Genomic DNA, 71,214 nt, shown 5'->3' on the forward strand with positions numbered 1-71,214 from the left:
GTTGTAAATTGACTATCTATCTATCCACACACACACACACACACACACAAAATATACAGGTTGAAATACCCAAGCCCTCACTTCCTTCCTGAGCATGTTGGGGTATAATCTTCCTAGTAGATGACCAAAACAATTTGCCTCTCCAGCAGAGATCACAGACAAGCTAGTCTAGGTTTCTGGGCAATTTCCAGGTAGAACACCTTCAGCCCAAGGCCTCCATCAGGCCTGTGGCCTTGAGTGCCCCCACCAATGTTTACTCCTCCTGGCAAACTTTCTCTTTTAATATATATACACACTTAAAAGCAGTTCAATGCCAACTCCCTGTCTGTTTGGCTCATACAAAAGAGGGTTAAAACTCTCAGTGAGGAAAAACCAAAATGCGTCCAATTGTATAAAGGCTCTCCCCTTGCAGGAAACTGGAATAAAGCTGATTCCATCCCATTTCTCCTCTTTTGCAAAGGAAGTCTAATTGGAAAATCGTATTCTAACTCCAAGATCCAATTTTTGGGCCATTTCCCCCCAAACGCTGATATTCGGGCCAACCAGTGTTACAGAAGAAAATTATTTTTTCCCCCTAACTCCAGTATATTGTACACAGTAGGGAGTCATGTAGAGGACCAAGAACATAATACGTTAAAATTTACAGACTAAAAGCACATAGCTAGAACCACTGTATTCTGATCAGAAAGGACAGGTGCAAACGGAACAAAGTGCAAGCTTGCTGAGAGAGTTCTCTATCCAGAGAAGTCTCAGATGCCAAGTCTCTGATACCGTCTGCATTAGAAACATTATCTCCATCTTCAAAAGACTTCAAGTTTCTCAGGCCACTTTCTAGATGTATGTAACATTTAAGAGCTATGCTCAACAATCCTCACTGAAACTTTTCTTATCAAGTTTGCTTGTGTTTTGGAAGATTTCTTGCTGCTTTACCGTTGGCTAAATGTAGGCCAGGCTGGACCACCGTATTTCTTATTTAGACTGCAAGTAATTATATAAAATCCCCGTTTGTCTTGTTGCTGCCTTAATCTCAACCTCCCTTAAATACTTGTTCATCTAACAACATTACCCCACCTGTCTTGTTTCTCTTGACTCTTTGCCTGTCATTGTCCCTCTAAAGACACACAGCTGTGTTTTTTAATCTGCGCTGAATGCCTACTTAGAGAATTTCTTCTAGCTCCCATTTCACTGGTTTTACCCCTTATATTTATTTTTAGTTTGCTTACTCTATCCTTAAACTGACCGGTACAATCACATTTTTCTTCTTTTTTTCCCCTGTCCTGTTAAATTATCAGGTTTACTGTTCCCCATGTTGGAAGGTTTTCTCCCCTGGATGATCAGAGCAAAAAGACAAAAAACAGATTCAATGAAGTTTTGCTGCCGTCATCCAGTAGTTAACCACCGTTAGCCAATTCCTACCAAATAAAACAATCAGATGTAGATAACCTAGACAAACAATCCAGAGGCCTGGGACTCTAACGCAGGGCCAGAGTATCTCAGGGGCTGCAGTCTTTCCTGCGGTCTCTCTTGTGGGGGGCCTACTAACCCACGATCCTAGCCTGGGGTCTCCAACCCTGGGGCCTCTAGCCCAACCGAAATCTCCCCCAGGCGAGCCTCCAACCCACAATCTCGATGAGACTCTCCCCAGAGCCAGACTCACCCATGATCCTGACAAGGTTACATAACAAATTAGGCACAGGTGCAAGTTACAATGCTACTCACCCCAAAGACGTCTGATCCAGGCACTGTTTCTTCTCTCAAAAGGGAAAGCAGCACCGAGGACTCTGGAGGCGAGGGGGCAGGAGGAAGCAGAAACCCAACAGCTGACTCTCCAGGCAAATTCACTCTGGTTGGCCACTCAGTGTCGGTGGTGTAGGCCCGCACTCTGCTGGGGGCCACAGTGGCTTGGACAGGTCGTCACAAGACCTAAGTCCCTTGCTACCCAACACACATAGAAGCCAAGACTTCTTTTGGCACTGGCTTTTGAGAAGAGACTTTTGTGTGTGTGTGTGTGTGTGTGTGTGTGAGGTTCACTGGCAAGGAGACAGGAGGCAAAGCTGTCAAATCTGTCTCCCCGTCCAGGCTTCAGGGTGAAATTTAAGGGGTTAGGGGAATTTCAAACTTAGAAGCTGATTGGCTAGTCTTGAATCCGTCCATGTAAGTTACCCATGCTGCTGGAAGCCAGGTGTTCCTCACTGAAGGACTTCTCGCTTTGTAAAGGGCTCTGGTGGCAACATTTCTATTCTTTGTGTTCCATAGGCTAGAGATTCTTTCTTTGTTCTGGGGTCATCCTGGAAACACAGTTCCCATCTTGCAGATGCACGGTGCTGTCTCTGGGAGATAATTCAAGGTTTGATTAACCAATCAACCTATCTGAGGAGGTAAAGTCAGTTTAAATTAAGTTGGTCTATTTCAGGAGTCTCTCTATTCCAGCTTCTGTTTCCTTGATTTGTCCCCATCATCCTTTGAGTACATCCTAGCTTTCTGGTACAAGATGAAATATTTTTTAAACATGTCAAAATCATGAAAGACAAGAAAGGAGAGTTCATTGTTCTAGGAGAAGAGTCATGACAACCTGAGGCAATGCAAGATCATTTATAGGATGACAGAATTAGGGGGAAAAGCTCTAAATTTGTATACTAAACTATATTTCTGCACCAATGTTAGATATTATGAGGGTAAAAATGGTTGGATGCTTTGTAAGAGATCTTTTTTTAATGACATATACACTGAAGTGTTTAGGCATGAAATACCATGTTGTTTGTATCATACTCTCAAGTGATTTAGGCAAAAAAAAGAAAGAAAGAAAGAAAGAAAAAATCCAGACACATAAATAATACACACAGAGGCTGAAGCAAACACGGTCCAGTGTTGCCAGCTGGTGGCTGAGATAAAGGGGATGTGATATGTGGGTGTTCACTATTCTACTCTTTAAACTTCTCTGGAGCTTTGACATTTTTCAAAATAATAAGTTGGGGAAAATGAAAAGAAAATCAAATAAATCAGACAGGGAACGGGAATTGTGGTTGGGGACAAGGCTTTGGCCCTCTGCCTGCCCTGTAAAAATAGCTTCTATCACAGCTGCCTCTGTGTGACGTGAGGAATCACACACCGTGTGCTTTTACCCACTAAAGGATAAGTCTAGACAGATTTGGAGAGCAGTTGTTTCCCTGTCATTCAGGAGAAGGATACTAAGGCAAAGAGGGAAAGAGGGAGGGAAGGAAGAAAAGAAGGATGGAGGGAGGAGGGATGGAAGGGAGGTGGCAGGAATTTACTGATCAGCACGTCTGAGGCAGGCACTGCGTTAGATCCTTCCTTCTACCTTATTCATCTGTTTCTAGCCACGCCCTTTAAAAGACAAGAAAATTGAGGCTTAGAGAAGTCAAAAACCTGTCCCTTGGCCACAAAATAAAAACTGGTTATCTCAGATAATGTTGTCCAATAAAGAAATATGATTAAATCAATTAATCGTAAGAAGAGAGGGTCAAATTTATCCGAACATAGAGATTTCTAAAATCCTGACCACAGTTTATTGTTTTTAAAAGAAAGTTTTGTAGCAGGAAGGATTTGTGCCCTTTAGTCTGAAACATAGGTAAAGACACCTGAGCCTCCCACCTCTGCTGAACCTTGGGATCAGAGGCTGACTACAGGAAAGCTAGGGGGCTTCCTCCTCAATTTGAAAAGCTCCCAAGGCTGTTATGACCCACACAGGTTTCCACCTTCTACTGTATTACAGTGAGGTGGCTGGTGTGTGAGAATGCTGATGTTTTATTTGGGGTGAACGGGTGGGGATATATTCCACCTTTCCACTGCCCTACCCTGGCTCCAGGCCACCTGTAGCCATGGAACAAAAGGATACACTCACCAACATAACCAGCATCCAATGAACACACTTTCTGATCGTGCTCCCGGAGAGACAAGCAAATCAGCCGATTACAGCAGCTTCGTTAACAACATGCCACGTTCAGGCAATTTGTGTCTGCTTCCCACATGGACAAAGAAATTAAAAAGGAACCAAATCAACATCTTGGAAGGAAAAATATCTTTGATGAACGAATTAAAGTGAAAGATTTCTTGGTTACTGAAAGTATCAGAAGTGATTCTCATTCTGAGGTCAAAAGCCAGCAACCCCTCCCCAAAACGGTTTCCGCCATTCCTTCAGGAAAGTATTCATTCAGGGCCTACGATGTGTCAGGTGCGACATGGAAAATTCGGGGGAAAGTAGAACAAGGAGGATCTTAATCAAAGAGTCAAACAGATGTGGCAGATATGACCTCTCTGTCCACATCTCCTGAGGTCTGGTGTCTCTCAAGATCCAGGTTAACAATGGGCTGGGAAGGAGACAGACGCCATGTGTGCTGAGTGAGCAGAGCTGGTTTGCAAGCTGTTGGAGCCTCACAAGGTGGTGGGCCTGACTGTGTCTTTGAAGCTCCTTTCTGAGGTTATGTCATCCTGAGGGGCTCCTGTCCTCCTCTCCCCAACTCCATCACAGTCCTGGTCTGCGCAGAGTGACTGACCACTGGCCACGTGGGGACCAGAAGAGGTGGGGCCTCTGGGACAAGGTGAACAGGCCAGGGAGTCGGACTCTTCTTTTTGTGTGTGCTTGGCCCATAGGATAGGTCGACTTATTACAAACTCTTAACACCCCTTTCCTTGTCTGATAGGTGAATTCTGCTAGTCAGGGGTCTGAGATCTTTGCACCACCCAGGGTCAGTTGCTCCTGAGACAAATCATTTCAGCACCCGGGACAGCTCCTGGCACATAGTAAGCCCTCAGTGAGTATCCGTGTAAAGACTGACTATATGTCGTAGAACAAGACCAAGGCGGCTGTTGGTGGACGGAGGCTGAGGAGCAGAAGTGGTCTCAGCACAGTAATTTCAGGGCTCTCGATCCCTTTCTAGTGAAGTGCGTGTAAGGAGAAAGCTGGACATGGGAGCCCCTGGGAGTGGGGCCCAAATTTGATAACAGGGGTTTCCACCCAAAAGTCAAGGTTGTGCATGAGATGTGACTGCAGTGGCATGTAGGTAAACTGATGCTTTAGGAAAAGAAAAACAACCCTGATTTGTAGCAACTGCTGATTTCCATGGTGTAAATTCTCTTACCATGGCTGGTTCCAAGCCACCAGTTAGTAAAATTCCCTAACGTTTCACAATTGGCTCTCAGAGCTATCTGCCCTCTGCACACCACTGGGTGTGAGTGGCCAGGTGAGTCCCCACGAGGGGGTCTCACAGTGCCATGGGGCTGTCAGGGAGCATGTACATCTCACTGCACAACAGGAGGCATTCCTTGAGTCACCCACAAGGTCACAGAAAATGAGGATCTGGCAGTTTCAGACCAACTAATACTACAGAAGAGAAACCAGCAGGGATGAGGATGAGGCAGGGTCTTCAAGAGAGAACCAGGACTGTGAGAGGATTAGGAGAGGCCCCTGGGGAGGCTTCAGAAAGCCCTTGAGGCTTTTTGAAAATGATGCTCCTTTGATCAGGCTGCAAAAGTCAAACGTGGAGGGAAAGATGTTGACTGTGCTACAATTTTATCAGAAAAATTATGCAAAACATTAGTGCTTGATTCGTTCTTTGATTACCCTAAGAATTAGGGCACATTTGCCACTATCTCCTAAAAGTTGTGAAATATGAGCTAAAAACTTATTTTTCATTGAATTTTGCTTCATTTTTTTCTAGACAAAGCCCTTAGTTAAGAAGAGATGGTTGAGAGGAGGAATTCTGACAGTTCCAATTACTAGCTGGCAACATTCCTGTGCCTCAGTGTCCTCATCTGAAAAATGGGGATAATAGTGACGGTATCTGTGGTACAGAGGACTGAGTGATTTAATACATGTAGGGTACTGAGAACAGCATTTGGCTGAAAGTAAATCCCAGGTACATGTTTGTTAAATCACAAAACATTTACTATGAAACTTTGGCACCTAATTTAATTGGATTTGCCTCAAATGGCTTTTTTATCTGTTTAGATTGTCCTCAGATGATAATAAAGAACTTGTGTGGTCCTTGCTGGGAAGGAAGGGCACCATGGTGTCATGGAACTGACGCAGGTCCTAAGCGGACCCAGGTCCTGAGCTAGGGTATGAGGATGAAGAGAGACACAGAAAAATCCGCCAAGGAGGTGACATTTCATCTGAGACATGACAGGTGAGCTGCAGGTAAGCTAGGTGAGGAACTGGGGTGCAGTGGTGAGGGAACATTCCAGGAGGAGGGAATGGCATGTGCAAAGGACCTGAGGTGCTGGGAGTCTGGTATGTCCAAGGCCAGAGGAGAGGCCAGTGTGACCAGGACCTAGTGAACACAAAGATGAGTTGTGGGAGGTGGGACTGGCAAGGGGCAGGGACCTAGGAACTTTAGCTGCATCCTAAGGGCTTTGGGCAGCCACTGGAAGGTTTGGAGCAGGGATGTGACTGGGATCATGTTTGCCTCTTTGAATGTTCCCAGTTATAATGGGATGGCCTCCTTGTCAGGGCTGTTCTCATTCCCCACTACAGCCTGTTTCATAGCTAAGAAGCAAGGTGGGACGGCAGACCTGTGTTTTAGGGACTTGGTCACATCTCAGGAGAAAGTCGGAGAGATGGTCAGGAAACATTCAACAAGGAGCTCCAGCGTGGACAGCAGGTCTGAGAGTCAGTCAGCAACAGTGGCTTGTTCTGTGGACCGAGCCTGAAGCAGGGCTTTGAGGAGGAGCATCAGGACAGGCCTGGAGTCACAGGGGCGATGGGGGGACCGGTGAAAGGGTCAGAATGGAAGAACCCGGCTCTGGGAGTATCGGCTGGTGAGCACCAGCTGAGAAAGTTTCAGTCCCTCCAGGGCTGAAGGTTTACGTGGGCACCTGGGAGACACTGGCACACCTCCAAGCAAACAGCTTCAGTGCCCGTGGTTTACATCGCTGCAAAATGTTAAAATTACTAAAATTCCTTGAGCCTCTCTGTTTCATCTATGCTTATTGTGGGCTGAATTAACTATTTCATTAAGTAACACAAGTAGCATTTGGATTTAAAAAAAATAGAGAATTAACTAAAAATAGCTGAAGCGGTGGAATTCCATCACAGGGACATTTATGAATAATTAAGGGGCCAACAACACAGGGCTGTTTGTCAGTGAGACCCTCCCCCTCAGCCTGCTGCTGTTCCCTTCCTGACACTGGCAAGACTTTGTTTTCTAGCTTGAAGAGTCTCTTAATTAAATTGTATTTGTCAAGAAGGAGAGATGTATTTGTGTTTCCTCTGGCTCTCATTGTTATAAACTTTGCAATGTTTTCTCTGAAAAATGTTCCTTTTCTGCTCGAAAGAGCTGCATTGTCGCTTTTTCTTTCTTCTGTTGTGGGGAGGAAATGCTACAGGTTCTTTGTCAGGCAATCAATTATCCTCCATAAAAGATCCCTGCAGTCGTCATCTGAAAATGATGGCTTCTGAAGAATAATAAAATGCCATTTTAACATACTGTCACCTGTCAGAGTGATTTTGCTCCCCCTCAGGGTCATAAAGCCTGTCAATTGTCCGTGTTAATGACCTCTGGCTCTGAATGTGGTCATTTCTGTTTGTCACGTCTGGGTTTCATTGTTGACACCGTATTTCTTTTAACTTCTCAGAACCCCTGTAATGATGCCCCAATTAGTAATGCATCCTTCCCTTCCTTCCATCTCACTCTGATTGCTCTAATTTGTGTCCCTCGACAGAACTCCCATCATGCATGTCATCTGTGCCTCTGTGTAGAGTAGGAAGTTCTCAAGTTCAAGGTCTCTGGCAGGTAAACAACAATTGAAGCAATTTCAAGTTCGTGGACATCCTCTGCACTCAACATCAACCACTCCATCAAGAAAGCAGGACTTGGTATTGTTGGTGAGTAGCAGATAATTTATGAGCTTGTCAGCATAATCCATGGTCCCTGATCTGTATCAGTACGAAATAAGAAACCATTTAAGAGGTGTCAGGAAAACATGGCACGCCCCCCCCCAACCATTTGACATTGACTCATTCATGTATGAAATTGAGTCTTTGTGATGGTGAAACATTAAAGATCCTGTGTAGTCAAATTAATATCATGAAACCAGAGAGTGGAAACAGGTTATTAAATGTCCCCTAGTTTGCCTTCCTTCATTAGGCAGAAGAAAACAAACAGAAGGCTTAGATGCAAAAGTGAATCCATGCCCACGGATTCCTGAAACCAGCACAGACTGAGAAAGGAAAGAGGGGTAGATGCCCCAGATAACGCAGGTTAAAAGGCTTTTACTGGAAAGATCACAGTCATCCAGGCAGCTTGTAGACTCTGCCATAGCTTATCCATCCTTTCTTCTTGCAGAAGGACCTCAGGGTTCACACCAACGTTTAGTGGAAATGGCGAAGCATCATTGGAATTCCTGGAGCCAAAGACAGATGTTCAGGGCCCAGCCCTGCAGCCGCCTGTGAACTGGGCAGAACATCTTCCTTCCCTGGGCCTCAGTTTCCTCATCAATAAACTTCACAAGCCTTTTGACATTCCCTGGTGTTGCCCACTGCAAGATAAGGGAGACTGAGAACTGGTAGAGAACCCACTTCTGCTGGAATTTCAGGAAGAGAAATCTACGGGGCATCCTGAGATTTGTCCTGGGGAGAATGAGGCCTTGAAGTTACACATGAGTTGTGTAGGAATCATAGCCTCTAATGGGACATCAGACTTTCAGACTTACCAAAAAAATAGCTGTTTAGGGTGGGAGAATCCCTCCCTCACCAACCGGGTAAATGGGAGATGAGCAGATCCCGTGCACCGACGCTGAGTCAGTTCCTGCCGTGGGAGACAGGTGAGGCTGACGGAATCTGACGTGGGATAAACCATGTGTCTGAGGCCCGTCCCTTACATTTTACATCTTTCTTTATTTCCCAACTTCCCTCCACTAAAAAATGAGTTCCCAAGGGAAGGGATTGGGGCCTGAGTTTTCTCTCTTTCATCTCAAGCCCTTGCAGGATTTCCAGCACCTAGTAGACCTTCAATAAATATCTTTGGCATGAACAAATGAACAACCCAGTGCAGTCACAGAACAGCCTTAGCCGGGAAAGAAGGAAGATGTGGTTCTTGCAGCAGGAGTAGTCAGTCTCTCACTCCTGTTTTGTGATCCTGGAGAAGGCGATGGGGAGGCAGAACCCTCAGGTCTTCACTGGACTGCGGCCTCTCACCTCCGTGTCTTGGCTCCCAGTGCAGAGGTGGCGTGGACGGGGGACGGGTGAACTCTCTCCTCCTTTCTCCCCTCCCTGTCGCCCCCACTCCCGGCCTCCTCACTTGGCCTGGGGAGAGGCCCTCACAGCTGCTGCCTTCGCTCCTACACTTCACTTCCCAGTGCTTCCATGGAGCCCAGGCCACTGCTTTAAAGCAGGAAGGAGCCCGCACAGCCTTGAACTGGTGTTTATGCCGCGCACTTGTCTGCTCTTCAGTGCACTTAGGGAGTCGTGTTAAAGTGGGGGGCTGTCTGCTGACCACACTCCCACACTGGGCGGCACGTCCGTCCTTGAAGGGAGACCGGGGCAGCGCATCTCCCCGCCCCCACAGCCTGGTGATGGTCACCGGGGCTGAGGTGACACTCAGGCTTGTCCTCTGGCCAGCAGTGTGTGTGGGAAAGGACCAGACCTTGGAATCAGTTTCTGAATCTATGAAACGGGAGGAGCACTGAAGTGCACTGAGTCTAAGGTGCGCCGTTTTCACATGTTAGTGTCTCTTGGATCTGGTTGTGTCATATAATCGATGGAGTCTCACCGTTGCCTCATAATTTAATTGTCACTGTTTTCTTAGTGACACGTGAAACAATGACGCATCATCTGGTCAGTTTTGTCTTCGATGTGTGAAGTGCAGTGTCATCCGTGTTGAGCAACTATCATGAAGGTCAGATGTGACAACACGGGGCTGAGAGGCCTTTGCAAATTGTAAAACACTGCACGGTCCCCAGCTCTGCCTGGAGAGTATCCTTGGCAGACATGCCTCCTCTCCAGGCCTCAAGGTCCTCATCCTTTCACTGAGGACGGTGGACTGGACCCGGGATGCTGAGAACTGCTCTGCTGGGTGATGTCTTAACCAGCCCAAAGGCAGGGGGCCCAGCACGGCCACTGTGAGCAGAGTTGTCCCAAATGGAATGGAGACGAAAGCCCCGGATGAGATGACTCCGAGGGACCTTCTGGACCTGACCTTCTGGGAGGGGTGAGGGCCTCCCTGAGGACCTAAGGGGAGGGCGGCTGGTAGAGGCTGGCCCTGCACACTCCGGGGCACCACCCATGCCCACTCTGGTGGGAACGGGGCCCCCTGGAGCTGTGCAGGGAACGAGCCACATGATCACATCTGCTGGCCTCCATGCTGCTCTTCAGGGAATGGGGTGAGAGGCCCCGAAAATGTGCTGCTCGGCACACAGCACGGGGGGGCCTTACAGAAAGAGGCCACTGCGGAGAAAATGGAAACCTGACAATGACGCTGTTTCCCAAGACAGGTCGGCCGCGAGACGTGTGTGTATCAGCTGTGTCTACACGGGCAAATGCAGCAAGTGATTTGTTCCTGATCTAATCTCGTTATGGGCAATTAAGGGCTGTTCTGTCCAGCTGGGCACCTGGAGGCCGGTGTGTCCATGGGACTCACTGTTCCAACCCCCTCCCCCGGGCGCCGACCACAGCCCTGGAGCCTCCGTGGGGACCGGAGGTGTGCGGGTGGCGTGATCGGAGGCATTTGTGCCCATTAGCCTCAACTTCTGGCTTGCTGCTCGCAGAAGCTGTAGCTTTTTGTTTTCTAAATGAAAAATCATCTTTATTATGAAAGTGATAAATATTCATTGTAAAAGAAAATGATCGTGCCAGGACAGCCTTGTCACATTTCAGCCGGAGTCCAGAGCCCTGAGAGCTGCCTTTTCCATAAAGATGCGTCCTGTGTCCCCTGCCCCGCCTGCCTCCACGGGGAAGCTGAGAGTCATTAGTCCGGCCCCCAAGGCTCACTGTGGTCCTGTCCCAGGTGACACGTAGGGGACAGGGTCATTTCCAGCCACCCAGGATCCCCTCCCCCTCCCTGAAGCTGCCCAATGTCCTTTGGGAATTGCCTCCCCCTGAGGGAGGGGTGCGGGGTAACTCCTGGTGACACCTCCCTCCATCAAAGCTGCGGGGCGAGGGCCTCGCTCTCCACCCAGCTTTCCTGAGGGGTGGGTACAGGTGTAAGCCTGGCCCCTCACACGCTCTTTCCTGGACTTTGTTTTGAGCAAGTGAAGGAAAGAAGAGGGAGCAGGGGGAGGGCACTTCTCCCAGGGCAGCGCCCTGACAGCCCATCCCAGCGTGAGATGCTCCGTTTTGGCCCCACGGATTCCTGTGGTTCCTGCCTGGCCCTCCCCGCCTCTTGCAGCCTGTGGGGTTGAGACCCTGCAGAGAAAGCCCACTGTGCTCACATCACCCGTATGTGTCTCTATTGCTCAGCACGAGGATTCCTAACTGCCCCGTGGCCCACCTGGCCACCCAGGTGAGGGCACCCCTCCCCCTGCTCTCCTGACGCCAGAAGAAATGATAGCCCTCGGGTGCCAGCTCTCACCAGGATCCCTCCTTTGAAACTCTGAGACCTTGTCTCCGTAGGAGAAAACAAAGGATCTTGGTGAGGTAACTTCTGGTCGAGCAGGACAGACACCCATTCAGACCAGGTGGACTTCAGGAAGGGGCTGCATTGCTGGGACACAGGACATCTGCAGGAAGGGGGAAGTGCGAGGTGGGGCCCAGGCTCAGGAGGGCAGGACCCTTACCTTCTCCTAGGTGAGTTATCCTAGTTGAAAGGGCACCCCCCTCCTTTCCATTTGTAGCAGACCATGTCTTTGATGGAGTTTCATTTGAACAATTATTCTGACCAATTGCAGTGGCCAGGGAGAAGCAGACACTGATGGACCAGGACTGGGTCATGTCCACCCAAACTCCAGAGATAGAAAATTAGGGAGAGATGGCTTTTCCAAAGGGGAATTGGGAACCAGAGCAAGGAGTGACAGATGCTGGTTAACAAACCTGTGATGTCCCAACACTCATCTCTCCTGTCACTCGTGGGGTGTGTCTCTGTGGTACCCTCTGTAGTCTGGAGGACTCAGCTCTCATCCTCTCCTGTTCCTGGCTCCAGGCCTGCCCTCCTGGAGCACAGGTTTCAGAGAATGGGGTGTTGGAGGAGCAGTGATGTCTCCTGACCTGACACCCTGCAGGTGCCCTCCCATGGGGCAGCTCCTCACCCTCCTCGGCCGTGGGTCATGCCTCCTGACCATTTCTGGGGACAACACACTAGGGTCTTTGAAGCTCAGGTAAGAGTGTGGCTGGAATGAAGACCAATTTGTGGTTCCTATCCTGTTTCTCAGGAGCTTTGTGACCTCAAGCAAGTTCCTCAGCTTCTCTGATCTTTCTCATCTGAAAGATGGCCCAAGAATGCCTTTCTACAAGGGTATGAGCATTGGGTGAAATGATATTAAAGTGCACTTGTAAGCCATCAGATTACCAGACAGCGTGATAATATTTGACCATTTTGAGGTTTCTATGTAGAGAAGGAGTAGTGTTTACAAATATAACCAACAAATTGGAATTCACCCACAGAGATTGCAGGTGCCTGTCTGCTTGGGAGATGGACAGGACACTGGGTCATTCACAGAGCACATTTAGGGCAACATGAAAACCTGTTGTCATCCCGTGTTCATGGTCAAGTGTTGTTGTAAAGCAGAATTGTCATTCCTTCCGGCCTGAGGATGAGGCCACACCCTGTCTGGATGTTCAAAGTGCACGTGTGGCCGCTCTGTCTTCGTGTTTCCTAGACAAGCCTGTGACGAGCATGGAACTTGTGTTCCTGTGGGTTCCACATGGCCAGAGCACAAAATACGTACTTCCTGGGAACATTTCTTCCTAAAATTCCCATCATTTCATTTTTAGACACAATTCTTGATTTATTTAGAAACAGGTGCAGAAAAGCAATGAAGAATCAGACCTACTTTGCAATGCAACTGGCAATATGTAAAATCTATCGAGGCAGCCTACATTACATTTCAGATAAAAAATTATTCTGAGCTAAAAAAGCTGCCCTATGTAATTCATCTTTTCTGTGGTGGGTGGTTGTAACAGTTGCAGACAGATCATCATGATACTGGACAGAAGGACTTGTGTTCCCTGGGAACCAGATTCTCCTCCGAGAGCCCCAGAGACCCTGTGTGGGAGATGGCTTTTCTGTCTGCGTGGAGGAGGGGCTTACATCTTCCAACCAGGGACCCTGAGGTCTGAGCGAGGTGCCCAGGGAGAGTAATCCTCTCTGCTGTGAAATAAAACCAAGGACACAGCCCACAGAGGCCCCAATCCCATCCGTTGTCCCCTGTCCCCTGCCCCTTCCTGTGGCTCTGCCTTAGGAGGTGCGGAGTGCGGTGGCCTGAATGATTCCTATCAACTCTCTTTGATTCATTGATCAGCCGATGCTGCTCTCCATCTGTTCGGCCTCAGTTGAGTCCCTGTTGGGGTGATGTCAGGAACACAGAAAACCAAGGTTTTGGATCCGATGGAAATGAAAACCCGAAATCTGCTTTCCCTGTGTTTTCTTTTCTTTTGACATCAAACACTGACAAAAAACAAACCCAAATACAACCGTAAATGAATTCCATGCGGTGAGTTCCCATGAATCCCTTTGTGACAAGTAGTGGGTCCTTGGAGGTTCTGTAGTGGGGTTTCAAGCATTTGGTTTATTCATCAGACAACCTTCCACATGGGACTTAGAATTGGTGCTACGTACCCAGGGAGTTTTGAATTATTTTTTCCTCCCCCCTTCTTTTTTTTATTTTTAGCAAAGTAGCACAAAATTGGTAGGAATCTTTGCAGATCCACTAGTCATTCAGTCAACAGTTGTTAACAGACAACATCCTGGGAAACAGGCAGGCACTAGTTCCCTGCCCTCATGAGGATTCCAGGCTAGAAGGGAAGGTAGCCATTCAAAGAATAAATAGAAATGGTCACATACACTTGGGAGTGAGGGAAAAATGCGGGTGCTGGGAGAGTAAAGCAGTTTCCCTGGGGGCAGGAGACAGAAGCCTAGGGCTTGGGGGTTGGGAACGGAGGGAAAGCATATTGAAAGGGAGACACCAAGGTAAGTAGGAATTAGCCAGGCGACTGCAGGTGATGGGAGGGGAAGAATGTTTCAGGCAAAGGGCACAGCATGTGTGAAAGCCTGGAAGGGAGGAGGACACCATGTGTTCTTGGAACAGAGGAATGTCCCACAGGCTGGAGGTAAGTGAGGCAAGAAAAGGATGGGGTGCTCTCTTCCATTGGTCTGTTCTTTTTCTGGTACCACCTTGACTTGATTACTGTAGCTTTATAATAAGTCTTGAAGTTGGGTTGTATCAGTCCTCCAAATTTGTTCTTCTCCTTCACTATCTATCGTGTGGGCTATTCTGGGTCTTTTGCCTCCTTTCCATATAAACTTTAGAGTCTGTTTGTTGCTGGGGTTTTGATTGAGATGGAATGTATAGATCGAGTTGACACCTTGATGATATTGAGTCTGCCTATCCATGGACATGGACTAGCTCTCCACGTATTTAGTTCTTTGATTTCTTTTATCAGAGTTTTGAAGTTTTTCTCGTATAGACTTGTATATGTTGTACATTGTAAGGTTTACATTGAAAAATTTAATTTTGGGGGAAGGGTGCTAATGCAAATGGAATCGACCTTTTAATTTTAAATCCCATTTGCTCATTGTTGATATAACAGGAAAGCGACTGACTTCCGTACATTAACTTTGTATCCTGAAACCTCGCTGTAACTGCTTATTACTTGGGGGCTGATTCTTTCATATTATCTAAATAGACAATCATGTCATTTGCAAACAAAGATAGTTTTATTTCTTCTTTCCGATTTGTATAGCTGTTATTCCATTTTCTTGTCTTATTGGGTAAGCTAGGACTTCTGAATGGGGCACTCTGCAGAGCATAGCAAGTGCAAAGGCTTTGAACTGGGCTGAGTCTGTTCTGTTTGAGGAACTGCAATAAGGCTGGTGGGCAGGAGCCTGGCAGCAGAGAAGAGAAGGCAGGACCAGACCACCCTGGGCATAGGAAGTGAATGGAGAGTTGGGATGTGCTAGGGCAATGGGAATGTAGTAAAGGATTTTAGGGAACAGGGTACCATTTGGGGATGTTGCATATTCTGGGACTCTCAGTAAAGTAAATTAATAGTTTGAATGTTAAGAAGGTATTTGTGTTTGCAGAGACAAATGAGATTACTTTATAACTGTATGATAAAATCATGTAAAAAGTGCTCAAAACTAGTTTTTTTAAAGGCTATTCAAGTCTACAGCCATACCACCCTGAACGCGCCCGATCTCGTCTAAAGGCTATTCAAAACGTTAGATTTATTACTGAAATTCATGATGGTTATGCATTTTCAAGTTGACAGAGAGCAGAGACGTTTACTGAGTGGCATTAATATGTTAGAGATACCAATTTAAAACCAAACCACTGATTTTTATACCTTCCAAAGCAATTTGACTGCTGGGTTTCTTTCTCAAACACAAGTAGAGAATGTTAATGAATGCTTTGAACATTTCTTTCCTTACATCATTTTATAAGCTTTGATATCAGAATTTTAATTGAAAATAAAATTTCAATTATTAAAAGACCTGTATATTTTATGAAAGGCCCTGTATTTTGCAAAAACTATTGGGAAATATTATGCTTTTTACCTGGTAGCTGTTGGCAACTTTAAGTAACTTTTTTCTTTCTGATTTTTAAAAGATTTGCTCATTCTAGAAAATTTGGAAAATTACTCTAAAGAAGGAAGTGAAATCCAACTATAATTATGCTCCTCATATGTTACCACTGTTGGCATCTTGGTTTATCTCTTACTCAAGTCTTTTTCTCTGAATGTGGGTGTATATGCGATGGGAGCAGAATATACAGAGTTTTATATCCTGTTTTTTTTTTTTTCACTTCACATGATATCATGCACCTTTCCTATGCTAGGAAAAACTTCTTGTAAACATATCATAAAATTATCCTTGAATGTTCCCTTGTCTAGACAATTTATGCCATCTTCTCCATTCTTACACTGTTGAACAATTGTGTTGTTCCCATTTCTTGCTTTTCAAATTTACGTGGCAATAAACATATTGCTAGGTAACTTTGGTTCACATTTATGACTCACTTCTTAAGATACAGTCTTATGTGTACAATGATTTCATCAGGAGTTAACTTTGTTTTTTTTTTTAAGCTCTTGGTTTGGCCACCGTATTGTTTTTGGAGACACTGGGACAGACAGCCCCCACTGGTGGGCGTTCTGTGCCCACGTGACCCTGGCCTCCGGGCACAGAGAGTGCACATCCGAGTTGCTCTTTTGATTTGCAGGGAGTTCGCTGCCGAGACCAGCTCGTCCTGGGTTCCACCTTCTCAGGGCCGGAGAGGAGCCCGCCTTCAGCCAGCGAGGAAGCCGAGTCCCCGCTGACTGAGAGGCACCTGTGCCCCCGCAGCCCCGTGTGACGAGGGTGTCCAGCGCTTCACTTGGAGAGGAACTGCGTCAGGGGCCCCGGGTGTCGACGGGCGCTGCTCTGTACCGGAATCCAAACCTGCTCCCTGATGGGAGGCCGAGGGAGTCAGCGCTGGTGGGTCTGTGCAGGTAACCCTGGCTCGCCCCCTTCCCCTCCTGAGGTCGGGGTGCCCGCGGACGCAGGCGCATCTGCGGCGCATTGTGACCGGGCCCCGCGCACCGTGTCCTGCTGGCGCCCCGCCTCCTGACACCTCGTCAGTCCCCCTGGGCGCCGGGCCCCGCCGACCGACCGCTTCGCCCTGGAGGCCGGTCCCAGAGCCTATTTCACGGCTCAGTCACAAGGAAAACGAGCAGGACTTTTCCCATTTCGTCTGTTAAATGATTTAGTTCACGAGGGACTCAGTCCCCACGGCATCCCGGCGCGGCCTGGTTCCCGGGTCACTGTCAAATCCCCATCCTGTTGCAGCCACCCAAATCCCGTCAGGCTCTGCGCTGGGCCCCAGCAGAAGTCGCACCGCTGGGCCCTGGGGGCACCTGGTCGAGGTGACTGAGGCTGGAAGGGGAGGGGAGCAGAGTGTGTCCGATCATTTCATGCAGCTGATGTGTGGAGCGACACTGCGAGGGACGGGATCCAATCCCCACTGAGGACGGGGTCCCAGGGACACACAGCTGATAAATGTCTAATTAAATGTTAAGAAGAACTGTTATTCCTGGAGCAGTTTTAGCCCCCGAGGACTTCAAGCTCCTGACCTTGTTCACACCCATGTTTACATGCAAATCATCGCCCCCTCCCCTTCCCACATCCTCCTGCTTTTTGGGGGCAGTGAGAAAAAAGCCTGGCCAGCCCTCGAGTCAAAACAGGTGACACAGGGCGTGAGCGCGAGAGCCCGGGCTGGTCTGCTGGTGGGAGATTCTAGAGGGGGACACAAGCCAAGGGCCTGAGTCAACCGCCAAGTCCTGAACAGTGGCCCCGCCCAGCCTGTCCCACGGTCTCCACGGTGGTCTCCCATGCGGGCGCCCCCTGGAGCTCTTGATGCTTCTGAAGGCGTCAAGGTCCCAAGGTTCCTTGGAGATGCTCTGTCACCCATGATGTGCCAGGAAGACCCTCCTGAGACTGAAGATTCAGGAACCCGTCCTGGTAAAGGTGGTGATTGCATCAGTCAGGTTCTGAGGTTGCAGGAGACAGAATCCAGAGTGGATTCTGAGGCCAAGGCAAGAGGAATGACCAGAAGGAAATGGGGGAGCAGAGCACTGGTCCTCGGAGGGGCGGGAGCCAGGGCGTCCTTGGGTCTGACAGCAGGAGGAGACGGGCAGAAGGTGGGAATCGGTGAATTAGATCCTCCAGGGAGAACTGACTTACCCATGGGAGGGAAAGGGCCAGAGCACCAGTGTCCACTCTGGGAGCCAGTCCCCAGCCCGATCCCTCTTCCCCAACCCTGTCAGGGACCCTCCCTCCTTCCCCCACCTCCTCTCCTTCCTTCCTTTGAAGTTAATAGTAGCCACAAACACTAGAAACGAGTCTCAATATCTAAAAGCCATTTTTCAGTCATCACCAACTTGGTCTTGTATTTGCTCTCTTTGTATCTTGGTCTCTAAAATGAGCGTAAAATCAACATCGAGGAAAAAGAAATGTGAATTGGGTGGACGGTCAGGGGAGGGACCTTCAATCTGTCAAAATGGTCTTTTTCATGTAGAAAATGTCAGCAGATGGATAAAATCTGTCACCAAGTTGGTTTCAACCCAGAGGTGAGTGTCATTGGAATGACATTTATTCAAAAAATATCACAGTAAAAGACTTGTAAAAGACACTCTCGTGAATGGTAGGAACCTGATACATGGTGATTAGTCAGGGGTTGCCAGAGAGCAGAACCAGGAGGATGTGTGTAGAGAGAGATGTTTTAAAAATAAATTGGCTCATACAATTATGGAGCCTGGGAAGTCCAAAACCTGCAGGGTGGGCCAGTAGGCTGGAGATCCAAGGGAGAGTGGATGCTGTAGTTCAAGTTCAAAGGCTGTCCACTGCTGAATCCTCTCTTCCTCAGGGGAGGTTAGTCTTTCTTCTATTCAGGCCTTCAACTGATTGGATGAGGCCCACCCACATTATTGAGGGCAATCTGCTTTACTTGAAATCCGCTGATTTAAATGTTAATCTCATCTCATTTCTCACAGAAATATCCAGAATAATGTTTGTTCAATGTATGGGCACTATGGCCAAACCAAGTCGACACAAAACAATCACACCTGGGTTTGGGTTTTCAACCTTCTGATTTCTGAACATCAAAGAGGGGTAGGATTTAAAATTTTCTGTTCACCAGTATAAACGTCATCAATTGTTTCTTTTTGTCTCCTGAGAGCAGCATCTCAGGAACCACCATGCCTTCATGTTTGGGTCAAGTGGTCCCCTGTTTCATTCCCCTGGACACTGTGATTGGTCCAGCAACGGGCATGTGACTGAAGGCGGGGAGAGACAGCTGGGACTTTGCTGAAACTGTTGAGAACGAGGATTATCCTTTCTGTTGGAGTCACTGAGGGACTTTGTGGTAGAGCTGCTGGTGCCATCTTGCCACCTCATATGAGGAAGCTTCCTGAGAATGGAGCCAACACAGAGGAAGGCAAGGCTGAGAGAGAGAGAATCACAAGGAATCTAGGTGTAGCTGTACCCCAAGGAAAATAAACCTATGAACTTCTTAGTTATGGTGGCCAGTGCATTCTTTTTCTTTTTAATTAAAAAATTTTTGGTAGGGGGAGGTAATTAGGTTTGTTTTATTTATCTATCTATCCATTTTTTAATGGAGATACTGGGGATTGAGCCCAGAACCTTGTGCATTCTAAGCATGCTCTCTACCACTGAGCTATACCCTCCTCCACCAATGCATTCTTTCTTCTCTTAAATGGTTCAGATTTGGTTTTTGTCTCCTGATTCAGAAACCAAAGATCCTGATTCATATCCCTGGAGATAGGAAATCTTTAAAAAAACAACAAAAAAAACCCCAACTAGATGGTACTATTAATAGGAATTAAGCCATGATTATCATGACTGACAGAGACAGAATTATATATAAGTATGATAATCTCTTCACTCTGATATTAAAATAAAAAATAAGCGGAAAGAGAGACCCAATCAAAGCTCTGGAAAGTTATTTCACGGAGAAGAAATGGAGGACAGAGACTGACCTGAAAACGGCTGTTCAAGAGGAAACGTAGCCTTGAGCACATCACTTGCCACCTTGAGGTGCACAATGATTGCTCAGGAGCCTTGATGGCAGAGTCACCATCCACAGCGTGGTGGGGTGTCATGGCAGGACCCCACGGGGCCCCAGCTAGTCCGCCTTTGCTGTGATTAGCTGGGGCCTGATACCTGACAAATGAGTGTGCCTTGGGTGGAGGCTGGTCCCTTGAGCAGGAGAACAGCCTGATGTTCATCCATGTTCCTGCTGTTTCATATGTTTGATTTGTAATTGTTGTACTAAATATTGAATAGGAAAGAAAGGACATTTATGCAAATGTGGGAAGTGTGAAGAATATTGACGCAGTGAACACATGTGACATCTCCCTCGCTGAAGACAAAGAAGTTGCAGAAGTAGAATGTTGATGCTCCTGGGAACCACTCTTGAACCCCAGCCCCTTCCCTTCCCCCACAAAGGAAACGATGATCCTGATTTTGTCTCTACAATACCTGTGTTTTTCTTCATAGCTTCGCCATAGATGTGTACATCACATACATGAGTATAACAAGGCTGTTACATAGACTGAATGTCTGTGTCCTTGAAATTCACACATTGAAACCCTAACCCCTGATGTGACGGTATTACAGGTGGGGCTCGGGGGTGATTAGGTTGTGAGGGTGGAGCCCTCATGAACGGGATTAGTGCCCTTATAGGAGGGCCCTTTGTGCCATGGGAGGACACGGTGAAAAGAACAAGGAAGTGCGGTTTCACCAGATACTGAATCAGCCACTGCCCTGATTTTTGGTCTCTTCCGCTTCCAGAACTGTGAGGAATAAATATTTTTGTTTAAGCCACTCAGTCTACGATATTTGTTTCAGCAGCTTGAATGGACTGAGACCACAGCACTTAGTTTTAGAACTTTGGTATTAGGAATTCTACTGTGCAAAGGCTTCTGTGTTCACACTTGCTGTGCACATTTACCACATGTCTATTTTTGCTCACGGTTCTCTTCCCGTGACCCCTCCGTGTTGATGTAGTAGTCTGTGGTTTATTTTCCATTATATGATGGTAACAGGATACACGTATCCATCCTCCCACCGATGAGCATCTGGGGTCATGAAGGACAGTGTTGCTATGAACATTTATACACTTCTCCTGTCCACAAGTGCACGTTTTTTTCTAGTCAGTAGCTTTCATTTTTTGGATTTCATCCCAGATAAGAAATATAATTTGCATCATAATCCACACCACCCACACACACACCTCCCCCTTCACATGGGTGTCTGACTAAGATTTCACAACATATTTTTACCCTTACAATGTGTGAGTGTGCTGTGATCTATTTTATTTCACTTCAAAATGCTGGTATTTTCAAGACCCATGAATGGAGACCCTGCCCTTGGTTATACACCAAGGAGTGGAATTCCTGGACCATTATGTGTGCGTAGCTGCAAAGTAACCAGAAAAAGCCGAGCATTTCTCTGCAAATGGTTGCAATGACTTCTCTCCCGCCAGCAGTGGGTGAGAATTCTCCCCGACACTTGAAGATATTGGGTTGTGAGATTTTTAGACAATCTTTTCATGCTTTTAACTGGCCATTCATTCACATTTCCTCTTTAGCAAAGGGCTGGCTCAGCCTTCACCTATTGCCTATCGAACTGTTGGAATTTTGGTCCTTTTCCTTTTCTTCAGGGGAGTCTTCATGTATTCTGGATGTTAACCCTGGTGACTGTATGTGGGAAACACTGGTTCTAATGCACCAGGATCAACCTGAAGAATGCGCCTCTTAGTTTGTCAGAACTTTCTGAGGGTCCTAAAAACTCTCGGGGAAGGGTGGGGCCAGGCAGAGAGTCCCTGCCGGGCACATGGGGTCCTGGGAGGGGCGAGCATTTTCTGCCTTCTTGTGGTGAGCTGGAACCCCGCTAGGTGCTTCTCACTTAATCCTCCTAAAACTCCAGTGAGATGGGTATTTCTACCCCATTTCTAGACAGGCCACTGAGAACCAGAGGGGTTAACTGGGTTGCCCAACTTTAGACACCTCCTCCTTGGGATTCGGGCCTTTCTTACTGCAAAACTGGCGTTTCAGAAACAACATTGTTCTGTTTCCTCAATGAGGCGGGTCCTGGTAGGTTCTACTTACAAATGAGAACGTGGAGGCATAGAAGGTCTAAGTCCTGTGTTTAAGGTGATGTGGGTATTACGTGGCACCGTTACGATCCAAACCCACGTTGACCTAACTCCAGCCCACCCCCCACTCAACCCCCATCCTCACAGCCCATCTCTTGTGGGTGAAATGGATGCCCCAGGGTGGCTGTGTCCGTCCAAGTGTGAGATGAGGTTGTCATGCCAACACGGTCATGGAGAGAGAGACTGAAATGCCTCTGGGGAACCCCTCTCGGATGTACCAGCCTCTGCTTGAGGGAGGTTCATGCTGGTTCCAGCATCCAGGAAAAACTCCAGCATCTAGGTAAGTTTTCTACTCAAGATTTTTCATGACTCCCAAGCTAGGGACTCCATAAGAGTGCTCCCCGTGGAATAAGAGACTGCACAGCAAAGCCAGAGATGCCACAGACACATTCACTAGAGATCTGCAGAGTAGAGAGAGCCCAACAGTCCAAAAGGACATTCTGGGCTGACCGGCACCGGTCACTGTTGGCTCAGTCCAACCTGCTTCGTGAACAAGACGGGACTGCTGACGTATCCCCTCCAGGCCCCCGTGTGGCCGGATGGCCCAGGGGCCTGCTCTGCCCAGGCCTCTTCTCTGTGGCATTTCTCACGTTCACCCCCTCCCAAGTCTGACCCATTTATGAGCCTCATTACACCTGGCACAGAGAACGAGGCTTGGCAAATGGCTCATAAGGCATCTTTTTAAAGGTTAATGGTCACTGGCGAGGGAAGAAAGGGCCACTGAGCATCTATGCTCTCTTTGATGATGTGGGTTTTTCAGTTAAGTGAAAATAAGAGTCACGTCTCCTTACAGGTACCTGGTCTGATTACCAAGCAGCCAAAGAGGCCTCGGGGTGTCTTGGAAGATGGAACCATCAGCCCTGTGTGAGCTACAAGCGCTTTAGGTAAGCTGCTCCTGGGGGAGGGGGAGGGTCAAGTGACCCCCAGCCCCTCTGCCTGCTCCCCCCAACAGAGCTGTGTGTGTGTGGAGACGAGGTTCTGGAGAGTTCCATGCTCTGGCCGGTAAGCTCCGGGACAGTAGGGTTAAGGTCTGTTTTCAGATTCATTGTTCACGGTGCCTGGCACCTGCTCCGGCCACGGCAGGGGTGCAGGTGTCGGGCTGATGTCAGATAGTGGGCCTTCCCGGGTGGCTCTGGGGCACGGAGAGAAACTGTCCCAAGGGCTCTCCTGGTCACACCTCCCCAAACTCACACAGCCTTTCTCGGTGAGACGGCGACCGTGTGTTAGTCAGGATGAGTTTCAGCAGCTGCCACGACAATAACCTCCAAATCTCAGAGGTTTAGACGCAGGGGTCCTTTCTGCTCCTGTCTCAGTCTGACTTGGTGGAGCCCCTGTCCTGGCAAGACCTCCTCCTAGTGGTGGCTTGGGGAGTTGGGCTCCTTCAATCGTTTCCAGATTCAACTTGCAAGTTCAAGTTCACTGTGTAAGGGGACGGGAGACCAGTGGTTCGTACAGAGGGTTTTATGGCCCAGCCTGGCATTGTTTTACATCCCTTGCACCTTTGTTCTCTCTTGGTCAGAACTCAGGCACATGTCTTCAGATTCACGGTGAGGAGACTGAGAAGTGTCATTGTCCTGTGTGCCCAGGAAGGAGAAACGGGGCTGGCGAGCAGCTGGCCAGTCTGTCACACCTGATGCGGGCTCGTGTGGTCCATTCACCCGATGTGCACAGTGTTTACTGAGCAGGCTCTGTTCTAGGCACTGGGAACACAGCCAGGAACAAGACAGATGAAGTTCTGGCCTCGTGGAACCTCCATTCTCCTGGAGGAGAGACAATAAACTAATAAACAAAATGAATGTTTGCTACAATGCCAGTTAGGGGTTGGTGATAACTGCGAGGCCACTAAGGGAGGACAAGGGGCTGGAGAGGGATGGACAAGCTATGATATAAAAGTGCTTGGGCGACTGCTCTGACCTGCTGACCTTGAGCATGGGCGGGAGGTGCAGGGCAAGCCTGGGAATAATCAGGGAGAAGGGGTTTCCAGGCAGAGGGAACAGAGGTGCTGAGGCGCAGAGGCCAGTGTGTGCTGGGCCGTTTGAGGGCAGCGGGCAGGGAGGTTGGACGGGCCGAGGGTGGAAGGAGGGGGTGGCTAGGGAGGTTGGAGAGGTTGTGGGGGGAAGGGTTTCAGGGTCATTCTGGGCTGAGTGGGGGCTGGGCGCAGGCTGCACCATGACTTGGTCCTGGGTCCTGGGTCCTGGGTCCTGGGTCCTGGGTCCTGGGTCAGAGGAGCCCCTCTGGCCACTGGGAGGAAAAAGGCAAGGCCTGAGGCTGGAGAGGGCAGCGGCTGTGAAGTTAGAAACCATGGAGGCAGCAATGCGGGGTGGGGGTCTGGTAAGTGGGGAGGGCAGCAGGCTAGTGAATGGCCCGATGGTATGTTCACTCTTGTCACCTTGTTCCCTGCACCTTCGGGTTGGAACTCTCTCGCTGGGTGTAGAAGGCATCGATTAGGAAGGACTTTTCCTCCATCAGGAGGCTCATGGGACCATCTTGCTTTACAAAAAGCACTTGACAAATGGATGTGTGAATGAATGAATGAATGAATGAATGACTGGTCTGATTCTCAGTAGATATAGAAGCAAATTATGACCACTTGACCAAGGAGAATGTTCATGAGAACTGCTGTTTCCTGAGGACAAGGATGGGCCATTTCCTGTCTGGGCCGCTGTGTCCCTGTGGGTAAAATGGAAGTGTGCTTAACTAGTTTCAACGGACATCTCAGGAGGTAAGCACCTGGGACCAGGCTGTGCGTCTTGCCAAGTTCTAAAGGGACAGTGGGGAAACTCCTGTCACTCCACAGCGGGGAGGGGCGCCCGCCGAGACTCCCACCTGGAGCAGGTGGGCCTGTGACTCTTTCCTCATGTTTCCTCCCTCACCTTGGGCTCCTGGCCCCTGCCTGCCTCTCGGACCTCCCCTGTCTACCAAGTAGGTTACAGTCTCAGCGAGCATGACAGGGACCCCGAATCACAGCGCCCTCAATAAGACAGGTTCTTTTTTTTTGCATAAAATCCAAGCCTGTAAGGTGATTCTTTGTAGTTTTCAGGGTCTCAGGCTCCGTCCAGCTTACTGTTCTGTCACCCTTAGGGTGTGGCTTCTCCCACAAGGTCCGTCACATCCAAGGGGGGGAGAGGGGACAGATGGGCACAAACCTTCTTTTTCCTTTAAGGGTGGGACCCAGCAGCTGAGCACACACATCCATTCCCCGCTGTCCACAGCCCTGTCACATGACCACCTCTGACTGCAAGGGAGGCTGGAAAGTGCAGTCCTCACTCTGGCTGGCCGTGTGCCCAGAGAAAAGGCTACTACTGGGAGGGGACAGCGAACATTGGGAAACAGCCAACTCTGCCCACCCTGGCTCACTCTTTGCCCCAGCCTAGGGTGACCAACTGTCCTGGTTTGCTTAAGACTGAAGCATTTCTTTGGACATGGGACTTGCAGGGTTATGGGCAAACCTGGAGAGGTTTGTCCACACTGGTTTCATTTCTCCAAAGGAGCCAAGCATGTTCCTGCCTCACGGCCTTTGCATGCGCCTTTACTGCTGCCTGGAACACACTTGCCACAACTCCTTCCATTCAGAAAGGATTACTGGGTGCCCACCTCAGGCATGATCTGCTGTTCTAAACACTACATGCCAGGAGCAGAGTGAAAATTCCAACAATGCTCTTAACGGGAATAATTCTTCCTACTCATCCCTGATCACTTCAGTTTCCAAATCTCTGTGGATTAGTAATTTTTATTATCTGCAGCTCTGAAAGGAACACCTCTTTCCCTAAGGCTCTGGCTGGGCTCTCTCACAGTCTAATAAATCTTATATGAGTAAGAACCCGAAAGAAGAACATGTATTAAATTCTAAGATCATGATCTAGGAAATAAGAATTTTGAAGAGATGTGTAAGCCTAGTGAAAGGAAATGTAGGGCGAAAACTTTCCATTAAATGAAACCACATCTCTTGGGTGAGTTCACAGGTACAAACTTTCCAGAGGGCAGTTGGCACCAAGTGGCAACTGCAAATAAAGGTACCTAACTTTAGGCCCCAAAGATAGATGCAAAGATGGATCTCTAAGAATTTTCATAAGAGGAGAGAAATATAAAAAAGCCTAAATGTCTGTTAGTGGGGGAGCAGAGACTTATCCTCTGCCCTGACACCAGTATGCACTTCAGATGAGGAAACGAAGGCACAGAGAGCTTAAGCAACCTACTCGAGGTCACACAGCAGGAAGTGGCAGAGCTGGATTTGAACCCGGGAGGTGACTCCATCCCATTGTCCCCACTCTGAAGCCACGTCCCTGCGTTCCCCTCCTCACAGCACCCCTCGGGTCAGATGTTACCGTCATCTTTCAGCTCTTGTTTCTTGTCTGTCTGTCCCCCTGGAGCTTCGTCACCCCCAGGACAGGAGCCCGTTCCCTGATGGTCCCCAGTGTGAGCCTAGTGCCGGTGCAAGGATGGGGCACCCAGGTCCCCTGTCTTGAGGGTGCAGGAGCCTGGGGTAGGGGGATGTCTGCAGCTCAGGGGTGAGGTCCCCAGAATAGCTAGGAGCGGTGAGCTTCTTTTTGTGAGCATCCTCGATTCTCCTGGGCCCCCCCCGCTACATGATGCCCCCTGCCTGGATCCCCGCTGCGTCGTCCATGAGGGTCCCAGCTGCCAGGCTGGGCTCTGAGGGAGCTCCAGAGGCCAGATGTGCTGGGAGATGAATGCCCCGGGGCCCAGGTCTGATGGAGCTGGGGCCACACCCAGCTCTCTTGGCCCTTGGATCCGATGACCCTGCGGTGCCTGCTTGTGCTGTGGGCTCCCTGGTGGAGGTGACTTGCTGGAGGTGGGCACGTGCCCCTTTCCAGGAACCTCAGGCCCATCTTCCAACCACTGCTTGGGACCAGGCTCCACGGGCGTGCAGACAACCCCTAGTCTGGTTCCCAGAGAAACAGGCAGAAGGCTCACTGCCACCATCCCTCCCAGTCTCCCTGCCCCGCACCCCGACTGGCAATGTTTGTGATCACCTCCTAAACAGATTCCTTGGACTTGAAACCTTGCCTCAGGGTCGGATTCTGGGGAAACCTAAACTGAGACACAGGTGGAGGGCTTGCTTCTGGTCTGTGTTCACATTCTGTGCCTATGATGCACGTGTGTGTGTGTTCACGTGTGCGTGTGTGTGTATCTGCTCATGTATTTCCCCTGAGTTGGGGCGGATTCAAAAGACAAGACAATGGGTCCAAACCAGTGTCTAGGGTTCTACGTGGCAGGCGGCGGGGATGTGGTTCTCATCCCAGAGCCCATAGTGGGTGGGGGGAGGGGACTGCAGGACAAAGATGCTGCGGTGAGAAAATGAGATGGGGGCGGGGAGGCAAGGAGGGTGGTGGAGAGGGAAGAGGAAGGGGAACCGGGGGGTGGGGGGCGGTGGGTGCACGTGAGAGAGAGGGAGCGAGCCGGGTGTTCCCGGGGCTGGAGGAGCAGCTTCCTCAGCGCTGAGTCAGTAGCCGCCCAGCCAGTGACCCCTGGGGACTTTTGGTCCCTGTTAGGACATGAAAGGTGTTCAGCAGATCTTTGGGGCCATTCAGTTTTCATCGCATACATGTGGGGCCTGGACACACGTGCGTGCAGACTCACAGACACACACACTCATAGATACCTGCCCTCTCTCAGCCCCACACACTCAGGCTCAGCAAGTCAGGCATCGTTAAAATGCCAGGCCAGGCCTCTGCCTCCTCGCGGAGCCCGCGTGACCTTGCTGATCAGAGGAGGCCCCGAGTCCGCAGGGTGAGCCCGGGCATCAGTCCACCGCTCTCCATGGCAACCCAGCAGATACCTGTTTGCAAATTTAAAAGCTCCAGGACTTACAGGATCTTCACGTTAATTCATGCAGATCAGCTGTTCGCTATTCAGGACTCCCACTGTTAGGTGAGGCAGCGAGGCACAAAATTGGCTGCTGCTGCTGCGTGCGTGCGTGCGTGTGTGTGTGTGTGTTGAGACTGGTACACAGTTAAGATGAGGGGCTGGGGGCAAAATAGCATTAAAAATATGACCAGTAGTAACTGGATTAAGCTGTTGATTGTTTTCAAGGCACTTAACATGCTGTATTAATCCCAAAGATGTATTGCATCTGGTGAATTCTGAAGTGTGTCATGGATGAAATGTGTAAGAAGAAAGAAGACATGTGCAAATCTGATTCCATCTCTGATGCAGTCCTGAAAGTGCCGGTAGAAAGAGGGATTAACATCCAGGTGTGGGATGTGGGGGAAAATCCCAACACGTCCCTCACAGGGTCTGCAGTGCCGGCGGGGCCAGGACCCCGGGTAGCCCAGGACTCCACGTGGCAGGACTCCGGGCTCTTTGTCCCTTGTCCTCTGGGTGTGGGACATGGTGGGAAGCGAGGCTTTGGAGAAAGAGGTAGAGATGAAGAAAGCTGGGGAGAAATGGCCAAATCTGGTTCCTCCACCTACAACAGGCTCTTAAATCTCAACATCCACACGGGCCTGGCAAGTAACAAAAGGAGTGAACCAGCCACCAGGCAGCATTTCCTGAGGGATGACCACCTGCAGACACTAAGCAGGTTCTGGCTAATGGCTTAGCCAATCCCCCCACCCGGTGGGAAACACTCAGGGAGGGAGAGGAGGTTGCCCAGGACACATGGCCAGCAAGTGGCCTATGGACAACACAGCACAGGAGTTTAAGTGGCAGGTCCTGGGCCTTTGTGTTGGGAGATGATGGGGAGGGGTGGAGACTGTGGCAAACCGCAGAGCACGAGCCTGTCCAGAGGGGCAGCTGGCCTTTGCTGCATCAGTTGCTACCAGGAGAGGATTCGGGCCCAGGGTGGCCCCGTCTCCTGAGACCTTAAGTAAAATCTCAGGTCTTTCTCGTGTTGACATTAGATTCACATTTTTCAACGAACACCGGGAGGGACACACTAGCCACATCTGCTGGCTGGTTTCAGTCCACAGTGTGACCTCTGACCCCTGGGGAGAAACGATCATTCTGGAATGTTGTGAGCATCCCCCAAGAGCCTAGACCCCCTCAGCAGGTCAGTCATATTTGAGGTGACTGCCCACCCACCTAATGCTGTTCAGAGGGGGCGCCTGCTCCATCCACCTGAGGGCCCAGGGAGGGCTCTCGGCAGCGGGGGAGGACTCAGGGTCACAGGCATGGGACGGGACACGCCGCTGTCCTGACGTAGCTTGCAGTCCTGGAGTGGACCGTGACCTCTGTTTTCCCGGGGTTGCCGGCTGCCAGAAGGTTGGGCAGTGTTGGGCCTGCATTTCCATGGGGTCTCCCTCCACTGGAGTCAGGGCTCACTCACCCTGTGGGCCAAGGCTCCTCCCCCAGCCCCTGCAGGGGCCCCCTGACCCCCAGCCTGTGGGCATTTGCATCTGCAGCCCCACCCCCACGTAGCCTCCCCTCAGCCGGGCCAGGGCAGGGTCAGGTTCAGGACACTGTCCTCCTGTCCCCACGTGGGCAGAGCGACCCCTCCAGAGGCCGAGTGGCAGCCCCACAATAACCATCTTTGTCACAATGGCCGTCTCTCCTTAAAAGGTCACTTGAACAATGCCAGGTGGCAGGCGTCAGAGTTTGGCATCTGACGCGTTCCCGTAAGCTCCCTGGGACCAAAGCAGTCCTCTTTGTCAGCTCTGATGGGGAACAACTGGCCGCTGTCCTTTAATTAGGAGGGGACATGCTCAGCTATGGCCTCCCGCGGGGCCGCACAAACGTCCGTGAGCGCGGCGGTGCCCTCCGTCGCTCCCCGCAGACCGCCAGGGCCCGCCGAGGCCCCGGAGGAGCCCCCAGCCCCAGTCTGGCTCCTGAGTGGAGGACAGTCGCCAAGAGAAAACGCCAGTGAGCCTGGATTCCTGGCAGGCGCTCAACTGGGCAAATTGTTTCTTGCAAATTACTTCTTCAGGCTGAAATCCGGGCAGGACTCCCCAAGTTCAGGGGCAGCTATTATCTGCTGGTTCCAGGCGCCCGGGCACATCCGAGGCAGGGTGCTCGTCTGCGGCGGGGAGATGTTTCGGAAACTGTGGCCCCCGGATCGGCCGGGCCCCTTCTCTGCGGCTTCTCCTCCCTGACGGGAGATGGTTCGGGCCACGAGGACAGGGCACCAAGCCCTCCTCCTCCTGCATCTCCAGGAGCCTCGGCGTCAGGCATGATGGGCGTGGTTCAAGCACCATTTCCTACTGTCAGAAGGGGCCACAGGCAGTGTCCCAGGTCCTCCCCATCCCAAGTGGTGCCTGTCTGAGGCTGCACGTGGACACCAAGTGGGGTCAGGTGTGCAGGACACACTCAGGGAGGTCAGATAACAGGGGGCAGGTCATGGGCACCGGGGGCCAGAAGGGTGGGTGGAGATGTTGGAGCTTATCCAAGTCCCAAAAGACAGAGCGAGGGAGCAGAGGGAGTCCCCGTGTCAGAGGCTCAGACGTGGGGTCCCAGGGCGGCCACACCTGCAGATGGCAGAGACCAGCAAGCCCGAGGTGGCCAGATGGAGGCGGCCCAGGTGTGTTCTGTTTCCGCAGACCCACCGTCCATGGAGACCTCCTGGGAGGGGACCCACCACCCAGGAACCTGCTGGTCTCTGTCACTTTGTCTCCCTTTGGTCACTGCAAAGATGGATGCTCGCAGCTCCACCTGGGCCTGTCGGCGTTGCCTGCTCAGCCCTCTCCCCGCTCCCCGCCCCTGTGCTTGTTCTCTCTCTGCTTCTGGCTCTTGGCGTCTGTCCAGCCCAGGCTTGTCCCAGGGCTGGTGTCCGCCTCCCGCAGAAAGCGCACCCTGCAACCTGGCACTGCCTAGGGTCTGGGCAGAGCAGGGGCGGTGGCGGAGGCACTGAATTTTCTTCTCCCCCCTCCTCTCCCAGTGTCCCCACGATCCCCTGTCTCAGAGCTTCTGCCCTGATCCTGCTTAGTCTCCCTGTGTTTCACTGTCAGAGCCCCGGGGACATCCCACTTCTGTACATGTATAATCAGCAGTTTCACGGCCCCCTAGGGGTGGGTGGGGAGTTTGGCAGGTTAAATTGGGAGAACAAGGGAGGGGCAAGCAGCAGGGGTAATGAATTCTTGAAGAATTGCCAGGCTGCCGTTAAATTCCTGGTCTACATAAAATTGTAGGCACAGGCTCTAGGAAAATAGACATTCTGGGTCCAACTGTGCTTGTCTTTCAAGTACACCCTTTGCATATCAAGTTGGACATCCTGGTCTATTCACATTGCTTTTTTGGAATCCCATGCAACATGCTAGACTTTTCCACCCAAACAGTAATGATGGACAACACACACTTCAGGTCGAGCACTGTGCTAAGTGCAGGAACCCATCTCATCCTCACAGCAGCCCCGGGAGGTCGATGCTCTTATTATCTCTAGACAAAGAATCAGGCACAGAGAGGTTAATTAATTGGCTCTAGCTCTCACCCAGCTACTAAGTGGCCGAGCTGGGATCTGAACCCAGGCAGCCTGACACCAGAGTCTATGCTGTCCATCACTCAGTGCAGGGGCTCTTCACAACCCCTAGGCTGCAGTTGCAGGGACTTTTGTGCAGGGGCAGGGAGATGCCATTTCTCCGTGGGTCCTGCAGGGCCCTCTGGGAAGGGTGGATTGGCCATGCCTCAGACGGCACTTCACTGTTGTCTCTGCCGACAGCCCGGTCCTTGACCCCTCCCCATGATCTGCAACTTCTTCTTCTGGACTCAAATGTCCCCTCCTCATTCTCTGAGTCTCCATCCAAGTCGACCCACCCCTGCCACTGTTTCTAAACCAGACTTGGGTCCACTCGCCCATGTGCACTAAAGCCAGTCTACAGACACTGGGTTGTGGTGAAGGAAAGTGCAGTGTTATGGCCGGGCACCAGACAAAGCGCCCCAACTCCCTGATGGGTTTCAAGAAAGCATTTTTAAAGGCCAGGTGAGGGAAGAGAGTCCAAGGTATGTGATCAGCTCATCCGCAATTCTGATTGGTTGATGGTTAGGTAACAGGGCGGGGTCACAGGGGGTAACATTATCAGTCCTTAGGCACCCTGCACGAGGGGGAAGGCAACATACACGGGGTGGGGGTGGGGGTCATGGCTCAGCACCCCCAGGCAGGACGGTGTTTAATCTACCCCATTTCACACGGCTTTTCCCTTCTGGAAGAAATCCTGACTTTTTACTTCTTTATTTATTTGGCTCTTTTAGTCTGAGGAGTGATGCTGGGCCCTGGGCTGCGGTGGAATAAAAACCTGGAAGATTTGTGGGAGGTGAGCTCCCGGTCCTTCTATTCCACCATCTTTGTCCAGCTTCTCCCCAAACCTGGAAGGTTTGCTTTCCTGTCATGTCCTGAAGTCCTTAAGAGCTGACTGTCAAGGGGATTAAAGGAAAGCGTTGCAGTCACAGCAGGAAGCTTTTCTCCCCGGAGGGACTGTCGGGAGCTTGTGCCCATGAAGACTTGTCTTTATTCTTCCTCGGACCCCGGCACCGAGCACTGTTCCTGCAGGAGTGCTCTGTCAGTGCCCACTGCCGGGACGGCTCGATGCCCGGTCGGTCCCTTTCTCTATTCTCACGTTTTGTCCTAACTGCCTGTTTCTGCAGGGTTGAGTGTTAAGAAAGTAAGTATCGTCCATGTTCTTCGGAGATACAGCCGGTCAGTAATGGAGTAAGTGCAGGCGCCTGAGCTCAGAACTAACTGGTTTGGTGCTTGGCAAGAGCCTCCCCGAGGCAAAGGTGGAGCCGCCCCACCCCCACCGTTCCCCTTCCCCGAGGTTCTAAGGTGTTTTACGAGTTAATTTGCATGCCAACCCAACCCAGCGACTGGAGATGAGTAGGGTGTTTTCAGTCCTTTTAGTGCTCGAGGTAAAGATAAATGTCTTTCAACGCCTGGGACCATCCCTTACAATGAATCACCCTGTACTAAGTGCCAATAATGTTCCCTATTGAAACACTCTGAGCAAGACCGACTGAGATTAGAAATAAAGAGGAGATGGAGCATCTGTCTTGTCCTCTGCAAGCTTTTCTTCTTTCCCAATTATCAGTCCGTAAGCTTTACACCTGAGGAGGCTGGTCCTCCTGGGATAACTGGGGTGGGGGTGGGGCACACGCTGGAGAAGAGCCGGGCCCTGGGCAGCCAGGTCCGGCTGTAGGAGCAGCAAGTCCTGACCAAGTCAAGCTCCCTGGGCCTCCGTGGATGGAATGCGCTTGGGGCTCCAAGTACCGTGGGGAGGAGGAGCCACGCTCCTTTGGGGTAAATCTGCTGCCATCACACCCCAGCGTGTCTTCCTAGTCACTGCCCAACTACAAGGAGTACCTCCCGCCTCCCTGCGCACACACGCTGGGGCTCGGGGCTTCCTGCGAGCATTTTCCTAGGAATCGGGGAATGAAAAACTGATTCTGCTGCCCTTTCAAGAGCGGGTCCACCTATTCCTCCCCAGGTGTCTTCACTCACTCAAGCATCTCACACCCAGAGGCTCAGGCCTGCTTCCTTAGCCCCCCTCCATCCCCGCTTTCCCCACACCCAGTCCAGTTAGCTCGGCTTTCTCTATGGATCTGCCTCCAGAAGGTACCCGACATGGGTCCACTTTGCTCCATCCCCCTTGCTTCTTGGCCGCATCACTGGTTCCTCCCCTTCTACTCTGGCCGCACTCAGCAGCCAGAGGGATCTTGGAAGAGAGAAAAATCACATCCTGGTTCTCCACTGCTCAAGTCCCTTCCATGGCTTCCCTCGCATATATGCTGAAGTTCTTTACCCTGGTCTCTCCCTGCCTCTGTAAGCTTTCTCCTCTGGGGACACTCAGGCCCCTTCCCCACTCGGGGCTTTTGCATTTGCTCCCAGCTCCCCTTGAGATGCCCCTTCCCTGGTTTTTGGCACGTCCAGCTCCTATTCATCTTTCAGGTCTCAGCTGAAAAGACGTCTCCTCCATGAGACCTTCTAAGACCACCTCCTCTGCAGAGGCTTCCGTCCCCTCCTTACTGTGCATCACACCACCCTATTTTATCTTCTTCAGAGTGTTATCAAACCAGCTTCATTTGCCCGGCACAGAGCAAGCCAAAATGCTGAGACGCCAAGGTTTGTGGGAAAGAAAAGGTTTAGCTACAAAGCAGCCAAGCATGGAAGTAAGAGAACAAACTTCAGCTTTTCCCCCAGGGAAGGCCAGGGTCTCAGGGTATTTATGGGATAAAGAAGCTGGGCGGTCTGACTGTGGGGGGGGGGGGTGGTGTGTGGGGCACGGGGAAAGGTGATTGGAGAAAGGCATGGTCATCATTCTTCTGTGTAGGAGGAGCTACAGCCTCTATGCGGGACACGTGTTACAACGGAGGCGCTGAGCACGATCTGAGGGTGGAGTTTTCGGCCCTCTGACATCAAAAGTTCGCCTGGGCACCCTGGCACATGCCCATTTGGAAGGTAGGTGGTTCTATCCAGTCTTAGCCAGCTCAGCTCCAACTAGATGCAGCTGACCGCAAGTTCCTGGAAAACACCCCAGGCAAGCATCTGATTGTTTAGGCCACGTGAATCTGGGAGCACAGGCAGGTTTTTTGTAGCAACAATTAAACCGACTTTGATTAGTGAAGGCAGGTAACAGATGTAATGGATTGAACTCAAGAATACCCACGGTTTCAGTGGTACCGATGACTACCTATAGTTGTCATCTGTCACCCCAATAAACCATCAGCTCCATGAAGATAGGGACCATGCCTGCCTCATTCACAACTGCAGCCTGAACTTGGCTCGGCCACGATGTGGTGAATGGGTCGCGATAATAATCACAAGTCTACCCAGGGAGCACCCTACAGGCCACTGCCGTGGGAAGCCTTCCAGGTACCCAACTCATTAAATTCCACTGGGGCTCCAGGAGGGAGGCTGCTGTCATGGTCACCAGTTTAGACAATGAAATGGAGTCACTGAGAACTCAAGCGACTTCCCCGAGGTCACCCTGCTGGTCTGTGGCAGGCTGGGACCTGAACCCCGTGCAGACTGAACTTAGACTCTTGGTGCTTCAGCTTTGTACCATGGGGACAGGCTGAACACTGGCAGTCAGAGCTGTGATTCTATAAGGAACACGTTCAAATAGTGGAGAGGGACAAATCTTGAAGACATGTGTGTCAGCTGGTAAGACACACAGGGGGGAAATGAGGGACTTCAGGTACGTGGGAGCGTGCGTTAATTTCTAGGGCTGCTGTAACAAATTACCGCACATGTGGGGGAATTAAACAATGCAGATTTATACTCTGACCCTTCTGGATGCCGGAAGTCTGCCATCAGTCTTACTGGACTAAAGCCATGGTGTCAGCGGGGCGGGGTCCTTCTGGAGGCTCTAGGGGAGAATCCACTTCCCTGCCTTTCCTGCTTCTCGTCTTCCTTGCCTGCCTGCATTCCTTGGCCGGTGGCCCTTCCTCTTTCTTCAAATCACATCACTCCAATCCCTGCTTTTGCCATTAAATTTTCTCCGACTCTGAGCCTCTTGCTCCTCTCTTGTGAGGACCTTATAAGGACCCAGATAATCAGAGTGCTCTTCCCACCTCAAGATTCTTCATTTAATCACATCTCCAAAGTCCCTTCTGCCATGTCGGGTAGAAATTCACAGGGGACATGGACATATAGGGTTGAGGGTGTAGCATTATTCAGCTGACTGCAGAGGGAGGTTGGTGATTTTAGATGGGTCTTGAGGGAAGGCCTCAGTGAGAAGCAACTGTTAGAGCAAAGACTTGAAAGAGCTGAGGGGGTGGCCCTGGTGACCTCAGACCAGAGTCCCCCAGACAGAGAACAGCCAGCAGGAAGCCTGCGGCAGGCGTGTGCCTAGCACCTTCCTGCAAATTCGGGGAGGCCAGTGCAGCTGGGCTGAGTGAGGAGGGGCAGAGCAGAGGGCTGTGAGGTCAGAAAGGCCATGGGGGCAGGCCCTCGTGGCTGTTGTAAAGACTTGGTAGGTGGGAGCCATGGAGGGTTCTGGGCAGAGGAGGGACAGGATCTGACTCAAGTTTTCACAAGCTTCCTCTGGCTGCTGTGTGGAAGACAGTGGAAGAGAGAAAGAAGGGAGGCCTGCCTGTTGGGACACTTTTGCAATAGCCCAGCTGAGAGAGCTGGGTGGCCTGGACCAGAGGCTGTGATATGTTCCCCCTACCCCTCCTCGGCCCGGCTTCTCCTTCGAGATCAGACAAGCATTCCTTGCAGCTAGAGAATCCGCTGCTGAGACTCACAGTTGAGTCCCTCCCCAGGAAATGCCCTTGGCCAAACAATTTGTTTTAAAAATGTATTTCAAAATTCCTGGGCCCATGTGAGGTATAGTGATTTGTCCTTAAAGTTACAGGGTAATGGGTAAAGAAGAGATGTTTATGTATTTTTCTGTCCAACCGGAGCATGTGAAGGTTCTTCACAGAGTCTGGGCACCAGCTCTTCCCGCTCAGGTCCACACTGTCTAAGAAAGATGGAACCAAGCGAATACAAAGCAACACATCCCCGCGTGAACGCTACCAACAGAACTGTCTACTTATGATATGTTCACTCATTTAACAAATATGGAGGGAGCATCTTTATCCACAAGCTGCTGTGCTGGTTATTCAGATACAGCAGTGACCAAGATAGACGCGAGCCACCTGTTCTCATGAAGTTCCCGTCAATGAGGACAGACATTATGCAGGTAAACAGATAAATACACAGATAATTTTCAGAATGTGAAAAATGCAGGAATGGAAACAGATTGGGGATAGGATAAGGAGTATCTTGGGGTGTGGCTACTGCTTTATTTTAGGGGGCCTGGAAGGGCCTCTCTGAGGAGGTGACATGTGGGCTGAGCAGTCTTGAGAAGGGGCTGCCATGAGAGATCTGAGGGAACAGTGTGCCAGGCAGAGGGAACAGCAAGTGTAAAGGCCCAGAGGAGGGAACAGGCTGGGACAATTGAGGGACCAGAAATGAGGCCAGTGTGTGTGAGGCATCAGAAGTAGGGAGAGTGGTAGGAGATGGGGATCCAGAAATACTTTACAAAGAGAAAGAGAAGGTAATAGAGTTGTCATTATTACTGCAATGACAGTGAGTTTTCTTTTTTCTTTTTCTTAAGTCTTCCCAATATTCCAGCTCATAAAGAGCCCTCACTTTCTCCCTTAAATCTCCATCAGCTTCAGCAAGTTGGCTCTAAAGGCTATGACTCCTCTGTTTATCAGTGGATATTGTGGGTACATTAAAATATATTAACCAGGCCCCTAAGCAGATTGAAGAATCACAGAGTTTTGAATCAAATGGGGCGGCTGACATATCCTCATTACCTCAAGACATGCATTCTTCCTCATTGTTAAGGAATCCAGGCATCATACTTTAATCTTCCAAAGCAGGTAAATAAAACCTGATCTCTCTATGGAAACAGGACCCCGAGGGAAATGCGTGTTTTCTGGTTCCAGCGCTTTGGGTAATATTTCCACATTCCCTTCTGTTTGAATAATGTGTTACACGTTGCAAAAAATATTTTCTCCTGTACCGGTTCATGGAAATGTGTGGAAGGTATTCACATGGCACACATATTTATAATCCTTTTCCTGATCAAATTAAAGAAAAAAAGGAAAAAAGATGCCTAAAAATCCTCAGTTGTCCGTACTTTCTGGGAAGCATGAAGAATTCGTATTTGCATTCTTTCCTTGTCTCATACTTCATCTTTTTCTTTCTCCATAGTGTGTGTTTAACCCTGTAAGCTGGTTCTCCTCCTACCCCTTTCACACACAAACAGGTAGTGCTGGGTGTCCGTCACTTTTGTCCTTCTGGTAGCACCCTGCTGATTTTATTTTGGGCAAACAGTACCCACCCCCCCACCTCCCACCCATGTGGGAGAATTGACTCCTCTAGCCTCTAGCTCCAGATTTGGCCTCACGACCTAGGCCTTGACATTCGGTTCCCTCTCCAGCCCTGCTCCCTAGGTCTAAGTGACTCCTGGATGGCAAATGAAACTCAATGTGGGACTTGATTTACTGGAGAGAACACCTCGCTTTTCGCAGGATTGGTTTCCGTGGGAATATGAACCAGGCCACAGAGCAGAGAGATCCTGCATGTGTGTGAGGTCAATGTCCAGGAAACCAGCCCCAGACTGGAGAGAAATGGAGCCTTGTAGACATGCTTTGAGCTCCTTGACTCAGCCATGCCTGAAGCCTTTGCCCCTCAAGCAGATTTTCTCCACCTCAGAACAGTTGTCAGTTAGAATTGGATAATTCTTTGTTGTGAGGGGCTGTCCTGTAAATTGTAGGATGTTTAACAGCTGGATGCCAGTAGCACACGGCCTGCTCCCTCTCCAATGACAACCAAAAATGTCTCCAGACATTGCCAAGTGTCCAAAATTACTTCCGTTAAGAATCCCTGCCTTTGGGAGTCGGAATAGCTCAGTGGTAGAGCATATGCTTCGTGTGCATGAGGTCCTGGGTTTAATCCCCAGTATCTCCATTAAAAAAAAAAAATCACTGCCTTTGATCGCTCACAGTTTCTATGGGACAGTAAACGCCCTTTTTTGCTTACTCCTGTTTGAGCTGGGTTTCTGTGCTTGTCTCCAAGGGACTTTCTGCCCAAAGGAAAGCTGGACCTGTAGGATGTAGGGGGGCATTTAATAAAAGGGGCCTGATGGCAGCAGTGAATGACAGGATACCTGTTGTCAAGAAGCCAGTTCTAAACTGAGCTGAGCCGTCTTATAGTCTGCAGGTATATTCCGAGGGGGTGAGACAGACAGCCTCATACCTCAGCTGGTTGGTGATGAGAAACTGCTCATGACAGCTTCCCAGGGAGAGAAAGAGGCAGAGTGAGATCTCCTGGGGCCACCTCCTTACACCCTCCCATCCTCTCTTGTTCCATAAGACGTTCTATTGAGACTCAGATGAACTGCAGCTCCAGCTTGGCCTTTGAGGCATGCGAGGCCCCCAGGGTGCCACGGTGGGTGCGCTCCCCTGCAGTTATAGAGAGAAGGGTAATATCTGCTGGGTGATTAAAAGAACGTTTGCTACTATAATAACCAGTCCCAAACCGGTACAGGGCTTCAGTCATCTGTGAAAAATGGGGAAAAAAAAATCACTGACACAAGTAAATATTTCTAGACATTCCCAAACATCTAAACATTTGGCATTTTGGGGGTGTGTCTTGCCTGGAAATCCTCCTCCTTCTCCCCAGGCCCCGTGGGGACCCTGATGTGGACACAATGATGCTACTGGGATCCTGATCCATGTGTCACGTGAGAGGCCCTCACCCAAGGAAAGTTCTGGCACTCGGTTGTTCTAACTTGGAATGAGGCTGGCGGTGAGATGCTGGCCCCATTGCTCTGTCTGTGTTCACAAAGAGAGAAGGAAAAAGTGGGCAGGAGAGGCAGGTTGGTGGGGGCTGATGACGTGGAGACAGAAGCTCAGTTGAGATTTAAATCCCTGGTGTTTTGGAAGGTGCAGGAGAGCTGAGTCAGGGGCTCGCCTTAGACTCTTAAATCTCCCTTTTCTCCAGGGAAGACCTCAGTTCACCACCATCTTTGATGGGGGAAAGGTTGGAGGCCCTGAGCTCCCGTCCTCAGCTGGGAACTCCTATACTCATCACTTCTCAGATCTTGCAATGGATTCAGGGCCGGGACTGAGATAAGACAGGTAAGGCACAAAAATTGGGGGGTAATCGAGATAAATATGATTTTAATGCAGTATTTGAAAATCAAAACTGATGCAAAAAAATCCTTAATGAACAAAATAAAGAATTTTAAAATAAGATAGGATCTGTTGTTTTACTTGGAATTAAAATTTGAGACGTATGCCTCAAACTTCCTGATTGCGTAAACGAATCTTTCTTTTTAAGTATTATGATGAACACCATGGCTTATTAAACAAACAAAAATAACCCTAAGAAGCCAATTTATATCGGACACCAACTTGTGATTTTTTTCGAAATCAAATGAACTGGATTTTCACAATATTGTATGATCTGAATAGATGTTTTGTCTGAGTCATTCATTGCTAGAAAGGCCCAATGGAGTTAGTTGACAAAAGGAATGATCAAAACAATCTCAAACTCTAATCCCAACTGCAAGCCCTTTTGAGGTTTATAAATCCAGCCACCAAAATTCTTGCAGTCAACTCAGGATCCACACTCCCTCTGGCCCAAAGGACCCTCCCTGTGTCTTAGCGGCGTGTTCCAGAAGTGAAGAGTATTTCTCAGGTCTGCAGAAACCCAGAGAAGAAAACTCATTTTATGATCTGAAGGGAGATGAAAGGCATGTCTTAATAGCGCATTTCAAATGCATTCGTGCTCATCACAGAAGCAGCCGAGGTCCCTACATTATTTAGAAAGCTGCAGGAAAGGGAATAATGAATGCAGAATACGTGGGCGACTCATTTTGATTTTTTAAAAATGCAACTGAGCCAGAGAAAGCTTCACAGAAGATCTAAAGGCAAAATAAATTCTCTGTCGTTTGCAAAGTCAAGGCAGTAAGGAGGTGATTAAGCAAAAACAAACCTGAGATTTCACCTGAAAAAAAATTGAGCATTTTCATCTTTGAACAGGTGAAGAAAATGCCATCAAAGGGTGTCTGAGGGGCAAGGAAACTGTTAGGAAAATGGGAATTCTGTGCTCTGAGCTGTTCACAGCTCTGTCCCTGGAGTGTGAAATTAGTGACTGAAGGCAGATTTCACAGGCACTTTCGCCGAGCGTGTTGGGGCCGCGGTGGATTTGCGACGGGGCCTCTCAGCCAAGTCCTGCCCACTTGCAAGCTGCTGTCCTTATTCATGCAAAGCACAGATAATCCTGGGTGTCTGGGTTTTACATTTATACTGAACGCAGCCTCTCTCCTTCCTATTGGAGTGAGTCTAGAGCGGAGTGTATGGCGGAGTGGGGGCGGGGCGGAGTGGGCGTGGCGGGGGCGGAGCATCTCTGAGACCAACATTCTCATCAACCTCGTAATTACTGTTAAGAAAAAACCCATCCACAAGGATTGCATTCATTGGAAATGTTGGGAAAATGTATAGAAAATAGGAATATGGTTAAAAATGTTAAAACATCCCCCAGGGCGACAAGGAATTCTCTGAGTCTGGATTTTGAGTCTGAGACAATGGATGATTGCTTCCACCTTTCCCATCCCACCGTGATTCTGGAGAACTGGTCTGGGGAAGTTTAACAGAAGAGAGAAAATTCGGGAAACGGCGAACTGGGAGAGGTGGTGGTTCCTCCTGATTTGCTCCTTGTCGGTCTTGGTCTCAACTACGTGGCCACACACAAGGCAACCGAACAAATGGAAATGTGACCTTTTACACTTTGACCTGGCTGGAGTTAGGTGGCAGAACTGAGCTCGGCCACCAGGTAAAGAGACCGTTCTTAACAGGCCCCAGAATACAGTTACCCCAATAGTCAGAGGAAGCAATCATCTCGGGAGAAAGTCTTCTCACTTTAGCATTTTCGGAAGCACTTTAGACTGTTCCATTAAGTTTTGAGAGCACTGTATTTTCTAAACACAACCCAAAATCATTAACAAATCATTTCCCTCTCAAATGGAGTATTCTCTCTTTCCTGGTCTCCTGAGTGGTGGCAGGTGTTTGGCACGGTTTGAACTTTGAACACCCTTGTGGCAAATTTGAGACAAAGTAAGAATCAACACCGAGCTCTCCAACACACGCTGTAAATCAACTGTGGATCAGAATGATTTTTGTACAAATAACTGAAACGCACAAACTGGCTTAAACAATTACGTAGTCCATTGGTTCCCATCAGTCAAAAGGTGAATCAGCCCTTGGAAGATGTCTTCAAGGGTCAGATCCTTTCCTTGTCTGCCCTGCCCTTCTGGGTTGCCTTCAGCCCAAGGCTGGAAATCCTCCTGGGTCTTGGAGGCCACTGGTGTCTGGAAGAAGAAATCAGGTCAAAGAAAACTTCGGAGGTTTCTCAGAAGAGCAAGCAGGAAGTGTTGTGGGCACAAGGTGGCCAGCTGGTGATGCAGGTTGGTAAAAGAATTACCAGAGACCGAGAAAAGTTTAGGAAAGTTTAATAGGTCTACAGGCTACAGGAAATGGGGCCACACAGATGAGAGGTGCCTGCGTGAGCGCCAAGGGTGGGTGGGCAGGTCTTTTATTAGGGGGAAGGGGCTGTGCACACAAGGAGGAGGGGCTGCACGATCACTTCGTGTACAGGGACCTGATTAATTGTAAGATCTGTCAGGGACTTCTCTGAACAAGAGGTTTTACGACTTTGATCAGGGCAGGATATGAGGCCTGCCTGCCCAGGGTATTGTGAGCTGGGCTACCTCCTGGGGCCATGAGTTTTGTTAGGGTAGACACACATCAAGAGAAGTTGTTTTATATCTTGCAGAAGTGCAGGTATGCAAAGGGTCCTGCAAGGGGTGGGGGGAGTGGGAGTTAAGGTGTCAATGGCTCCAGGCACACAGGGAGCCCCGGAGTGGGGGTTTTATGACTCTAGAGAGTGCTAGCTGGTGCCACAGGAAGTTTCCAGAAAGTACCAGCAAAGCCCTTCTTGAATCTCCTTGGTCTCAGCTGTATTCCATGTCTGCTCCTGACCAAATCACTGTCAGGGGGAAATGGGGGGTTCCCCTAGAACCGTGCTCTAGCTGGGGTGGGGTGGGCTTGGCTTCTCTGCGTCACGGGATTTGAAAGGAACAGGGGGTTCCTGAGAAGTCAAGAAACTTTTTAGTGTAAGGCTGGGATGTAGATGCTGGCAAGCAGTCCACGACATCCTCTACTGTCTAGGGAAAATCACTCTTTCCTCTCCACTACCCTCACTGAAGGAAAATTCTGTTTTTTTTTTGTTTTTCCTCACTCACTATTCACATAGGCGCTTCTGTGATCAGATGTGTGGGGTTTTCCTCAACCTGACCAATTCTGTCCCCCCACCCAGTAATTCTACTCCTGTGTCTGTATTTGAGAGAAACGAAAACACGTCCACAGAAAGATGTGAACAAGACTACTCAGAACAGCTTCATTCATAACAACCCCGAATGGAAACACCCCAAGTGTCCATTAACAGGGAAATGAATAAACAAACCATTTGATATTTGTACCAGGGGATACTACACAGCTATAAAAAGTGACAGGCTGCTGACACATGCCACCACGTGGATAAGGGCCATAATTAATTAGGTGTCTTGCTTTCAGAAATACTGAAATTCAGAAGCCATCAAAAGCAGATGTGATGATCCTGGATGCGGACTGAAAGTCAGGAGGCGGGGACCAAGGACAGTTGCTATGTTTTCAGCCTTTCTGTACTTTTGGGAATTAGAAAAAGCATGCACTACCTAATTTAATAACACTTCAAGGGTCTGTTTCCTCTTTCTGTCCATGGACCCTCAGTCAAAGTTTGGTTAAGTAACCTGAAGCCCCACTCACGCCAGTTCAGCTTGGATATTTGGAGTCCAGGTTGGAGGGGATGGAGAGGAAAGATTTAGAACCGGACAACTCCAGCCAAAGCCCAGGAAATTCATCATCTAGGTGACCAGGACTTGGTGGCTCTGTCCCAAGGAGGGACAAGTTGGGGACATCTTACAGGAGAATGGGTTTGAGAACGAAGTCCCGACACCCACAGGTCACGTGCCCCGAAGGATGCTGCCATGAGCCTTGACAGAGCCCCAGCTGGGAGCCTGCGAATGAGCTAAAGAAAAAGAGTAGACGGAGGTGCGCTGCTTTCCATAAATGAAGGATTCTCTAAGAAAATAGTTCCTCATGCTGATGGGCACTGCAGTCTTGGGAGGATTTCCAAATGCAAATGCACATAACCTCTGCTGAGCCAGGGCCCCCCGGCCAAGCTCCAGACGGTGAATCCAGAACTTAAAAGATAAAAGACCACCCACTCCAAATCACATTAGGGGTTTGCCACTCACATCACATAAGTATTTATCACTTTACAAAGAAGCAGAGCTTGGGGTGTGATTTGTTTCACACAAATTCTATTTAGACGCCTCCTTCCATAGATGTTCGAAGGCCTGTCTGCAGCGTTAAACCTGCCGGCTGTCTGCGCCCAGCCCACATCCGGGCGGGGTGGGGGCCTCGCCAGCTGGTCACCATTTCATCCCCACTGCTCAGGCCAGGGTCTGCCTCACAGAGGCGGCAGGGAGATGATTATTGTGTGAAAGAATGAATGGGAGGTGTTTTTTTTTTGCTCCAAATTAGTTCTTTTCTTTTTCTTTTTGGTTTTTAAGTGCTATATTATTAATATTTTTGGTAGACATTCTTGTAAGACTTGGGCAATCGTTGATTGGTTTTCTGCTTGGTGTTTGTTTATTTTGTTTTGTTTTGGGGTCAGAACTGTTTGTAAGCAACAGGGACCGACTCTGGTTACCAGAATAAACCTGCTTCAAGGGCTTTTGGTGATGCTGTCACACCGTTTAAGACTCTGCTTCAAAACACGGCTTCTGAGACATGCAAACAGATTGTCCAAGCGTGGGTCAGTGCCCACCCCTTGAGGGGGACCAGGTGCCTTGATGGGCTGGTCTTCCAGACTGTATCCAATGGCGAAAGCTTTGTTCCCGCAAAGAGAATTGGGATGTTGTTATCGGAGAAAGAGAAAAACCTGATGGCGGTATTCCATGGAAACCAGTGGTCCTCAACCCAACTAACTCAATACCCCCTTTAATGACAAGCATTGTACAATGCTGCCTCACACTCCTGAAATGAAATGCATGGATAATATGACCGACTTAGACACGTAATTTAAAGAATCAGAATGTTGTCCTAGATACAACTTCAGGGAGAAATAAAGGGGCACTAACTTGGAGAATGTTGCTTAGAATAAAAATAATGAGACAACAGAATTATACAGAATTCAAGAATAATAAATGCTCAGTGCTCAGGAGTGGCTACCCTGCAAGATTTAAAGAATCAGTGAGGTGTTTGCTTTTGCTTCCGATGAATGTCTGGATTTAAGGGCAGCGAGATGATCGGAAGCCAGCCTGCACAAGACATAAAAGAAATGAAAGAACAGATGTGGGGTGGACGCTGGAATAAAGACTGTTGGATGTACATTAACAGATGTAACAGATACTTTCATCCTCTGGAGGTGGGTTTGAGTCGCAGTTAATTATACACAGAGTTTTTACTTGTGGGAGTATTCAGAGGGACATTTAAAAGCCATGGGGGACACAGTGGGACCGTCTTGCACGTGGCAGGAGTTGTGGCATCCCTGAGCTCCTCTCTATTAAATGCCTCTGTAGGGAAAGAATTGGGAAAGATTTTGAAATTTATGAGGCTATCTTGACTAACCCGTCAACTCAGGTGATCCTCACCTTCCATTGGCTTTGACCAGGCTGTTTTACAATTCTGTAAAGACAGAAGTTAATCTGTAGCCAACTGATAGCAGCAAACAATTCCTACCCATGGAAATGCACAGTATATGGTGGTGGTTGGCGGGGCGTGGGGGTGGGATTTCTACTCCTTTGCCCCATTAGGGAAGAAGCCAGTTCTGCATCCATTAATCAGATTCATTTCAGCATTCCTAATAGCATATCATTGTGTCTACACTTTGCATTTTCCTTCGAATTGGTTTTAAAACCTTTCTAGTTCCCGCTTTCATTGCTGAGTGAAATAAAACCATTGACATATTCACTTCATGTCTGTAGGACATTCATGATTTTGCCTTTAAAAAAAATCATTCTTTAACAATCCCAATCATTGTGCAACTCAAAATTAACTTTTTGAACCCCCACACCATATGCATTGTGAGCCACTGCGTTCACACACACGCACACACACACACGCCTGCGCGCGACAAACCTAAAGAGACTTATCCCATTTTCTCATCTCTGTCTTGTGGCTGGTGGGGTAATAGTGACTAAACACTACGTTGCTCCTAACTTTTCAACATCCTGCTTTGGGCTTTTAGGGTTCGAAACCCCAGCCTGAATGTGGAGTTCTTGAGATCACACTGTATTCATAGCTATTTTTATTTAACCCAAATCCTCAGCTTTTTGGCTCTTATGTGAAAGAAAATCACAGTTCCAGGGATGACCCACCACCCCTCGACATTCCTGTGAAAGGGAATTACATCCTGTGTAATTCCAATCTTCTCAGCCACGGGTATTTCTTTGGTGTCGTGGCGTATTTTTAAGCATCAAAGGCAGAAGAAGGAGAAAATCCAAGGAGACCACCCCCAAAGTCTGAAATCCTGTTAAACCTCAGACAAAACCAAACCCACCAGGGCTTGACAGAGTAAGTGCACACAGAAAAGACGCAGTCTTAGGGGTGAGATTCCGTGGGTTCCGTTGTAACCCCCGATTCCTTCCCTCTGGACAGCAGGGGACGGGGAGGGTTTCCTATCTTCCAGGTATTCTGGTTGGGTTACTTGGAATGGAAGGGACCCTCCTTTGATCTTTTCAGTGCCCACTGTCATAGCCCTGGTCCTTTCAGGAGGGAGGGGCAGGAAGTCATCACCAGAGGCGCACAGCAGAACGGGAAACGCGGCTGCACATCTCCTAGCTCTGCTTTTTAAAATCAGCATCCTGACAAATTCAGGTCATGCCACTAGATCAGCAAGTCAGGCTGAGGAGGATGAGATTGCCTTCCTCAAATCCTTACACCCTCATCCATGTAAGACATACTTCCAGTACAGAGAGGAGTGTCTGTCTGAAGCACTTTTCTGGAGGGTTTTACGATACTAGAATAGTAATATTCGCTGTTAAAGACCCAAATACTCAAAAATGCTAAGAAAAGAAAAGTGTAATTTGAATGCATGACGGAGTATAGCTAAGGCGCTGGTCCCCGTGTGCTGTGTCTGTGTGCCTGTCTCTGCTCCTTGGCACAGCCTCAGACTCTCTCTGCTCCACCCCCCCCAGCGCCCCCCCAGCCCCACCCCTGCCACCCCCCCACCACACAGCCCCGCCCCCATCCACTCCGCTCTCTTCTCGAACATCTTCCCCGGGAGACCCGCCACCCACCTCCATCCCTCTTTGTCTTCTAATTCCACTTTATTTCCTCTAAACATTTTTCGTTTCTTGACATTCTATTATAATTCTATTTTTTGTCGTTGTTATTGGTTATTGTCATTTTTCCCATTAAAAGGTCAGGTCCAAGAGGTTGGGGATTTAGTTTTGTTCACTGCTGTGGCTCCAGTGCCAAGGACAGACCTTGTGTTTGTGTTGACCTGAGTCTACCATCCTTTGCAGGACCAGTCTTAGTCTCACAACCTTCTCAAGACTTTTGGGATGACCATCAGAGTCAGCCCCTCTTTCCTCAATGGCTTCGCCGTATTCCTGCAGCCCACACGTACTTTTTCAGCCTCTGGGTGTGAGTTTTTACACTCAGCCAAAGGACCAGGTCAGGGAAGACAACAGAATGCCTGCCTTACGGAGTCACCATCTTCCAGGGGGAAATGGGGATTAAACAGGTTACTTGTATCTCTGTCTCATTCCTGGACATCCTTCTATCTCATCTTACTGTTACTTCATCTGTTCAAAAACAATTTTTGTTGGGGAGGGGCTTACCATTTGACAGAGACTGAGCTAGTCTCTGGGGGGACTGAAAAAATGAATAGACGATTAAAATTATTTTTAAAGGACTCATAGTATACTTAGTAGTGACATGGTAGAGGCAGGCATGACATGAAAATAGTAGTAACGTGGGATGTGTGCTATCATAGAGATGGAAGGATTAACTTTTGGGCTGAGGATGGTAGTAGAACAGTGAGGGAGAAATCAGAGAAGGCTTTGTGGAAGAGGTGATAAGTCCCAAGGGATGAGTAGGAGCTCACCAGGAGAAGTGGGACTGAGAGGGAAAGGCATTTGAGCAGAGGGAACAGACTGTGCCAACTCTATGGAGGTCAAAGAGCTGCTGCTGATGAAAGAGTATGACCTTTGGGAAAGTGACAAAGCCTTCTAAATGATGCCTCAACTTTTCATGTCCCTCTCCAGCCCAATCCAATCCACTCCAATCCACTCCAATCCAATCCTGAGGTATCTTTTAAGAGTCGGCCAAGTGCAAGGCATTGTGAAAGATGCAAAGAAGCACAAAGTACATCCCTTGCCCTAAGGGAGCCCTGAGTCTAGCCAGGAAGGCACGCAGACATGTAAAGGGAAGCAAGTGTCAAAGAGCTGATTCGTGTTCAAGGTACCACTAGATGATCACTGAGCACATGCTGTGGATCTGTGCCCAATTCACTTGGTAGAGAAAGAGTGGCAAAACTCATTAACAACCAGGCCATTCATTTGTTCATTCACCTAACAAAGATGTATTGAGCACTTACATGATGCGCGTGGCACAGTTTGGTTATTTGGGAGAGAGAGGTGACCAGGAAAGATGAGATTCCCTGCTTTCATGAGCTTACACAGAAAATTCACCCCAAACACGAGTGAATGGATGAGTAAGCAAGACCTTTCCAGATGATGACAGTGCTATGAAGAAATATAAAAGGGGGCGGACTAGCAGAGGGTGGGGCAGCAGCACGGGGCCCCTAAGACACTGTGTCCCTCTGACCTGCTGTGGGGAGTAAAGGCAGAGGTCAGTGTGTGAAGATGGGGTGGAGGGAGCAGCGAGGACAAAGTCTGCAGTGGGGACATCACCTGGGTGGAACAGCAGGGCTGGTGCAGGATGATCAGTCAGGCCGGGAGGCAGGCGGGGCTGGGGCTGGGGTCAGCCTCGAAGCCCCATGGGGAAGCACTCTGTCCTCACTGGGAAAGAAAGGGGCCCGATCTTTCTTTTTTAACTCACTGCTTGGAGGTATCTGTTCCTTCTCTTACTGGAAACTTCCGGGAAGAAAAGTGTTCAAGGCATTGAATTTCGTTTGGGCTATTAGAGCCCACTGAGGTATTCTGTTCCCGTCCCCGCGGGCCCTTCTCCTTCCTGCCCTTGGCTCTCCCCGTTCACCTGGCCTGTCCACGCGGTGACAGCTCGCCCTCCGACACCGCGTCCCTAAGCCACCCAATTTCCTGTGCGTTATTAAAATCGTTCAGACACAAGATCCAGGTGCAGCTGTTATCTTACTGTGGATCCGGACAGGAAAGGATCAGGCAGAGGAAAGGAAAGAGTAAAATCCTGTGATGTCAGTTCATGTCAGCCCAGCCAGTGAGACAAGGGCCGGCGGGTCCCTGGTTGTGATGGTTCCTCGGGCGCTTGGAGCAAGGATGCTTTCAAACAATGACACCAGAGTGACTCATTCAGGGAGGGGCTCACATCTGCTTGGGGCAATAATTATATCAGCCAGCACTTAGTGAGCACCTGCTGTGTGCCAGGCCAGGCTCCAGCACAATCGGGCATCCCCTCACTTAATCCTCACAACAGCCCTTGGCCAGGAGGGCTGCTGTTGGCCTCGTTTCACAGGTGAGGACACAGGCCCAGGGTGGTGAAGTGTTTGCGGCTTGTCACAGAGCTACTGAGAGATGGAACCTGGATGTAGCTGCAGTCTGCTTACCGCACAGCATCTCTGAAAGGCCCAGCACTGGCAGAATAAAGCACTCCACGTTGTGCTGGAATTACAACAGTCAGGATTCCACACTCCCCTCGCCCCTTCTTATGTGTGATCCTGTACCGAGTAGCTGTAGCTCAGACACTCCCGCCTCGTGGAAAACAGCTGCCCAGATGTTCTCCATCAGGCTCTGCGTGGGGGTTAACACTCTTCTGCTAAAAGTTGTTTGCTGCTGACTCTCTGGAGTCTGAGCGTGTGCACATTTGTGCGTGTGTGGGAACAGCAGATACAAGGAGGGTCTCTGGAGTCAGACTGACCTGGACTTGCATCCAGCTCTGTCCTCCCAGCCCACAACGCCCCCGACCTTGCCTCGGCTTCCTCCTCTGTCACACAGGGACAGTCAGTCCCCGCCCCATAGGGTCCATGTGAGGATTAGGTCAATGAGTCTGTGTGAAGCTCTTAGAAGGGGACTGGACAAATGTCGCCGTGAGCACTGCCGTTCATTGGTCACAAGTCCAATGACTTGGGTGAGTGCGGAGGGAACCCTCTCTCCCCGCAGGTGGTTCTCATCACGAGCTCAGGGAGGAGCCTCCTGGCCCCATCAGGAACCTCCCTGGGCCTCGGTTTCCTCCTTGGAAAATGGGTCCATCAGGGAACTTCCTCCACAAGGCTGTCGGGAGGACTGGAAGAGCCCCAGAGACACAGGGCGGCAGGCATCAGTCACCATCCTGTCATCACCTGTCTTGTGCCCAGTCCCCTCCAGCCATGGCGGCCAACTTCCTGTTCCTCCAGAAAGGAACTGCTCCTCTGGCGTCCCGAGTGTGTTCTTACCTCATGCCCTTGGCCCTGGCACTCCCCTGCCTGGATCCTCGTCTGGTGGGTTCTCGGGAGCCTCCCCGACCATGGACCTGACAGGGCTCTTCACTGGCCACTCTCCATCCCAGGGGTCAGCAAGGCACAGTTGGGGCCAAAATCCAGCCTGCTGCCTGTGCTGTAAAAAAAGGATTATTAAAACAGCCACACCGATTTGCTTACGCCTCACCTGGGACTGCTTCTTACACGGCTGAGCATTGTAACAGAGACCCTGTGTCCCGCAGAGCCTAAAACATTTACCATCTGGCTCTTTATGGACAGGTTCAGGGGCCCCTGTTCTGTCTTGGTACTTTGACGGGGGGAAACTGAGGCCCAGGGAAAGGAAGCAATTCACCCAAGGTTATCCAAAGAGTTAGCTGTAGGCGTAAGACTGGACTCTATGTTCCTTGAATTCCAAGTAAATGATCCTTCAATGTGCCGTTTTGATGGGGTGGCTGGAGAGACCAGAAGTAATAAAATGTTAAGGCTGGAAATGATCCTGTGAGGTTACTAAGCTGCTGTTTTCAGCCTCAAACCCAAACTTCTCAGCTCTGCTCTGTGATCCTGGGGTTGAGACTGCCATCTCCTTGGGTCCTCTGTCAGCTTCTTGCTGGGTTCGACTGTAAGGACAGTAGCATCTGGGGCCCAGTCCAGAGATAGAAACCACATCATGATGTAAACAGGGGCAAAGTTATATAAGGAATTACTACACTGTGATGAAAGAGTAACCACAGAACATAAGAGAAGTCTGGATGGTTCCCTCGGGCTAAAGCAGCGTGCCCAGGGAAAGACAAGCTTGGGAGGGGCCCCTTCCCCAAACCAGGGCTCGCATCTCTTTGTAACAGATAGGTGACCGGCCCCGGCTTAGCTGATTGGTCCGGTGGAGGAGCACTTAACAGAGTCACCAGTTCCTTCTCTCCACTTTCACTGCTGCCATTTCGTTGCAAGCCACCGTCCTCTCCCACCCGATCACTGCAGCCGTCTCCTAGCTGGTCTCCCGGTCCCCATCTCGACCCCGTATGAGGTGAGGTTCCCCAGGAGCACAGCCTACGGTCGAGACCCTTGTGAGTGTGGTTCATTGACGGGACGCTCACGAGTGAGGGGAGGGAGGGTGCAGCACGGGGCAAGGGAGGACGGCAGCTGCAGCCCGGGCCCGTGGAGGGTCCTGGAGCAAGAACTGTGTCCCAGACTTGGTCCCAGCTTGAGGCAAGGGGGCTGGCATTTGCATCTCCGTGTCACTCTGTCATTGCCTGTGGGCTGCCCTAGGACGTGCACAGGGGTTATAACCTCCTGGGCCAGTACTCACTCTGCGGGGGTTGGGGGGCGCCTGTGAGCCTTTATCAGCCTTGACTCAGAGCAGCTGGTGCACGAGGGCAGGCAAGGGGTCCAGGCAGGGCACCAACAGCATCACTGCCTCCGACAGTCTAGGAACAGGTGGGCGGTCAAGGCGGTCCCCCTCTTCAGTTTCTGGGAAAAGTCAGAGATGGAATCTCAGTCTCCTGAAGGGGGCTTCAAGGTTTGCTGGGCTGCTACACCATGAGCCAAGGGGTGTGACCAAAAAGGCAAGATACCACACGGGAGGTAGCATCAGACCTCCATCCAAAGAGCAGTCTCCCTCAGCCCCGACCTCAGCTTTCTGGTTGTGGGAACGCGTTTGCCTCTCTCTCTCCAGATTCATTTCCCAGTCTGAGAACGGGACACGGACACCTGCCTCAGGGAATGATTCCTGGGACTGTCCCCCGCAGCCCAGCCCTCCCACCTGTTATACACAGCGGCATGGATTTTGGATGGCCTGCTGGATGTTCGCATTGGTTAAAAAGCTGCTTAAAGTGACTGATTCTGAACTGAACTCCGTTTGGCGTGGACACTCAAGTACTTCCCCGCTACCTACTGTTTTGAAATCTACCGAGTTTTTCAGGAATGAAGCCATGGCGTAAACTAAGGGAAGACCCTCGTACGTCTTTTGGTTCAGGACTCACCAGGGGCTGGTCACCCACTTGAAACTTGTGTTGCTAATGGCAAAGCTTCTCTTGGTACCCAACTTGCCCCAAACAACACAGTGATCTCCAATCTGTGTTTGTAGTTTCCTTCACTGGGATTCTTCAGCCAAGTCCAAACATCAGATGACTTGATTACACCTTCTCGTTTCCTCGTGCCAGAGCACTTATAGGTGGAAATGTTTTATTTGACCATGAAATGTTTTCCTCTTCCCTTTATACTATAGCTGGGATTTTACGTTGATTAAAAAATACGCATGTACGTGGGCTATGTTCTCTCTGAATTTCATCTCAGTGGAGAAAAGGGGAAATGAGAAAATGTTTGTTTTCATCATCAGGCACTGGCGCTGATGGAGTCGGGAACCACAAGTCTGAACAGAATCAGCAGCATCGTCTTTCCCCAGGGAACCGCAGCCTCGTCTGGAGACAGCTTTGCGCTATTCCTTAGCTTGAGCCGAACTTTACCCTGTCAAGGTTCTCTCCTACCTAGGGCTCCTTTGCAAGGATCCCCCTCCTAAATGAGAGCCCGCTGGAGACCAGTGTAGTTTCTACCCCCACATCCCTGGGCTGTGTGGACCCTCCCAGAATAGGACCTGCCCACGAGGGAGCGGAGGGCTGCCTGGCTCCCCTCTGCCGGAGGTGCAGACCCGAACTTCTGCCAGATTTATGTCCCTGGCTGGTGAGCAAGTAATTTCTTTCTTCCGTAGGAGACAGAGCAACAATCAAGAAACAAACAAACACATTTTTTTTAAAAGGCAAAAAAGCTTAGTCATGCAAATCAGGGTGGGAGAGAGGGTAAAGAAAAGAACCTCATTCTTATTCTGCAACTTCAGCGGGGCCCTGGCCCAGCGGCCGGTTTCTATGAAAACACTCGGCCCGGAACAGCCAGCCCGCCTGCGCTAACACACATTCATAAAGGTTTGTCCCAACCGGAGTAAACACCACCGGTTCCCAGGACACCGAGAGGCAGAAAATTAACCAGAGGTTAACTGGGTCATTGGCTGCCGCACAATGTGGGTCACCCTGGATGTAATTTAGTTCCCTTCAACTGGAGGCTCCAATGCGGCCACCGGGTCTCACAGCGGGGACGGTGACCTAGCAGCCGGCTGAGGTCTCCTGGATACCAGGCCCGGAGCCGCTGCCGTGATTCACGGCGCCTCTGACATCACTGGGCGTTTTTGTGATGCAAAGTTATGTGTTGTGTAAATGCGCACAGGGCGACCAGTGAGTCTGTGTGGTGCTGTTATGGGCAAGCCCACCACGGGGACATACAGAGACCTACTGGTTTAATCAGGTAGACGTAGAAATGACGGTCACAAAGGAACACGTTTGTCAGACTCACAGAGCCACAGAAATAGGAAGAATGATGAACCATGTGGGGAAGCACCTGAGCTGGTCTGGAAGCAGAGGGAGAGAGGAGAAAACCATGGCAAAGGTCTTTATTGTGGTTTCTGTGGAGGGAACAGGTGAGGCATGGTGAGGAGGGTCAGGATTCGCTAGTTTGAATGGGTTCAGTGGATCTGGGGGCACAGGAGATGTTCCTAGCGGTCTGGCACTCGGCCCTGGGGTGACTAGAGCAGGTGCCTAGCAGCCTGGAGTGAATAAAGGAGGTGTTTGGGGGTGTGGGCTCTGGATCGGTTGGTTTACATGTGACAAGCACACACAGGTGAGTTGTTTATTTTCTCTCAAATTGGCTAACTCTGGGAGAGACAGTCCCTCCAGGTCAGGAAGGTCCCAAGATGTCAAAGCATGTGAATGTAGAAAATCAAAGACACAGTTAGCACACGTACAGAGATGTGACCTGACACTCGTGTGCAGGCACGCACAGACCCGTGACTAGCTGAGTTAAAAGTACCCTCCCTTTCTGGAACGAGCAGTTACATTGTTTTCTCTAAAGCGTGTCTTATTACACAATGGGGCTCTTTAATTGCAAGAACACTTGGGAAATCGCAGGGATAAAGTTAAACAAATCCAAGTGTTATAATTATACATTATGCATATGTTCTGTCTTTATATCTTATTTAGAAAGTATAAAAACCAAACAGAGAAAAGGAGGCTCAAACACCCTGCTTTCACGTGGGCAGAACCAGAAGAGAATCAAAAAGGGAGGGAACCCCGTCGTCAGTGTCACCACCACTGGCACAGGGAAGCCCGTCACGGGCTGCCACCTGAGTCAGGAAATTTGGAAGCAGGTGTCGCTGTGACAGTCACACTTCCTGTTCCTCATGCTGAGATGCCCCAACCAGATGGCGGAGGCCTGGTGAGGAAGGACCCAGCCTGGGCCAAGGCGGGCAGCTCGGACAGCTCTGGGCTTCCAACAGGGGCATCAGAGACGTGCCCCCTCGTCACCCCACCCCCACAGTGAGCCCTTCCTGCCCCATGTGGGGTGTTCTCGGCCCCGAAAAGATGCTTGAAGACTCAGAGATGCTTCCAGAAGCACAGGTCGTGGGATCAAGTGGGGGCCTGTCCACCCCACTCCCCTCCTTCCCCTGGACTCACTGACCTTCCTTCTGTGCCACGAACGTGCCAGGTTCATCCCTGCCCAGGGCCTTTGTCCCAGCCGTTCATCCTGCAGGGATGCTGTCCCCCAGCTCTTTGTAGGGCTGCTCTTTCTCACCTTCCAGGCTCTGCCAGCTGTCACCTTGTCGCCTCCTCACCGAGCCCCTCCTGCCCACCCTGCCCACAGCAACCCCCTCCACACTGAATGAGCTCCAAGGAAGCAGGGACCTGCCTGTCCCACTAACCCCGTGTGCCCAGCACCCCCAGTGGCCCCTGGCACGGGATGCTACCTGGCACGTGACTGGGGAAGGACTCCGTGGGCGAGCCGGGCATCCGAAGTCCTGGGCTCACCACCCGGCCTGGTCGTTTACTGGCCCCCTGACGGTGGGACAGCGACCCCTCCTCTCTGGGTCAAGGTTTCCTCCCCTGTGAGACGGGGCTGATACCGGAACACTCACCTCTCAGACTGTTGGGAGGCTCAGAGACAGAGAGACGCACATCAGAGTGCTTTTCTGCTCAGAGAGGGAGGGGAATGAAGCGACGGCGTCCCCGGGGCTGCTCACACCTGGCCGAAGTCAGGGCACCTGCTCCGCAGAGCGCAGGACCGCTCGCCCCGGGGGAGCGCGCAGCCCGGGTGTGCGCATGTGCGCGCAGGTGCTAAATGTTTCATTGCCGCTCAGGCCGAATAAACGATTAACAGCTAATGCTTACTGCCTGCGGGCATGCATTCACTCACTTAATCCTCACAAGCACCTGTAGGGAGATACTACCATCATCATCGTCACCACCGCCTTTCTATAGAAAAAGAAACCGAGGCACAGAGGCTCAATTACCTGCCTATTGTCGGGCAGCGGGCAGGTGGAGAGGCTGGGATTTGAAGCTGGCTACCTGGCGCCAGAGCCACTCTCCTCCCCACTCTACTTTCTATGTCTTTTCTACATTTTCTGTGTCTTCTCTATATAGTCTTCTTCCTCCCCCAACAGGGCTGTGGGTGGAGCAGGGTACACCCCTGTGAGAACCAGGCGGACGGAACACACTGCATCCTTGTGTTCATCCACAGAGGCTCCGTGTCTCTGGTCCGCCATAACATCTGTGTGAAAGTCCTCTTTGTAAACCGCATCTTTCCTTCGAGGGGAATCCTTTGACTTTGCAGTGAATAAGGGTGTGTTTGAGAAAGATTTCCCCACCTATGAAACAGGACACGTGGAATGTTCCAGACAGATGTTCTGCTTGGGAGGGGAGCTCCACTGGGAAAGGCTCACCCCTCCACCGGGTAGCATTTGCTTAATTTCCCCCTGACTCTGCAGGGCCATGCTTCCTATAGTTCCGCCAGCCAGAAGCCGGCTGCCCCACTATCTGGATGTGATTGTCTGCTGCCTCACATGTCACATGTGAATCCCCTCCACGCACCCCCCCAAAGGAGAGGTGGCTGCCACTGAGCATCCCTGAGGGGTCAGGTTTCAAATAAACTTGGCCTGTTCAGTCATGAAATCAGCCACGATGCATCACCATGTGTAAACTCCAGTGGCTCTGCACCATTCCTCCCATGAACCCTGGGATCTTGCCCTGACTCTGGAGACTCATCGCTGCCTCCACTACCCCAGTCCCAGCCTTTTCTCTCTTCTTTGTGCTTGTCCAACCCAGTCCTGCCTCCAGGCCTTTGCACATGCCTGGAATGCTCTCCTGATGGCCTCTGCCTGCTGGAACCTCCGTGTTCATTTCAGCCCAAATAATCACATCTTCAGAAAGGCTGTCCCTGGCCTCCGCGCCTAGCATGGCCTCTGTTCCCTTCTTTCCCAACTCCACGTTTATTTCCTGGAGAGCAGTTTTACTGTCTGTATCAATGCTGTTTTTTATTTGCTTGTGAATGTGTCTCCTTTGCTAGAAAGTTGCCCTCTAAGGGCAAGGACCAGGCCTCTGTCCATTCAAACATCCCTCCCCAGTGCTTGGAGAAGGTGATCAAGAAATATTTACCCAGGAAATAGTGGATAAATGAATGAAACAGGTCAGAGTAAATGAATGAAATTCACAGCAAGTGTAAATGCTTTTTCCCTAGAAGTCCTATTAAATGAATGAAATTCACAGCAAGTGTAAATGCTTTTTCCCTAGAAGTCCTATTACTAAGAGAGAGAGAGAGAGAGAAAAAAAAAAAGACAGAAAAGGGAAAGGTTTGCTCACAGGACACAGGAGGCTGGACTGTATGAAGAAGTGGAAACAGGCCGCTGAGGATTTTACGTGGAAAGTGGCATCGCCCAGATGGTCTCTATTTCTGATCCGGTCTATGGAGCAGCGGCCCCCGTTATAAGGGACAGGACCCCATCTGCCCTGCTGGGAGCATGATGGTCCACTTCCTGGCCCTCGTGGGGCATCTGGATCCTTGTCTATTTCTTCTCTATTTTGTTTTTTAATAATTTTTTTAAAAACCTTAACCTCTAAGACTTCTTTTTTAATTAAAAAAATTTGGGGGGGAGGTAATTAGGTTTATTTATTTATGCATTTTAATGGAGGTACTGGGGATTGAACCTGGGACCTTGTGTGTGCTAAGCACGTGTGCTACCACTGAGCTACACCCTACCCCAACCCTTGTTCTCTATTTTCCAAAAGGCTTTGGAGAAATGCTTTCTGGTTTTTCCACTCTCCATCTCAGGATCTTTCTTGTCCCCTACCCACCCCGAGGGCATGTTCTCAGGACTGCTTAAGTCACAGGGACACTGATCAGGGCTCTCTTCGCTCCAAAGGAGTCACAGAGGAGCCGGGGCCTGGGAGCTGTTTTCTTTTCCTTCCACCCTGGCCTGTGGAGCCTGATAAAGGTGACCTCTTCTGCCTGCTTCATGTCAGGTGTCTGTCCTCTGAAGCCGGATTCACCCACTGCTTTGTCTCAGTGACCCCGCATCGTGTTTATGATGTTTTTAATCCCAGAACCACCTAGGCACCTGAGAGAAAGGGGAACTGGTTATAAAAAGGAAACACTTCTCTTAATTACTCATAAACTCCAGAGCGACTCGCCCAAGGGCAGGCAGTTAGGCTGCCTGGTGTTTCTGCAGGCAGGGGCCGTGAGTCACGCCGGCCCTGCTGTGGCCGGGCTGCCTTCTGCAGACACGTCACCGCTGCCCCTGGTGGCATTTAATCAGTGGCCTTTCTGGGAGCCCCGAGGGATGCTGTCTCGTGTGAAAGATGAGAATCCACCTGCCGCTGCCTCTGGAGGGAATGTTCCAGAAGGGGGTGGCCCCAGGTTCTCCCTCTGCTGAGTTGGGGGAGAGGTTAAGGGAGATGCTTTGGCCTGTGGGGCACCCTTGGGAGGCACTAACACCACAGAATATTGTGAAGATCAGGCCCCCTCCAGGTGGGCAGAAGAGAAGGGGCCCTAACTAGACCCCCAACCCCCTCCCCATCCTCTCACATCTACTTCATTGCTGTCAGCTCCCTGGAGACCAGCAGTCTCTTCCGTCTTTGTCTCTGTCTGGTCAGTCTGCAAAGAAAACCCAGCACCCATGACCCCTCATTCCGGAGCACAGCTCCAGGGACCAGTTTTGCATCATTGTCTTATTAATTAAAAAATGGTTATATGATGACTTCCCCTCCCCCAAGTCCTCAACTATGAAAATTGCTTCCATATGAAACTCTTCCGATTGGAGTAAGAGAGGCGAGGGAACATCCAAATCACTTTGGAAGGATGCTGAATGCTGACCATCTCTCATGTAAGTCCTTCCTGTCAGCGCAGCAGAAACCAAAAGACATTTGCCATGGCCTGAAACTGTAGTCATTTTTACCACAAAAATTCAACACAAAATCTTTCCTGTAAGAGCAATGCAGACTTGAAGGGGTTGCTATTGCCTTGATGAAGGTTTTCAGCCAGGTGAAGCCCGGAGAGAGAGAATTCTTCCGTGGGCGGTGATGCGAGCGTGCAGGCTCTGGTCTGGCTTCTGATTTCTTCCTCCCCCAAGTGCTTCACAGTGAGTACGCCCAGCAGAAACCAATTTGGGGTCTGCCTCTCCTGGTCGCCGAGAGAATAAAATGTCATTCCTTGTCTTAGGAGAAATTAGGAGAGAGGAGATTACCAAAACAAACAGATAACAGCAACAAAAACAAAACCCCCAAGTGCAGTCTGAAAGGGAGTGAGGAGAGAATAAAATTACGTTAATAATCTATTCCCCCCTTATATCCTCTCTTAAGATTTTTAAAAAATTAAAATATAGTTAGTTTCCAATGTGTCAATTTCTGACATGCAGCATGGTGTTTCAGTCACACATGTGCACACATATATTCCTTTTCATTATCTTTTTCATTATAGGTTACTAAAGATATTGAATATAGTTCCCTGTGCTGTACAGAAGCAGCTTGTTTAACCATTTTTGTGGGGAATCTTCTTGTATTTCCAAAGTAAGGGATATTCTGCCAAAGTTCAGTAGGTATTCTGTGAGAATGTTCGGTCTGTAGGTGTAATTTTTAGTGTCATTATGAGAGAGGTTGAGCTACGCGTCCTTCTACTCCACCATCTTGGCAATCCCTGCCTCCCCTTTGAAGATTTTTGTGTGTGGGGACATTGCTTACAAAAATACTGCAGATCTACACCCGAGCAACAGTATCAAAAAAGATTCTCGTCTGACTTAGCAGAGAAAAGAAAAATACTAGACAGACAATGATTGAATCACCCTCCAATTTATAATTGGGACTCAGTCTGTGGAGTGGAGGATGGTTTCTTGCCAAATGGTCTCCTACTGGGGACATTTGCCACTTCCTTGCATTGATAGTCTTGTCACAGGCGGTCTCTTGTACTGTGTTAACCTAGAAACACAAGGAGTCAGTGATAAAGGCCCAGCCCTGCCCTACCCACTTGTAACCTGGACACATCAAGTCTCCCTGGCCTTTCTTTGCCTGTGGAGCTGTGCTACGTGAACTTTAAGGACCTTCGTATAACTCCAATGTCTTGACTTCAAGAACCAGGGTGGTTTTGAGGAGGGTGCATTGCACACGAAGAATCATCAAGGGAAGGCCCTGGTTTAATCATCTACCACTTACTATTGTGTGACTCCGGAGCAAATAGACAGATGGCTTGTGGTTGCAAGGAAGAGAGGATTCAGTGCAAACAGCTTGAACAATAAAGGGATTTATGGGCTCAAGCCTTAAAGAATCCCAGAGATAAAAGGATTCAGGTATGATCGATCAGGTTGTGGTTCAGTTTCCCTGAAGTTCTCTTGGTTCCTCCCATTCCGAAGGGTCAATGCTGATTTCAGACTGTCTTCCCTCGTGGTAGCAAGGAAGGGCTGCCGTGGTTCTGAGAGCTGCATCTACATTCCCCTTGCCCAGTGAGAACCTAAGAAAAGCCTGGGAATCCAGACAAACATCTTACAGCTCACTGCCCACCTGGGCAGTTGCCCATCCTTGAACCAGTCAAGGTAGGGGAGTGTGATGAGCTGACCGGTTAGACCAATCATGGTCCACTGCTAGAACTGGGCCGGGGTATCAGGCCCATGAGGCTACTGGGCTGGGAGATCCTGGGTCACATGAAGAAGGGATGGTAAAAAGTTGCCTGAAATCCCTTGACAGGTGCCCATGGCATGGACAAAGTCATTGGATTTCCTTCTTGGAAAACCAGCAATAATGATAATCATAGCTTCTTCCAACTTTGCAATGTTGTCAAATAATCATAAGAGATCCCGGTAGGAAGGTGCTTTGGAATCAGCAAAGCCCCGTATAACAGCAGGAGGAGCAGACATTGTGTTTGTTACTTTCATTTAAAAAAATTTTAGACCCCTCTCATTGGGGTTTGTATTTTTATTTTACTTATTTATTTATTGTTAATGGAGGGACTGGGGATTGAACCTAAGCATGCACTCGACCATTGAGCTCTACCCCCCAAATCATTACTGTTATTTGTATTAATGCACCAAAATTTGTCTGTTTACTGTGAAATTGGTTCCTTCAGGATGACAGAATGCTTAATGTCTGATATCTCAATCATCAAGGAAACTGAAAATTCTGTTTCTTTACTGTAAAATCAATATGGCATGAAATGGATTTTTTAATTAAAATTAATTTTCATTACACAAGCAACACATAAGTATACTCTCCCTGTAAGACGTTCAAAACATGAGAGACAAGCCGAAGTCCCTAATGACCGCCCAGCTTCCACCCACCCACACGCAACCACTGTTATCAGTTGGGTGTGATGAAAACCCTTGCAGGGTTTTCTTCCTACGCAGTTGTCCATATGGTCACTCAGATTAAAATATGTAAATATTCATTCCTTCGACAAATGCTTATTGAGTTCCCACCCTGTGCCAGCCAAGCACAACATCCACAGAAAATACAGGCCTGAATGAGGCAGAAAATGAACAAAAGATACAGGGCAGGGTAAAGACATGGCAGGGGCGGGGCCAGTTTAGGTGTGGCTAAGTGGGGGCGGGGCCAACCTAGGGGTGGGGCCAATCTAGGTGCAGGGCCAATCTGGGAGGAGGGGCAAGGTAGGGGCAGGGACAAGCTGGGGGCGGGGCCACAGCAGGGGCGGGGCCTTGCCATCGGTTGGAAGGCTGAGACAAAGACTGCTCACCCAGGACCTCCCCAGGTGTTTCACGTTCCCTCCACTGCTCTGCTGACGGTTTTCATTATAGTCTTAAAAACCGTCATGCCAACACATTTCTTTAAAAAACACTATTGAAAACGCACCACTTTGGAGAATTTGCTCGGGGGAATAACCCTGCCCAGGCACTTTTTCTATCCTTTGCTTCTTGTGGAGGCCTGACCTATTGAGGGTCTGCATGGCCAGTAAGTACCTCCATCTCTAGTAAATAGCAGGTAAGTGCCTTGAGAGCTCAAGAGAGATGGCAGAAGAAAAGAAAAAGCTTGATTTTAGGGCTTTTAGTGGCATTTAGTCCCTGCTTGTGAGCACATTTTCATTTTGCACCAGCCACACAAATTATGCAATTGGACCTGTCTGCAGAGCTGTCATAAATCTGCTATGTGTCACCCTCTGTCCCCTCTCCACTCTTTCTCAGAGTCGGTGGGAGGAACTCTATGGAGGTACCATCTCCTCCCAGTCTTCCCAGCTTCATGTACGGCAGTCCCGACCTCTTGGCTCAGGCCAGCACCGGGGAGTCGTCCTCCCTCCTTTCCGTCCACACCCCACTTCTCTTCCAGCAGCACATCCTTCCAGCTCTTCCTGCAAGACATCACCAGCATCTGATCCCCTCTCACCGCCTCCACTGTGACCACCTGTCTCAGGCCACCATCACCTCCTCTTGGCCTCCCGGTGGGTCTACCTGCTCCAGCCCTTGCCCCACACTCCCAACCTGTTTTCAGCCCAATAAGCCTGTTCAGATATAAACCAGATCCTGTCCCACTGACTCTCACTTCCCTCAGAGAAAAAGCTGAAGTCTTCACTGTGTCCACGGGCCTGAGATGATCTGTCCCCCTGCCTGCCATCACCTGTCACCTCTCTAGACTGAGCTCCCACCTTGCTCCCCTTTGCCCACTTGGCTTCCGCCACACTGGCCTCCTCACAGCTCCTCAGACTCATCCCTCCCCTTCCTTCTCAGGACTTGACCTTGGCTGTCCTCTGCCAGCATCACTCCGCTCCCCCAAGCCCCAGGCAGCTCCCCCCAACCTTCCAGCTTCAGCTCAAATGTCACCTCATCAGCCAGGCCTTCCCGGGCCACCTGGTCAACCTGGAGCCCACCCCAGCACCCCCTCTTCCATTATTCTGCTTTATCGTCTCCACGGCATCGCCCTGCATCGGATGGGCTGCATCTTCACCCTGTGATCTGTCCCTGTCCTTCCTCCCACTACATCGGCTCCATGAGGACTGGAGCCTCCTGCTCTGCTCAGGCCATGTCCCCAGGGCCCAGAGTAGGCACCAGGTGCATACTTGCTGCGTGTTTGGGTGAATGAATGAAGGGAGATCATACATTCTCTGCAAGGTTATACTGCTCTCAGGGGCACAGAACTTGGTTCTTGAGGGTGAAAATAATCTTTCTTTATGCAAAAACACAGATGTACCTACAGTACATAAACCATTGTCTGGTGTTTCTGTCTTATTAAAATTTCATGAAGGGCGATTAAGAAAAAAAAGTCTGAAATGGCTCCTCAGGGGGTGATAATGAAATAGAGTTTGAGAAACACTGAATTAGAGGAAAATCGGCTGAAACTACAGCCTTTTCCTCCCACATTTTGCCAAGGCGCTGGTAGGGACGCGGAAGGCAAAGCAAGAGGAGTGAACGTACGTACCGCAGTCACGCGCATCTTCCCGGGAAGAGGCGAGGAGGGGGGGCCTCGCTGCTTTGGGAAACGTTTTTTTTTTTTTTCCTGCCACAGGACAGACTTACAAAGGATGATATTTACATTTTCCCAAAGCCTCTAATTTTCTCATTTATCATTTGTCAGAGCCCGGGGCCCTTCCACAGCACGTGGAATGTTTGCACACATCTAGTGATCGCTTTTACCAAACAAACGTCACAGTCGCTGAGAGAAATTCGTTAACGTTGGTGAGACTGCTAATTTCATCCATTAATGTCACACTGTGCCGTGGCAGGCAGGATCTTGGGGTGTCTTACATCACCCTGAGCTGTGTGGCTCTTGGCGAACTTGTCCCCCACCCCTACCCCCAGCTCAGGCTCCTGTGAGACAAGGGGAACCATGGAAACCATCCTGCCGCCCCTTCAGTGAGAAGATGAGCAGAGGGACTGGGTGCGGGTGGATGTGGACTGGGGCTTCCAGAGCGAGGCCTGGGGTTTCTGGAACTCCTGATCTCGCTTGCCGGACTCACCCAGTGGGGAATTTTATGGCGGTGCTTTCATCAGCCCCAGGGAAGGCAGATCCAGCTGGTGCCTTGGCCTCCAGGAGAAGTCTCAGGGCGCCGGGGAGGGCTTCCCCAGGGCCCAGAAAACGCACTTTCCTTTCCTCCCTCTCTCAGCTCACCCCAAGGCTGCTGACAGAACACCAGCCTCTTTACAGAAATTCAGTTCTGTCTCCAGGGCAGCGGTTCCGGGGTTCCAGCTGCCCCAGTGGCACTGCCCCCACTTTATAGGTGAAGGAACTGCCTGAGATCACGTGGAGCCAGATGTAACACACACCTTGGCGTCTGCAGACTCGAGGACCTACCTTAGGGATGTCAGATCCCCAACCAGAGTGAAGGTGCAGATCCCTGCCTCTGGGGAACCTCCCTTCACTCCCCCAGAAAGTGTCAGACAGTCAGTAAAGACACCATGTCCCCTTAAGCCTGGGGAGAGAGCAGGGTTTAGTAAAAAGGACCCGTTCATCCTCCCCACTGCTCTGGGACATCATCCTCTCATAGTCAACAATCTACGGAGCATCTGGTCCCCTGCTGGGCTCTCAGGTTCCCTGGGGCCCAGGCTTCCTGGTGGCTCCTGGATCGCACAGGAATTCGGGATTGCTGGAGTGCACCTGCCACCCCAAGCACAGTGGATGCTGGGGATGACTTCTGACCCACAGCCGGGGGTGGGCATTTGTGGAAACCAAAGGCCAGTGTGCATCTGGGTCAGGTGCTAGGGGACAATGAAACTTTTATGTGGATATGACTGGGGGAGGGGTTGGACGGGGAAGCAGGGCTTCCCTGCAGGGTCTGCACACAGGCCTTAGTGAGCAAGTTCAAAAAGTGACCCTCGGAGGTCGGGCCACAGCACAGCCATGGGGACACCACCTAACGCAGCAGATGATCAGAGATGCTGGCCTAGCAGTCGAGGCCAGCCTGGTGTCTGGGGGCCCCGTGCTGCACCCCCCATGGCATCGGGAGCTGAGGGGGTGCCTTCGGGGCCTCAGTGTTTCTGAGGCTGTTGTTAGTTCTCCCCAGAGGATGTCCGCGCTCCGATCCCTCCCCTGGCTGCTCTGCTGCTCCAGGTGCCTCGTGCCACCTTTCCCAAGTGGGCGTGGATTCCAGGGACAAGCCGTCCACGGAGCCACCAAACAGGCGTCAGGTCCTGTAAGGCACGTGTTTCCCATGCTCTGGTCACTCGAGGGCCACCGTCACGGTTGTCGCCAAACCTCGCAGTCCTCATGCTGTTATCTCTGTAATATTTACGTTTAAGCCAGACCAATGCCCAGTTTTTAAAAATAAATCCAGTCATTATGGTGCCACCTACTTTAACCTCATCCCCATCTTAATGGAGTCACCACTTTGGTGAACAAGTTGGAATTTTCTCCCTAATTCACATTTAAGTGAAAAAATAACTATTAAAGTAGAAATGCTCTCCTGTAGTTATCAGTGTATAAGTGCACTGGCTGGCACGAGGCCCTCAGATACCAACGGCTCTCATGGGCCAAAAGTTTGTTTCTCACCACGTAGCAGCCTCGGCGTGGGGGCCCAGGGCTGGGTGGACAGTGCCCCCTGTGGGGTCTGCCTTGACCTCGTCTGTCTCGCTGCTCTGTCACCTTTGGACATGGTTGTTGTGTGGTCCTAGGGGGCACACATCACATCAGGCAGGAGGGAAGGGGAGAAGGGGGCGGCACACTGTGGTTTAAGGTCCACAGGGAAGGTGTGCCTGCGAGATGGGCCCGGAGAGGCAGTTACCATCTGGGTGGCCATGGGCACAGCTGAAAAGGGGGACTTCCAATAATTCTGGGAAGAGAATGATGGATACGGAGGGACAGCCAGCCGCCTCTGCCCCTTCTGTGGGCTCCTAAAATCATCTCGTCTCCCACCAGGGGCCTGCACCCTGCATGCTGTAACAGCTAGCCTTTGGGAGAGCATCCTTTCTGACACTGGGGGTGGGAATGAGTAATCCCGAGAATCGTGGTTCCGGGACCTCACTCAGTGTGCCTGCAGGTCCCACCAACACTGATGGAAACCCGTACATGCTCCCTGACGTCTGCTCTGTGCCTGGCGCTCATTGTGTCCACATTAACTGACATAGAGACGAGGTGGGCCAGGCCCAGAATCCTGGGCTACTTCACAACAAGACAGACCCAAGGGCTGAGGACAGGGTAACATCATTGGGCCTGACCTCTGTTTTAGAGACTGCTCACCAGGAGTCAAAAGCTGAGAAGGGACATATTCGAGGTCACACAGCTATAAGCGATGGAACCAAAAGCCACCTGGGTCCCCTGGCTCTTTCCAGTGAGCCCACCACACCCTCATTGGTCCTGAGTTTCCCTGCGTGTGAGTCTCCTTTTAAATAAATAGGTGATCACTAAATCAAACGCCATTGAATCTCTCTGTTCCTGCCCATCTCTTTCCAGACACATCTACAATATTCCTTTAGCTGTTTCTTGCAGGTTTCTTCCAAATCTTGTGAGTGAGCTTATTCACGGAGCTTTGCGGTTGTGCTGGGACCTTCCAAGCGTCTGCATCCTAGATGAGGGGTTGGCGCCCCTGCATCACCCGCACCGCCCCTCCCACCGCCCTCCGCGGGCAAATCTCGATTTGATTACGTCACAGTCAGCTTAAGTCACGGGACCAGGTGGACGCTATTCCCGGCAGAGCCCAGGTTGGGATGTGCTTGCCTTTTCTTTCTTGGGCATCTTTTGTTTTCCCCAGGGTTGGTAATTTCTCTGTTCTTTTAGCTTGTAAAATTGCTTACAGATACTTCATTGTCTCCAAACCCTCCATCGTTCCCTCCAGCCCAGTGTTTTTCAAGCTGTTTTGACCACAAACCAACATAAGAAATATATTTTACAACAGGGCCAGGAATTCACATACACACAGGAGACACGAAGCTGAAGTTTCACAAAACAACAGTCACTGTCCCCGTCAGTGATACCCTTTGGCATTTTCCACTCAGCTCTGTTATTTTACATTTTAAAATTCTGGCTGAGACTCAGGGAATTGACATCAGGTCCCACTAAGGTGGCTTGATCTGCACTTTGGGAAAGTCCGCACCAGCCCGGCTCAGCCCCGCTTTCCCAGGCGTCCCACAGCCCGGCCCCGGCTCCTCTCTGGCCTGCGTGACTCTCCTGTGGCTGACTAGCTCTCATCTTGAGACTTTCCTTTGCTCCTTTTCTGGGATCTTCAACTTTTTGATGAACCTCACATCTTTCTTGATCGGTTTTCTGCTTTCCATGAGTCACTTCCAAATGACTGACTTCTTTCTAACTGAGGAAAATAAAACTTTTACTGACTCTTCCGCTGATTTGATTTTTTCACCTTTTTTTCCAGTAACAGAAAAATAAAACTGGGAAGGAGAAAATTACAGTTGGAAGAAGCCAGAGAGCAAATAGGAGAAGAGATTTATGCGCAGTGTTGGTTCTGCACGAAGCCGGCGATACCCAGATGAAAAGGCAGGCCTCCAGCTGTGTGTCATTTCTGGCAACATGCAGACGATGGAATAAAATGTTCACTGTGGCTGTAAATCAAAGCGTCTCACCCTTGGCAAGCTTGACATTGTGGGCAGGATGGGTCTTTGTCGGGGGGACTGTCCTAAGCATTTTGGGATGTTTAGTAGCATCTCTCCCCCCTCCGTTGTGACAACCAAAACTGTCTCAGAAATTGCCAAATGTCCCTGGCTGGAATCTCTGCTCCAAAGGTCTGGGTCTGGGCCCCACCTGTGCCTGCAGTCCCGGCAGCATCACGGCCTAGCGACGCCCGTCACGTGGGGCCCGAGCTGGTGTTCATGTCCTCAGGTAGTCCCAGCAGGTGTACTGAGCAGACACCTGTCCTTTCCGTCTTGCTTTTGTGGGGGACGCCACGTGGACTCCCGCAAACCCACAGGCCCAGGGCCTGTTCCAGGCCAGCTCTCCGCTGACTCAACACTCCTGCCGGGACCCATCTCTGCCTGTTCTGAGTTATTAAAATACTAAAGTCATTGATGGCCCACAACTGACTCTGCCTCTTCTTAATGGCCTCGCTAGCAAATTACAATAAAAATCATCTGGGGCTTATGAAGCTATGAATAAAATGGGCCATTGACTGTCATTTGGGGACATGTCACTGTTACTTTTCCGCAACAGTATCAGAGATGAGGTAGGTTCGCGGGAAACCGTGATCAGAGATGCCACTGAGGCAGTTTAATGGCCAAGACGTGTCACTCACTGAGTTGAAACCAAAGTCACAACTCAGGGTCTAAAGTTGACCTAGGAATTCCTGGCAAAGGAGGCAGGAGTGATTTACAACCAGGCCGCCTGTCATCCGGGTTCAGAGCCGGCCTCTCCCGGCCCCAACAAGCCGATGTGGGGGGGAGCCCTGGCAGCCGTCTCTCTTCAAGCCGGTGCTGCAGAGTCTGTGTCTGGTGAGCCAGAGGGGCCAAGTCATTGGCTCTAATGACTGGAGATTCAACGTCATAAACCAGCAGGAGGGCTGATCCGGGGTAGATCAGTGCAAGTGGCATAAACACTGGTCAGGAAGCTGGTTGGCGAGGAGCCAAGGATAATTGTTTGTTTCCTCCTCCTGAGACCCCCCTCTCTGCCTGCTGTAAACAGCGCTCCTGCATTTCCTTTGTTATCCTGGGGATGGTTCATTGGAATCCCGCTTTGGACCCCTCCACAGGTCACGATCCAGCGCCCCGCCTTGTCGGTAAATCCCGACTCTTCCCCAGGTCAGGAAATACACCTGAGATATGACTGCTGAGGCGCAGGAGGAACTCTGAGCGGAGATGGAACCGGGGGCTCATCTACCTTGTCATCATTCATTTGTCATCCTGTCTCAGCAAGTTCATTTTCGGAGAGTAAGTCGGCAGCCCTTGTAGAATTTGGAGCATCTCAATGTCACGCATCGTAGAGGGAGGCTTTAATGGAAGACGTGTCTGCTGTGTGGTTCACTTAATTAAAATTTACTTGTTGCTACAGTAATTATGGGTTGAACTCTCCTCCGGCATTCCTGCATCCTTGGGCGGGGATGGAGGAGGGACGGGGTCTGAGCTAGACGACAGCTCATCACGAGCTGTTTCACACTTGAGTTACTCACGTCCTCGGGACACGTGATGTGTCAAGTCTCTGTGTTCACACTTGCATGTTAGTGGGTTGTGTGCTGGGAGATGGATTCACACGGACGTGCTGGCAGTGGGGCGAGCCGGGGCTGGCGGGGAGGGTGCGAAGGCCTGATTTCTTGTGGTTCTTAACTCTGAGATTGGAGGCTAGGAGGCGGGAACATCCCTTCTCTGGTGCGGAGCAGAGCTCCAAACAGGCCCACAAACTTGGAAGTTCAGCTTTCACATCCTTCTCTGTCTGGTTCTGCAGAGAGAACTCCATTCACGGAGGTCACATTAGATCAGTTTGTGGTCCGAGGTCGAGTTGCCTTCTCCACAGCAGCCTCAGGGAGACATGATGTTTCGCTGTCCCCCCAGATGATCCCCGCATCTTTCTCTGGGTTCTGGACCAGGAGCAAGGGAGGCGTGTGATTCATCATCGCCCACAGATCCCAGCACAGATTCTTTAAAGTTCAACATGATTCCACAAGTTCTTCTTATAAGCGTTATTTATGTGATCAGTTTGAGTGAAGTCTAGTGAGTATCTGGCTTTCACGATGTGGATGGTGGGATCTGGGAGCAGAAGGTGTTTTAAGGAAACAATCCTTGCTGGGGAGACAGACCTGGGGCGGTGGGAGCCCCTCTGGCCGCCTGGGAAGGGCCACCGAGCGCCCGGCTGGCTCCTCTCTCCCTCCCGGGTGTGAGGCCCATGGGGGGACATCACTCAGGGGAGGCGCCCAGGCCAGCAGGGCAGGGAGGATAGAGGCTGCTCCAGCTGAACGAGGTCCTCCTGTTCTTTCTCTGAGAGGCGCCTGCAGGCAGACGTCTAAATAACCGCCTGTAGGCGAGAGGGGCTCACTCAGTGAAGGGAAAAAAAAAAACAAAACCCTTGGAAATCTTGTCTGTGTAACTCAGCCTTTGTTACAGAAGCGTGGCCCCGGCCTGAGCCAAACGCTGCTGACCTGGGCTCCGGGGGAGCCTGGCCCAGGCCCAGGTCTGTCCTTCACTGAACACGGTGAACGGTGCCCAGGTCTTGGGATAGGATGGCACCGGAGACCTACAGGGACGTCCGTCGGCCGACTGGTCCAGTCACCTCCTTGCATGGGGGGCAGATGAGGCTCAGGGAGGCAGAGGGACTTTTACATGCTCCCCATCCCCCGGGTGACAGGTGGCAGAGCCGAGGCCCGAGGTCCAGCTCTGACTCCTCCCTCAGCGCTCTGTCTGCCCGCTGTCCCCGCTGGTCACCTGCCCGGCTGTGTGAGCACCGTACACCTCAGTGCAGTTCATCCTGACATGGGAGCCCGAGACTCTACCCATTCTACAGATGAGGAAGTGAGGCTCCGAGAGGCGGGGCAGTTGCTTAGGATCCATGGCTGTTGGTGGCAGGGGTGGGGCTGAAGCCCAGGTTGAGTGGCCCCGCCAGCCCTCCCCCTCCCACGCTCTCCTAGAGGGAGCAGCCCACCCCGCGACAGCTAGTTTTCTTCACACTAAAGAAAAAGCACATTGTCAGGGAAATGCTTCTCTGATGAGAGGTTCAAGGGAATTCCTACAACTCTGAGCGGTAACAGAGATGCTAATAGCTGATGTTAACATCTGCCCTGGGTGCCCGGCCCCGCCGTGAGCACTTCTCTAGCATTTGCTTGTTTAAACTTTAAACAAACTTATGTGATACAATTTGATGCGACATCATTGGCCCTCTTTCACAGATCTGGAAATTTCATCAGGGAGAAAAAAAAGAGCTTGCTCTAAGACCCTGGGTCCAGGATTCCGTTTCCTTGGAAACGCACCCGGGATGGGGACTTTGACCCCTACGGAGGCTGCATGGTTGAAAGTCATCGTCCTAATCCTTCAGGCTCCCTTCCCTGGATCCTTTCCCTTGGCCAAGTGACTCTGTGGTTCCCCCTCTGAATGGGGAGTCTCCTCCCTGTCTCGTTGGGGCTGAACGAGGTTGTGTGATTTGCTTTGGTGGCGGGAGGTGGGCAGAGGGTGTGTGTGCTTGCCCGGCTGGTCTTGGCCTCCCGTGCTGCTGCCTCCTCTGTGGGAAGAACACGCCTCTGGTCACCACTGGTCCCAGGAGGAGGAGAGACACTGTGGTGCAGCAGACCTGGACCCAGCCCTTAGCCTGAAGCCAAGGAAAGCCAGGCCCGGCCTGGATGGGAGGAACCCCAGCAGATGTGCAGACATGAGAATGAGAAACAAATGCTAATTGTGTTATTTGGGGGTGGTTTTGGGGTGGTTCGTCAGGCAGCTTCATTGGGACAACGGCTAACGGATACAGAGCCCTGTGTGGGAACTCACGCAGTGCTCAGAGCATCCCCATCGCCTGCCCGCAGCACCTGTGGGAACAGCCCGTCTTCTCCCGCTCCCTGCCCTGGGCATCTCCATGTTAGACGCCACATCCCTGACCGCTGTCCTCTGTTGGCACACGTTCCAAGGGACAGGCACCAGGACATCCCCTGGTGTGTGTTTGTTTTGTTTTCTCTGATAGGATAGTCGAAGGCTCATGAAGCCCCACTATGCGGAGAAAGTCTGTTCAGGTGTCGGGATTCAGTTCATGCTCTACTTTTCCAACCATTTCTCACTAAGCATTTGTCAGTCCTGGGGTCGCCTCTTCCCAGCGACCAGCCGACAGCGGGGCTGGTCCGTCCGCTCCGGCTCATACATCATTCTGTTTCCTGCTTCCCCCGAGGTCTACGCTGCAGAGAATCCAACTGTGTCCCCTCCTGGTGACAGTTCTCACTGTGGGGTTTATCATTAGGGAACCATGACCGTCATCATCGCTGCTCATCTTTGGGGGCAGAAGTGGGTGCAGGGGGCGGGGGGCTCTGTTCCTGCTTATCAGGGTCCAGGGAGAAGCAGTGGGAACAGCTCACCACCAGGTGCTGCCCCCAGAGGTGCTGTGGGGCCCTGCTGTGCCGTCTGGTCATGAAACCAATGCACTTCTTTA

The 71,214-nt window shown here is 50.4% G+C and overlaps 2 long non-coding RNA genes and 1 other non-coding gene across 3 annotated transcripts; all 3 read left to right on the forward strand.

The window, feature by feature from the left end:
* Window positions 1-5,979: 5,979 nt before the first annotated feature.
* Window positions 5,980-10,171, forward strand: LOC140687306 (uncharacterized). Its single transcript, XR_012061507.1, has 4 exons — window positions 5,980-6,146; window positions 7,681-7,843; window positions 8,304-8,781; window positions 8,936-10,171. It is a non-coding gene; the product is annotated as an uncharacterized lncRNA (long non-coding RNA).
* Window positions 10,172-38,098: 27,927 nt separating this feature from the next.
* TRNAT-CGU (transfer RNA threonine (anticodon CGU)) lies at window positions 38,099-38,167 on the forward strand. The gene has a single exon. It is a non-coding gene; the product is annotated as a tRNA-Thr (tRNA).
* Window positions 38,168-63,451: 25,284 nt separating this feature from the next.
* Window positions 63,452-66,744, forward strand: LOC140687308 (uncharacterized). Its single transcript, XR_012061509.1, has 3 exons — window positions 63,452-63,546; window positions 65,644-65,855; window positions 66,524-66,744. It is a non-coding gene; the product is annotated as an uncharacterized lncRNA (long non-coding RNA).
* The last annotated feature ends 4,470 nt before the right edge of the window (window positions 66,745-71,214 follow it).

Source organism: Vicugna pacos, chromosome 19 (genome assembly GCF_048564905.1).
Source record: "Vicugna pacos chromosome 19, VicPac4, whole genome shotgun sequence".
NCBI lineage: Eukaryota > Metazoa > Chordata > Mammalia > Artiodactyla > Camelidae > Vicugna > Vicugna pacos.